The sequence below is a fragment of the Chroicocephalus ridibundus genome, chromosome 9, assembly GCF_963924245.1.
Source record: "Chroicocephalus ridibundus chromosome 9, bChrRid1.1, whole genome shotgun sequence".
Classification (NCBI taxonomy): domain Eukaryota; kingdom Metazoa; phylum Chordata; class Aves; order Charadriiformes; family Laridae; genus Chroicocephalus; species Chroicocephalus ridibundus.
The window spans coordinates 37,919,846-37,972,132 of record NC_086292.1 but is presented as its reverse complement, the minus strand read 5'-3'; the positions used below and the strand labels follow the sequence as shown (position 1 = coordinate 37,972,132).

Here is a 52,287-nt window from a genome sequence, read left to right as displayed (position 1 = left end):
CACCTCTGTTCCACCATGTTTTTTTCCTGTATTCTTAAAAGATTTAAATCTATCTTTGTGCTTGTCCAAAAGCCATGCTTTTACTAGGTACTGACTTCAACAGTGGTTTAAACACGTCATCTACAGTCCTGGTGGTCCCTAGGGTACACCTCTGGTGACTGCCAGGAATGAGGCAGAAAAACAAGTTCTACAAAGCAATCTCCCCACGTTAAATATCTGAATAGCCCCACTCTTCAAATAGGACAAGTTTAGGGATTCAGAACTGAAGAAGGCTGAAAATCACGGCTAGTAAGTCCAGCACACATCAGTGTAGTGTTGGGGAAGGTGGAAGAGTGCATGGACGCAGTGAAAACCAACAGTGCCCCCTGGTGTGAGTGGGACAGGAGAGTTGGTCCATGGGGAGGGCAAATGTCTCCAGATGTGTCCCCAGCTCCTCCATCTTGGGGTTGGGGCAAATCCCTGGCCAACAGGGAGAGGGCAAAGGGCTTCTGGGGCCTTAGGCGGGGGGGGGGGTTCTCTCCAGACGTGCAGGAGGTGGGTGTTTACTGCCTCAGTGTGAAAGAGGAGGTGGTGGGTATGTTAGGGGCATGCAACCTGTCATTAGGGACCAACGTGCATTGTGGAAGGAAAGACCAAAAAGCAAGCAGGTTGCTCACTTTTTTTCTTTTGTAACTTCAGCAGCTAAAGTAATGAGCTGGGGGAAAAGAGGGTAATGTGATTTGTTTCAATATAGGACCAGTAAAAGTGCTACCAAATGTCTGGTGTTATGCAGCCTTGCAGTGGTAAAAAATACATGATTGATTTTTAGTCTCTTAAACTGTGGTCAAGGGTTGTATAACACTGGGGAAAAAAAATGATGAGAATTAGGGAGATTTAAACCTTCAGTGGGGGGGATAAGAGTTTAGATCCCTGCAGATCAAGTAGAGGAGATCTCCTGTGTAACTGATCCCATGTTATGGGCATAGGGTGCTGCACAGATTTTCTGGTTATAAATACACAAGGTGCAGAACAAACCCCCCAACGCACAGTTTCATTGCTGTAGCAGGCATCTGCACGGTCTTTTATCGGGGGGGTGTGTGTCTGAGCCAGCTAGTGCTGTTGACGGATTATTCGGGACGGGGAGAACAAGACAGAGGAGGCAACTGGAAAGAGGTGGGAAGGAAGGGGAGGGATGGCAGCGGTCGGCAGCGCAGCCGCGGGTGCGAAGGGCTGTGCTCTGGGTGGGCTCCGCTGCCGAACGGCCGCAGCTGGGCTGGGAGATGCCCGCCGGCAGACAGGCTGCTGCGTTCGGTAGTTTGCCCTTTTGAAGTGTAAAATGGTTCGTTTTCCAAAGTTAAAAAACACAACACCACTTTTCTCAGACTGGAAAGGTGGCGTTTAATTGCAAAGAGAGCGTTTAGGGAAGATAGTATTTGCTTTACTTTAGGTCCATTATAGCTATGCAAAAGAGGGAGTCGGCTGCAGAGTAGGGCTAATGTTTTTTAGCACAAAGTAAAGCAGTGTAGGCTGGGTGCAGCCTTAGGCAAGGCAGACTGGTTTGGAAATACCTGTGGCTGTGCAAAAGGGAATCTTTAAATGAGCTGCAAAAGTCAAATGATTTACAAAGCAAATCTGCTGTTAAAGCAGCCTTTCTCCAGCTGCACTCGGGGCTTTCTGGAGAAGGGGCAGGGTCTAGAAAATGCCAAGCACGTTTAGGTGCCATAGCAAACAAACAATAAAAAATACGTGCAACACATTCATCATGCAGGCATCGTATAGGTTCGAACAATGTCTGACTGAAAACAGTTATTTACAAAAAAAAAAAAAAGACAATGGATTGAAAACGTATGATGCTCAGAATTCCCATTTTCTCGAATTCTATACAAACTGACTTTCAGGAAGATAAAAGTTTTTCACAAATGCTACCTGATGAAAGTGTTGATGGACTGCTTTTGATCCTGATTTAACTGGAAACAAAATTAAAAACAATACTGAGGTAAACTGAAGACCAATTAAAACGATTGTTTCTAAAAGGATCGTGATACAAATTTGGTCATTAGCAAGTTGAGAGCAATGACTTGTTTGTCGGTGAGGACTTGAGACTTTAATTTACCAGGGAGTAACTGTATTGAAAAGCATGCCGATACGTAGAACACGTGTAATCATTTTAACTCCGTAACTACTATTTGTACAAGAGAATTCCAAGAGTAGTTCCTTTACAGTTGCTTATATTTATATACATATGGAAGAATGCTAATAATATTCCATTATCTTCAACTCCCTGTGTAAATTAGTGCTGTCAACTCTCTGCTTGCCAAGGATATACAGCCATAATGCCATACACCCCTCCCATAACTGAGAAACACTATTTACATTAGGGGATGACAAGAGGAATTTGTTAGGAGAGCAGATCAAGAACACTTTTCACAGTTTTGTACTAAATGAGCGATCCCCTTGTAACAGGAACATTCCTCAGAGACCACGTCTGTCTCCTGTAAGGATGTGAACAGAGGTGGAAGACATGTTAGAAGCCCGTGTATCAAAGGGAAAATTTTAAAATATTCTCAGGAGGTGTGTAACGAAAGAGACTTTCTCAGCACAAATACAGGCATAGAAAGATACTGGTTTTCCTTTTTTAACTTACTGTGCCAAGTACTTTTTTATTATTTTTATTTCAATCAGTTTATACACAGAAATCTTCTTGTGGTTTTTTCAACACAGTTTTGTAGACCAAAGAAATCCCACTTTTTAATCCAAATTCACCCCTGTCAGCTCCCTAAGAGCTCATTGTGACATTGTTCTCCCATTTTTATTATTATTCTTTGAAGACAGAAATACTGAGTGCTTATGTGTAAGACTTCTAGAAAAGGATCCAAGACTCCCATAAAAATCCTGAAAGAGGCAACTGAGGTAAAGAGAATGTTATAAATAGGAGTTGTGGTGCGAGGGGGACTGGGTAAATCTCGTAGCACTCCTCCAGGCTTTAAGCTAAGCTTTGCCCCTGTGCAGCTCTAGTACAAAACACCTCTGTGTTTATAGATGTGCATCACTGTATGGATTGTACAGTTAGCAGTATTTATTGCAAAACACACTGAGTGACAACTAATTTCACTGGTACAAAACCCTGTGTATGCTGGGACAAAAAGACATACAAACATGAGAAGGCATCAGTCAAAATAGCCAGTAGATTACTCAGAACAAGTAGGCAAACTGTGCATAGGAAAGTCAATAATTCTTCCTGTTACTAGCACCCACGGGCCCAGGAATTCAGCATCAGGTGCTTGGTGCCATAGTCCTGGGTTAAGGAGTATAGGATTCCAACACCTGAGATGCTCTGTGCAAAGCGCAATCCAACAGCGGTCTGGTGACAGGATTTAGTAACCTGGACATGCGGATTGCTTCCTTTCATCCTGTAGAAGTGAGAGCCGTAAAATGTAATGACAGCAATTTCAAATAAACATTAACTATTTCAGTGATGGTTATTATCGCAAATACCAAGTTATTTATCAAATTGTGGTTAATATGTGAACAGAATTGCACCTCTTATCAGGCCTCTGGACGTGCCTTTCTACCTTCATCTGGGATGTAGGTTGTTAGGGTGTTTCATAGTGTCTTTGAGCTTTCTCCAAAATCTCAGCAGTTACCAACAGCTGGTGTGACAGTCATGAGGACAGGCAGACAAAATACAGTCCCAGCAGCTCATAAGGAGTTTACTTCTTGCAAACCCCACATTTGTCCAGGTCAGTGATTCTTAACTGTCTCCTGCCAGAAACACGCACCAACAGAGACGTGGAGTCTCAGTAGTGCTCAGCTTTTCTTAACTTTAATTTATGGTTTTCTTAAAAGAAGTGCATGGATTCCTGTCAGTCAGCAACCGGAAGCCACTGATCTCAATTCACTGCAGAGGACTGAATGGTTTTCCTTATATTATAAATGTTGATATAAAATTTGGTGACGCCTTTAGAAATACTTTGGTACTTGTTGTTAGCGAAATAGTTAACTTTGTCCAAATGACAGAATTTCTTTTTTTCTTTTAAAAATATTGCTTAAAACCTATTTTTTCCCCCAAGTGATAGAGAAAATTTGGATTGAAGAAGCCAAGGGAAGCTGAGAGGAGTATGTCGCAGATTGTACCTCATAAGTAAACAAACATCTTCCAAGATGAGGTATAGAGAATGCAAAATGTTTAGTAGTGTGTGCGCGGCATGGCTAATTTTGAAACTTTATAGCAGAATTACAACTATTAATTTTTAATTGTTATTCACATTAAAGAATAAAACAAATGTCCATCTAGAAAATTCTAATGCTCTAACTGTAATTGAGTGTGCAGCTTGAGCTGCCCAGTAGCTTTATATGTTTGTAAATAATCAGACATCTGCAAGCAGGAGGAGAATTTAGGTGCTAGCTGAAAGCTTTTTAGCCAATGCTAGAAGAGCGTCCCAGCGCCCCTAAGCAGGCTAGCTATAAGGGTTGTCCCTGTGTTTGATCTGTGAGCTGTCTCATCACTGGTTAAGGGGTGATTTGGGTCCACAGATCTCAGGAGCCTTCATGTCCTCGTGAATGTGGGGATCTTCTTAATGATGGAGGTACTGAAATGTTTGGAAAAGGACCACACAACATCTTATGGGCAGGAGGAGGACTTTACTCGTGACTATGCTGATTTTTGAAGGAACAAGGGGACTACACATGTAGGAAAAATGCAAGGCTTTTTTTTTTTTTTAAGAAATCATGACTTCAATTCATTGAGTATTCCTAGCGTAAAATTTGAGTAGTAAGCTACAGTCTATTTTCTGAAGTAGAGAGAAAGCTGTGACAGCGGGTGACTTGCTTTGGAATGTCGATGGTCCCCAAACAAGGGGCACGGTGGTCCTCAATTAAATTAGGCGTCAAGCAGCCATTTCCTGGGGTGGACGGTATTATTAGAAAGGTCAAGGTGAAGAGCTGAAAATGTGCAGTAGCTATTTACTGCTAGCACCCTACCGCTTGCAGGTATTCCCAAGCTTGTGGAAATGGTGTTACGCCTTTGGTCAGTGCTAGGCCCGCTGCCTTGCGTGAGGTGCCAGTGCTGCTGCCCACCGCTTCTCTTGGGGCTCAGTTACCCTGCGGCCATTCTGGGCGGGGGTCACTGGCCACCGCAAGAGGTGGTTGGTTTAAAATCAGGGGAATTTGCACTTGGCGGGTGGTGCCATGCGGGGAGATGGCCTGTCCGGGGTGAGAATTACTAAACCCTCGGGAGCAGGCCCGAGCTCCGGGCAGAGGCACTTGAGGCTTTGTCACCGCCCGGGGCCGCTGGCTTACGGTCCCGAGCGGCGGATCCGGCGGGCCGCGCCATGCTGCGGATGCGGGGCGGCCACAGGCCCGATGGCCCACCGCTGTCGCCATGGCAACGCGTAAAGCCTCCCGGCGCGTCCCCTCCCCGCCGCAAACCCCGTTCTCGCGAGACTTGGCGGGCCCGGCGCGGCGAGGCCGAGGCGCTCCGGGCCCTTTTCAAACCCAGCGGCAGCGGGGCCCCGGCCCGGCCACGAAATGGCGGAGAACGACAAGCCGGAGGCTGCGGCGGCCGCGCCCCAGCGCGGAGCCGAGGATGCCGCCGCGGCAAGCCAGCCGCCGCCACAACAACAGCAGCAGCCACAGCCGCCGCCGCAGGATGAGGAGGCGGCTTCGGCGACAGCGGCAGCAACCAAGAGCGGCGGGGGCAGCGCTAATGGCGTTAAAATGTGTGTGTGGGGCCGGGCCGGGGCGGGGCGGGCGGAGGAGGGGGGCAGCGCGGCCGGGGAAGCGCGGGGGTGCGGCTGGCCCGCCTAGGCCGCGGCGCGGGGAAGGCGGCCGGCCCTCTCCGCCCCCCGCCGGGCACCGTGAGGGGTGGCCGGGTAGCGAGGGAGGTGTCTGCCGGCCCGGTGCCCTCCGGCGGGGTGCACAGAGGAGGCCGTGGGCCGGGAGCGGGGGAAGGTGAAGTTTGTTGGCGGAGCGGCGGTCGCTGAGGGGAGCCCGGGCGCGGGCGGTGTGGAGGCTGCGGGCCGCAGGGCTGCTGTAACGGGCTCGGGTCAGGCCGCTCCTCGCAGCATCCCGCTCCAGGAGCGTTCTGTATCCTCTGTAGGGTTGTTTACGTCTTCGCTTCTTATCGTAGTGGTGTGTTTTGCGAAGCCTTTCATCTATGTTTACCTGAGAATGGTAAGACAGCCCTATAGTGATTCACTTTTTAAAAACAAACGCAAACTCCTACATGCATGCACAAGCTTTTCTTGTAAATATAACAGTATCCTATAGGGAACATGTAAACTGTGTCTTACCTAGCAGGTCTAAAAGGAACACAGTGTAAGGGAGCCAGAAGTGCCAGCTCTCTAGAACAATGCCGTGAATAACCTTTTATGGGTTTGGTTGTTCTTGATGTCAGGCTTCGAGGGTCGTCTTTCTTTACACGAACTAGATTTTGGCTTCATATCATTGGAATTTCAATATCCCTTCTAATCTCATTCACATCTTGGAGAGAAAATACGTTTATAGTAGGCCTGCTGTTGCAGTACATCAAAGTTGTTGAGATCTGTGAAGTTTTGACATGTTCTAAGCAACCCAGTGTGGTACTGTTGTGTTTAAAAATGCACATGGGATCAAGTTCGATATAAAGCTGGAGGAATAAAGGCATACTTCATGCCTTTACTTGACTCCCTGTGAAATTCAAATAGTTTACAAGTTATAGATTTAACATTACCATAAACCAACAGGTTTGGTTTGTTTGGTTGTTTTTTTTCTTTTTTTTTTTCCCCTGGGCCTGGCCCTCAGCTTCCAAACTACACAAATTTTGATTGAGTTTTCACAGGAAGATTGTGACCCTTTTGCACCTTTGAGGCATGTAACATTTTATTGCCTTTTGGAGTTGCTGCTGTTCAAATAATGACTTAATTTCTCTGTATCCCTCCTTCTGTCAGCAATTTCCTTATTTTCCCTCTGAGACTAATCAGAAACAAATGAAAAATCACAGTCATTCTGCATGGTAGAAATCACAACTTTACATTTGAAAATAATGCAAAGTTCTTGGTAATAGAATTTCTAATCTTACTCTTTCACACGCAGTTTCCAGTCTTCCCCAAAACACTTCTGTGAAAGATAAAAATGTCAGTGTGCAGGTGAAATGTACTACTTAAAAAAAAAAAAGTATTTCAGTAACCAGGTTTGCTTAGCACTCAGATTAAATTGGAGAGGAATCCTGGTCTCAACTTTCACACTTCCCTAAGTGCATTGTTTTGAGCAGGGGAGCTGTTTATTGCAGCAAAGCTTAACTGATTTATGTGCTTTAGAATCACATATTGTGGATTTCTTGCGTTTCTGTCTCTGCTGGTCTTATTATTTGTATGGACGCTAGTGAGCAGAGAAGTAGAAGTTTGTTAAAAAAACCCCAAGCAGCTTTTAAGGCTTTCATGTTGATTTATCTTGTGCTTATTATTTTTTAGGCTTCTGGTTTAGTATTTATATATGGAAACCTTGTCTTTTGTTTCCAAAACTTTATGGAAGTTCAAAGGCATTATGTTTCAAAAGGTAAAAATTGCTCTTTTTAGTCAACGAGGATATGCTTTTTAAAAAGAAATTGGTGTAGACATCTCTTTTTCAACCCTAGAAATCTGCTAGTGATTTCACAGGCAAATAATAATGAAATGTATAAAATGATTAGTTCATACAAAAGGTAAAGAGTAGAAATTTCTATTGGTTTTTCTCCCAAGAAAATAGTTTATGAGACTCTTTTCTTGTTGTATAGATGACTAACATGTCATTGCTTTGAACGTATTATTTGATAGAAATTATTTTTAATATTCAAGGAGGGGGGTAAGACTTACACCCACAGAAGCATCTCTGGCTCCAGATTGTTCACTGGCCTGTTGGTTTTGGCAGATGAGTTTTGGAAGAAGGATTGCTTTTTAATTAATCCTCTGTTTTCAGGAGACTGTCTGTGATCCCCAGACTAAGTGAAGTGTCATCTTGTTTCCCAGATTTAAGAGTTTATGCCAGACTCATATCCTCTGTGCTCTCCACTGGTTTGTGCAGCCAGGTCTTATAGAGCCCATGGATTCCGTATTTGGAGACCTGGCTCTTCCTGAGCACCCAGGGGCTGTTTCATAATCCTCTAAGCAGGAAAGAGCTTAAAAGGCTAAAGAGGATCCATTGCTCTAATCTTAAAACTTAGGGAAGAACTCGGATTTTACTAGGAGTCTCATTGGGCAGGAGTTTTGCATTCGCAAATGGGACTGGATTGGAAGGAACCGATCTGACTGGAAAACCTGATACTCTGCGCTTCCCCTCCAGTCTCCCTGCAGCTCCATGCAGTTCCCTGCATTGTTTCCCCCCGTTTCACTTCATTACACAGCCACTCAAGAATTATATTGCCACAACAGACAGGATGGTGTGGAGGAGGGATGATGCAGAGGGAGGCTGGAGGATGCTTGAACCAGATGATGTGGTGTTGACATTGAATGTTTTAAATTTGACAAATACTTGGCCCAGAGGAGTCTACACATTTGTCAGTTATTAATCCTCTCTTAATCCAGTTGTGAACACAAGGACTGTGAAGTTCATATAATATGAGGACTTCAAAATTTGGGAAAAAGTCGTGGGAGAAATATGGATGTATTTGAATGTATTCCTCCCTGAAAAGTGCCCAAGCTTGGTTTAGCTTCCTGAAGGGCTGTTTGTGTGTGCTCTTGAGTGCAAGACTGCTACTCACTCACTGTTTTGTTAACTATGCAGAGAGCTGAAAATACTAATTTCAATTAATCAAAATCAGTAATCTTGGTCTTCTGTTAGTATGCTGAATCACCTAGTAACACTATCAAGAGCGCTGAAAAGTTTTGGATATTTTATCTAATTCTGCTCAAAGTATATAGTTTTGTCAAAGTTGAGATTTGGGCTGCTTTAAAAGGGAGGAAGCAAATTTTCCTGCATTTTCATCTAAAAAATGAAAACATTTTAATAAGAGAGCAGCTGCTATTGTTAAATTTTTGAAAGACCGAGGGCCAGAAGTCTGTTTTGTTGTTGTTTCTAGTGGATAATACCTGGTGACTTAATTAATTTCAGATGCAGAGGATGTCTTGATACACCTGTTTTCTGTGCATGTAGCAAATTTTCAAATTCTAGTAGTGTTAGGCAATGAAAGTGAAAGAGCATTTTTTCTTCTTAATTTAATTTTAATTTCTGTCTAAAAGCAGTCTGGCACAAGTTGTGAATAAAAATTATTTATGTGGTAAACAAAATTAATTTGATTTACAACCTATTAGAGTTACTTTTTATATAGTATTACGTTGAATGAAGTATATCAAGCTGTTCCATAAATTAGACCATTTCAGCTGTCACTTCTGTGGTGAATATTGTGTAAGTTAGCCAAGACTGATGGAAAATTATTGAAGCACCGAAGCGTGGATGCTGTAGCTTATTTTTCATCTGAGTCGTCGTATTTTGATATTTGTAGCAGTTCCGTAGTACCATCTTGCTGAATCTTGGTGGACATAATGGAAATTGAACGTAACTGAAGTAGCAAGGTGTGCTTTCTTTGCTACAGTAGTGAATAAATCTATTATAACATTATTTTTTTGTTCCAGATAAAGCAATGTATTTTGTAATTAGACTGGTAACATGAATTTATTTTTCCTAACTCAAAAAGCAGCATTTAACATCCTGGGAGTTAGCATAGTATACCCCTTAATAACATAGGAGGTGTACAGCTGTATACATAGGAGGTATAATAGTCTAATGATCCAAAACAAGACTAATATTTTTTTTGTTTGGGTGTTTGTTTGTTTTTCTTTTTTTAATGTAGGGATAATGATGAGACAGCAAAAGAAGAGAAAGCACCTGTGAAAGAGAAGTACGTTGCAAAACCAAAGGCAATCCCTTCTCTTGGAAACAAGAATAGATTCCACCCCTATTCAAAGGACAAGAATGCAGGCACTGGAGAGAAGAAGACTGTTAATCGTAATAGAGTTTTCATTAGTAACATCCCGTATGACATGAAATGGCAAGCTATTAAAGATCTTATGAGAGAGAAAGGTAACTTATTCCTTATAATACACTTCACATAGAAAGGGGTAGACTTTAAATGCAACGTATATGTCCTTTGAGCCACACAGATTTGATATGACTACTTTTTTTACTTTTTTTTTTTTTAATTTTTGGCCTTTACTTGGTTCATCTATCTCCCTTCCCCCTCTTTCATCTGAGACAATTGCATTGCAGGGTAGGATGGGTAAATGAAGTGCTTACAATCTTCTGCCATTCTAGTGTGACAGTAGAGAGTATATGCATGACCTCATGACTTCTTAAAGAGATTGTGTTTCGTCTAGTTGTAGTCTTTGTAGATTTTATTTTTTTAAGGGTTATTGTATTTAAGCAACACATTTAGTGTGTTAACATGAATAATAAAGGACGTCTTTCAAAAGTTGTTTTGTATTTCTTTGGTGGAATCTGGCTGTGGAATTAACTTTGTCTGCATTGTCACTACTGCCATGACTGTTTGTCTGGAGGTTTGTATTAAAAGCTTGTTACTTTTGTTGCAGTTCTGATAGAGTAATCTTACTACCCCAAATGTTTTATTTTAAGTTTGGGGTAAAATAATGCTAATATTTGAATTCTGTAAAAAGTTAGTTCTGTGTTTTCCTTGAAAAAATTGATTCTTCAAAAGTAATGCAAAGCACACTTGGCTTTTAGGCTGTGAAAAATGCCAGAACTCCCCTTCTGTAACTGCTGGTTTATCTGTTGTAAGGTGACGTGACTATTTGATTGGTTTATTTACTGAAACTTCCTACTTTAGAAAGTGAGTGGCTTGCTGTGAAATATTTGACGTGTAAATTTGGTTATTACTGAAGGCAAACTTATGATTGAAGACATTCAGGTAGAAAGTCACCTTAAAACAGGTGTTGTGAGTAGGATGATAAATGTAACACTTTCCAGTTGAACGTTGACGTTTCATTTGTTAGGTGAAGGGACTGCGTATATCTGAATTTGTTCACCAACTATATCATACTGGCCAAAATATGATCTGTAGTATGAATTAGGTTAAATATAGTTGTTTGTTTTTAGCTTTTGAGAATGTGGCTGCTGCATATTTCTGAAAATTAGCTAAATTATATAGCCATTGACAGGAGGTACGTTGGTCTGGTTTTGATTGTTGGTGAATAATAGGTGCTTCTCTGTAGAGTTGTGCACAGGGGCACAGTAAAGAAAGATACTGGTGTTTAAATGCATTGTCTCTTGGTATTTTCCCTTTGTATGTCTTATGTAGTTGGTGAGGTTACATACGTGGAGCTGTTTAAGGATGCTGAAGGAAAATCAAGGGTAAGTGCCGCGGGCAACAATCTGCTAGAGGTTTAAAAGTTCCTCAGCAGTTTTATTTTTGTATAATACCTGTACCAGTTATTGGAAAGTAAGTTTCATTTTTACACTGATTTTCATTAAGGTAGCCTTGAGGATTTTGTATTAGAAGTAGTCTGACACTTTCATGCAACTCAGACTAGCTGGCTGTAAAGGACAAAATACTTCTGTAAATGTTAACAGATGGCATTTACTTAATTCTTCTTTTTAGTCAACATCTTTGTTTTGGTACAAATCTGTTTCATATAAAGGGCGTTCAATAAACCACTGATTTTATTTAAATTTTGTTAGCGTAGTATTCTCTTCTTGGGGCCAACGAGTACAAAATGTTAGCTAAGAATATACTGTTTGAAGCGCCTGATTTGACAGCTTTGCAGGGTTGGTACTCTAAACACTGGATTAATGTGTATTTGCTTTCTTAAAAATAAATGGATGGAGATGGTTGGTAGCCAACAGAGTGCCAGCAATGAGGCACTAAGAATGAAGATTGTTAAAGCTCCTTTGTCGTCTTAAAAATAGTCAAAAGTTTGGCCAATAGTAGCTCCGAACCTGCAGTGAGAACATGAGAAATGCAGGTTTGAGTCTTAACTGAGGTTGTATCAATTGTAGTAAATGACTTTCTTTAACACTTGTTAAAACTAAAACATGCTGTCAGCTTTGCTTTACTTAAAGCAATCCTCGACTCTCTGCTTCATTAGAAGGATTCTGGTGCAGTCAATAAGGTTATTTTCTTACAAAGTAATTTCTCAATTATGCTAGTAATACTGAAGAGGTATGCAGACGCCTTGTTCATCGTACTGGTATACTTGATGTAGGTAGATTTGAATTTTGTAGTCAGTGGGCAGCTTTTAATGACACAGTGAGTGTCTTGATTGGTTTTTGGTTATGTTTTTGGGTTTTTGTTTCTTTCCACCCTTTTCCCCCCACCTCCTCTCCCCAGTTGTCCTTACATGGATCTGTGTGGCATTTTTCCAATTCTGGTTTGGCTCAAAGAGAATAAAAGATAATGTATTCTCTTGCATTTGAAAGGTATGTATGTTGAGAAAGTAGGAGAAATTCAGCTTGGCTACCAGTAAAGAGCATGTATGATGGATTTTGAAGCTGAAAATAACTTGAGTAGTTATTTAACAGTGAGCTGGGATCTTTAACTGGAATCTTAACTGCTCTATCAAATGCACTGACTGACTGTTTTTTTTTTTTCTTTACATATGATGACAATTCATCATGGATGTAGGGTTGTGGGTAAGTTTCTTTTTCTATGTGTGTAGAAACATGCTACTATCCAAACATTCTGTTAATTTTAAAATTTTAAACTTTATTTGTTTTGTTCCCTCTAAGTGTGGTTGAATTCAAAGATGAAGAATTTGTTAAGAAAGCGTTAGAAACCATGAACAAATATGATCTTAGTGGAAGACCCCTGAATATTAAAGAGGTATGGTTATTGCTGCTGTTTTTAATTTGAAATAGCAAAGATACTCTAATTACTGAGATGACAATAGAGTGTTTTGAGCATCTTAACTGTGTAATGTCCTGTTAATTTATTTTAGGATGCTTTCTTAATGGGCTAAAGTGCCTGTTGGCTTGCAGAAGGTCTTGATGCTATGCCAAGTGAACTGACAAAAAGTGTGTCCTAAAGTCAAAATAATCTAATGCTGTTTTTTTTTTAAAACAGCTTTATCTTTAACTTCATATTCTTACCTTAGTGTCATCAGATCTTTTTCAACCCAAATGATTCTCTGTTTCCATTGCTTCCCTCCTTCAAAATATGATGCAGAACGAGCTGAGTATCAGGCTACTACATATGTCCAAAAATGGAGCTGGAAGTAGAAAACTTGTGCTGACTGGAAAGAGAAATAATGTCAACATTTCTATTGTAGTGTTGTAGTATATGATGGTGTCTGATGCAGTTCTTTTTGTCCTGTTACAACTTTAATAATGGTATTAATAAATAATAATAAAAAAAACTAATTAAATTAATTCAGTTCTTGGAAGAACGTGCTAGACTGACAGTCCTTTAGATTGAAATCTTTTCTACTTGTCCATAGGCTAGGTACAGCATGTGAAGTGGCAGTGCACGCTTCCTCAACAAGTGCTTTGCCAATATGCCTCAACCCTCATCTGAAAGGACCCACCTCTAGAGGTGAGGGAATTAGGTCTCCATGCTAATTCAGTTCTTGATCCCTCTGACATGGACAAGGATATTAGTTGATAAAATTGATGGGTTTATGTAGAATTTCAAATAGTACCTTTTTATTTGTTGCCAGTCCTCTTCTTGATGATTAAGCTTGCTTTATTTTTGCCCATGTTTCAGGATCCTGAAGGTGAACATGCTCGTAGGGCATTACAGCGTGTGGGAGGACAGTTTCCAGGAGGACATGGACCTGATGTGGCACCTGGAATAATGAATTTACCACCTTCTATTCTCAATAATCCAAACATTCCTCCTGAGGTTATCAGTAACTTGCAGGCAGGCAGGCTTGGGTCCACTATTTTTGTTGCTAATGTAAGTTTAAAACTATATTTTACAACTGTAATATTTGATCTTTGTAAAACATCTTATATTCCTGCATAATTCAATTTTAATATAAAGAGGAAATTGGAAACGTTCACAATTAGCGTATTCAACTAAAAATGCTGTGTGTGTATTCAGACTGTGGACATGAAAGAAATGTTAAACTCTTGAGGCTGACATGCAGTTTTAATCATTGCACAGTCATCTGTTGATTTAAAAAAATATTTTACACATTTTTTTGCTAGCTATTTGCAATTGCATTTCTTCTTTTTAATTAAATATACACTTCAGTTTATCTTGCTAGTTACTTTAGACTAACTTAAACAGTTATATTTGTTGGAGGTGCTTACTTCATAAGTTCTTTAGCTGCCCTCCCTTGCCCTATGTCTGCAAGGGGACTTGTGGGAGTACAGTTACTCCTGACAAGAACCCATCCATTTCTCAGTGTTAGTATGTTAATTAAAGTAAAATACGTATATGTAGTATAAATTGTTGCTTTTAGTTATTTTTGGACTTGTTTGCAGTGTGTGTATATTACAAAATCCTGGCTATTTACATATATCAAGCATTTTGGGAAGCTGAAGAGTTACAACAATGCAGAAAATCTCTTCCAAATATAATGGCAGAACAGAAATGTGCACTGAAATCACTAATGTATTTCTATGTGTAAGCTTGACTTTAAAGTTGGCTGGAAGAAACTGAAGGAGGTATTCAGCATTGCTGGAACTGTAAAGCGTGCAGACATCAAAGAAGATAAAGATGGCAAGAGTCGAGGAATGGGAACAGTTACCTTTGAACAAGCAATTGAAGCTGTTCAAGCAATATGTATCCTTGTTTTTGAAAAACAATTGATCAAATATGGATTGGTCTTTAACAGCTTCTGATAGTGTAGTTTTGCAAATGTTGTTTATTTGCCTTGTAGCTTGTATATAGGGACTAGAGTGTAATACTGTGGGGATTACATTTTTAATAGTGACCAAATTTAGTGCTAGAGTCTGAAAAGCTGTTCCTGATAATATTGCACAAGCTTAAAATATGTAGGAATGTGACATGTATGACACTAAATTTTATATACCTGTCCTGGTTTGAAGTAAAACAGAACCAATTTTCTGTTTTGTAATTTTGCTTTTTAGCTGGGCCTCTTCTAACTGACTAAACTCAGAAATTAACAGCACGTTGTTCAGAAACTGTTCACTCTCAGAGTGATAAGACCTGATTATACCAAGGAATGGTATGCACAGAGGCTCTCGCTTAGACTTATTGCCATAACAGCCAAGGTCAGCTCACTTTGCTGTTTGCCCCGTTAGAGGGTCAGAAGCAGAAAAGCATAGAGGGGTCCCACCTGTAGGGAGGATCGGACAGGACAGGTGACCCAAAACTGACCAACAGGGTATTCCATCCCATATGCATCATGCTCAGTATAAAAGCGAAGGGGTCAAAAGGTCAGGTCTCTTTCTTCAATGGCTGATGTCGGAGGAGGACCCTGTCTGTTCGTCTGCTTTGATCCTGATCCAAGCATTCCTGACTCCAGATCCGTAATTCAGCTCCTGTCTGTCGCTGACTCCAGCCTGGGACTTTCCCTGTGCCTGCTGATGACTCGATCGTCATCCTGGGAGCTGGATACGGTTTTGTATATATGGTATACTTTATTTTATTTTATTATTATTTATTATTCCCTTATTTATTATTATTTTCATTAAGATAGTTTAGTTCTCTTTCTAAACTCGTAAATCTCTCTGTCTCTTCCTCTCCTCTCTTTGGAGAGAGGCGGGGGGAGGGCGATCTGTCATTCTGATTGGCCAGTCTGGCCAAAACCATGACAATACCGAACAGCTTGTATAATCCCTTCTGGCCTTTGAATTGGCATTCTAAAGATTAGGTAAGGAAAGACAAGACTCCTAAAAATGGTGCAGAAATAAAATAAGTTTTCACAGTGGTTCTTCTGAAATAGTTAAATTGTCTTCTGTAGTTAGATTCCTTGACTTGCATTTCTCCAGCTATGTTCAATGGACAATTCCTGTTCGATAGACCCATGCATGTAAAAATGGTAAGCTGCTTACATTTCTTTTTACCTTACATGTCTCTGCCAAAACATTGAAAGGATCATAGTGTAACATCCTTTTTTTTTTTTTTTATCAGGATGACAAATCAGTTCCCCATGAAGATTTCCGTGGTGCAGACAGCAAAACCTCACAATTACCTCGTGAGTGCACACTGTTTTCTGCTCCTTGCACTTAATGTATCTTGTTCTAGAGTCTTGGATATGTTGATAAAGAGTCTTGGAATAGTTTAGTAGTGCTTTTTCTTACTGTGGTCTCTTTATGATACAGAAGAAAATCTTTCTTTTGTTGATACTTATCTTTGTTTACAAGGTGGTCTTGGTGGCATTGGTATGGGACTTGGACCAGGTGGACAGCCCATCAGTGCAACACAGTTGAGCATGGGTGGTGGAATGGGGAGCATGGGTCCAGGAGGTAAATCTGTGTTCTTCATTATTAAGTTTTACAGAGCTCTAAGTTTAAAATTATTATTTCTGTGTTTGGAATAATGACATACTCTTGACAAAGCAAGGCTCGTGTAGTGTGCTTTTGAGATGTTAACTGTCTCTGCATTTTTTTAAAATCCATTAGGATCTTACCTGTTTTCTGAATGGTGTTTGTCTTTTTGGTTTAAAGGTATGGGAATAGACGGTCCAGGATTTGGCGGCATGAATAGAATGGGAGGCGGTACGTACAGTGAAGTTCTTTGCATTAAGTATTTTTTAATATTGTGTAGAAAACACTCTTCCTTATTTTACAGGACTTGCCGGATTTCGTGGAATGGAAGGAATGCCCAATATGGGAGGATTTGGAGTTAACCGAATGGGAGGTAGGTGAACACTATTCCTGTACACTTACTACTTTGCTAATATTTATTTATTAAAAGCCCTTTCTTTAGGGATGGGTAACGTAGATGAGTTCAAAGGACATAGTCACTGGCATGAGTGGAAGCACAGGAACTGGCATGGGAGTTAAATATTTAATGGCCGCCTCTGACTTGTGCATTAAACCCACTTCTGTTTAAATAAGCAGCTGTGAAACAAGTGTTGTATGAACATCAGCTTAGATGTATATAATGGAATATTTCTGGGTTTGTTTTTTTTTTTTCCTTTGTTCTCTACAGAAATGTTCCGTGGAGGAATGGGAGGAAACATGGACAGAGATTTTGCTCGTAGTGAAATGGCATTGAACCGTGGTTTTGGAGATTCTTTTGGAAGGATGGGTATGGTAACTGTTAAATTTCCTGTGGTAAATTGCAACATAGTATTGGAAGAGTTTTACTAGAAGAAAAAATCAAGAAGAGACCTGCTTTCATTTGGTTGTCTTCCTCTGTCACCTCTCCCCAAGTCATTACTGTAGGGGTGTAATCTGAGTGTATATTATAGCCATCGCTTAGGATGGAGGTTAAAGTGTGGGTGGCTTTTTTTTTTTTTTCCATCTGTAAAATATGAACAAAATAGTGATCTGAGGAAAGCATTTGGCTTCATACTGTTAACTTTGTGAGGTATTAGTCTTTTGGATATTAAACTATATGCTTCTGGTAATCCTGAATGAGCTGCCTGTGTACCACCTTTGTAAGTTCCAGGAGCCTGCTTTTGCAAATGCATGCTGGAAAATTGTTTTTACTGCAAATCAGGTAGCATTAGATAGGAATGGTGAATTTTGGTGCCCTCTTTTCTTGCCTTCTCAGTTCAAGCAGCTCAGAATGGGATTTATTGGCCTCTTCTGTAACTGAGCCAGCTTTGTTTTGCTTACAGGTGATGTCTTGTTGACAGAATTAATTTTGTTACTTTTGAGTTCCCTCAAATGAGATACTTTTCTATTCTAAGAGGCCTGGAAGTGCTTAACAGTACAGCCTACTTAGCTTTGTTACTATACTGTTACCTGGATGAATGCATTATAGGAGACAGGTTTTCTTTCCCTTTCTTCCCATTTTTCTCCCTTTCCCCCTCCCTTAAATTCCCCGCTGTGAAAGAGAAGAGCTGCTAAGAACATAAGGTTTATCTGGTCTAAAAGTTGATTTTTTTTTTCTTTTTTTAAATTTGGGCAAGTTGTAACAAAGTGTAACCCTTGTGTGCTTCTCTTCAAGCACTGGTAATTGTGTAGAAGTGATAAGAGTGTAATAAGCTTGTCAATTGAGTTAGTATTAATGTCTTGGAATTAATGTCTTAGAAATCAAGTGTATGCTTTCAGACCCTCTCTACTTGCAACATAGGATAAACATCTGTTTCCCAAGTGAAAATCAAAAGCCACTTCAGTTATAAATGTTCATGCAAGCAATAGACTTCCGAGTCTTCTGGTAACCCGCGTTGGTTTTGATATGCATGAACATGGCCACTGTGAGAAACTGATGTAGGAGTCACTCGTTCAGTAGATCCAGCAAACTTCAATTTACCACCTCTCAGCAATCTTACCATTTAAATACTGTTCTGAGAACCAAGATAAGAGTTTCCCAACTTATCCTTAAGTAATGGAAGGAAATTGTAGGAATTTACAAATATAGTAGTCAATAGATCTAGTTTAGTCAGGGAAGACGCTAGTCTACTCCTGTTACAATATTTAGGTTAATGTTATCTTAAAAGGAAATGCTGTGAGTATATTTGGCTTTGGTACCCTGCCAGTTTCAAGGAGGGCAATTTAAGACAGTCTTTGATTGGGCTATGGCATCAATTAGTGGAAATGAAGATGTTTGGTTTGCAGCAGAATCGTTGGAGTTGCCGTTTAAATTGCCAAAATCTTGAAGTACCCAAAAAAATCAAAGGTTGTGTCATAAAGCATCTCTGAGCCTGTAATTTTTGTTGATGAAAGGCAAGTGGCTGAAAAAGTACAGGTAAAGTATCTCTTTTAAGGTGAGAAACAGCTGCAATATTGCTTCTTAGGATTACTTGAGCTTTCCGGTTGTGTTTTCTTGTATTTTTTTTTGCTTGGTTGTTTTTGTTTTGTTTTGATTTAACTTAGGATTATTTGAGCTTTCAGGTTGGTTTTTTTATTTTTTTGTTTGGTTGTTTTTGTGTTTTTGTGTTTTTTTTTTTTTTTTAAGTACATCTTAGACTGCTGGGGAGACTTTTCCCTTTTAAAAAAGAGTGGGTGTAATTGGGATGCACTCACAAACAACTGAAGTTTTCTAGCTCTGGAAAAGTGGGTGGGGTTTTTTTCTTCACAATTCTTTTTAAGGGCAAAATCAGTCATGTTGACAGCAATCTCAAAATTTGACTTGATATTTCATTGCAAGACTCTCTCTGGCCTAATGAATAAATATTAAGATTTTTCTCATATGCAAACTGTTGGCTGAAGTACCGTGAGTAATCCTGCTGGTGTTGAAAATTGATAGTTTTTTTTTAAACAGGCTAGTCCATATTTTTTTGAGGTCTTTGTATGCCTATGACAGCATGTTGTCTCAGAGGAGACAAATATTTCCCACAAGAGACTGTCAGGGAACAATTTTTGCTGTTTTGAACTGTGTGGGGAAAACGAATTTAATGTAAGGCTCAGCAGTGACCTTTTTGTAGATATTAAAACAATGGTGTCCAGCCTAAAGATGACAGTTACTGATCTATTTTACCATAAGTGAAAACTGAACTGTTTCATTTAGGCATGAAAATCAAGCAAGAAAAATGCAGCTGACAGTTCCACTCTGTTCTGCAGTACAGGAATGTAGTTGTGTTTCTACAATTCCGGAAGCTCCCTTGGGATTACTTTCCTGAGTATTAGCACTTTGATTAAATAATTTTTTTTACCCCAGTCTCTGATACCATTCTGGAGATGCCATGGTTCTGCCAAATAGCTCTTATTAAGCGTTGATTTCCTTCCTTTCTCCCTTTTCCCCACCAAATTCCATCAATTCACTCTTCATATGCAGTAGAGAAAGACACTGGGAGAGCTGTTCCCAGCTTTTGCATTGGTTTCTTAAAAATGGGAGAAAGTAAGCCATTTCTATGCTATGAAGTTCAAATAAGACGAAGCCTTCAGTTTTGAGGCTGTTCTTCCCAATGTGGGAAATGGCTCATTTAGTTTTAAGATGTTTGTGCTGCTGGCACACTGTCAGAGGGGAGTAAAGCTAGAAAGAAATCAGAGGAGCTTAAATCCCATAATGGAGGAGGAGGAACTAACATTACTAGATGTTTCCTATTCAGTGTGAATAATAAAGGCACAGGTTAAAGTGTTCTGTAGAAAAGAATTGCCAGGTAACATCGAGATCCGTGCACTTCATTAGCGTGTGCTTTGTTGTTGTCTCTAACTGATGGTTTCAGTGTATTTCACTTTTTTTTTTTTTCTGTTTAGGTGGTGCAATGATTGGTGTTTTTGCAGGAGGAATGGGAGCGCCTAGCATGGGCCCAGTGAGATCTGGAATGAGTAGGTTATCTTGTTTCCATAGAATGTAAATGCATAGGCAATGTAATGACATGGTGTGTACATATAATTGTGTTAGAGGGTTTTATTGTATTGTAGCGTCGTGTCTTGCTGGTGTTGGAAGAAGTAGAATTCTGTTGCATGCGACTGCAAATCTAGTAGTTTTTAAAGCTGTTTTGTTGAGGTAAAAGTTCAGAGGAACACTTGCTAATACAGTCTTTCCTTTAATCTTAGTTTTGAAATGGTTTAAACTTCTGGTTTGGAGGGAGAGGTGATTCAAGTAAACTTGCGTTCCAGGAAAAAGACAAATAAGCAGTTATTTGTGTGAACTTCATGAATCTGAATTTCAGTAATCTCTTGTAATTGAAATAAAAAAATCAGCCTTGAATTTTGTGTAAAGCTCCAATACTGAGCTTATATTGCAGCAACTGTGAGTTCCTCAGGCTAGAGCAGATGAGAAACTAAATTCTTGCTAGTGGCAATCTTGAGAGGCATAAGGCTTAAAGAGAAGGTCCCTCATCTTGATAGCTTTGCTTTACGTTAATTTTTAATTATGAATCCAGAAAGATTATAATAGGATATTTGAATGCCACTGATCTTATTTCTTTGTATAATACACACTAATGTATTTCGTTGCACGTATCATAGGGAAGTCCGTGCTCTTCACAGTACTTGCAGTAACATCTGTTCTCTGCAAAATGTGCTTTCTCTGGAAGACTTTTTTTTTTAAGTGTGGCTGCATTAAGTATAACTGAATGTGAATGCAGGAAGCAAAAATAATAGTATATATATGGTCAAATTATCTTAACACTGTCACAGTTATTGATCTCTTTTTGGTGTAGGGTATCCAATCTTTATTAATTAGACTGGACAGCCTTTTTAAATCTTAATTCTTATGTTCAACGTTTTACTACATTAGATGGTGTGACTAATAGCTTGATGTAGTTTGGTTTTTACTTTTAGAACTGACTTCTTTTTTTTATAAAATAATTGTGCATTTATTACTAAAAAGATATTTTACCTTGTTTTTCTTTCTCTGTGTAGGTGGTGGAATGGGTGGTATGAACAGTATGGCTGGAGGAATGGGAATGGGGATGGAGCGGATGAGTTCTGGTTTTGATCGAATGGGACCAGCTATGGGTGGAGGCCTGGACAGGAACATCGATATTGATCGAGGATTTGTGCCTGGCCCAATGGGAAGTGGCATGAGAGAGAGATTAGGCTCTAAAGGCAACCAGATATTTGTGAGAAATGTAAGCATTTGAATGCATAAAACCCATGAGCTTATTTTGTGTGCATCTTTGATTACATACTGTTTTTCTCTTTGTAATATTTTGTTATTAATAATGCTTTTTTATTCTAGCTTCCTTTTGACTTGACCTGGCAGAAGCTAAAGGAGAAGTTCAGTCAATGTGGTATGTATGCGAATCTTATCCCTGCTCAGCTCCATCGATTTCATGTTTTATATGGTGTTTGTTAGATAAGGACAGGAAGACAAGGTTGTTGCCTTATCCTGAATAATAGTCTGGCTAGCCTAATCTCTTTTACTTCCCCCACCTTTCCTGAGTTATATAAATAATTTTTAGGCATGACATAAGACATGATACCAGGGTACAGTATGGCCTATGTGTACAGATGGCTCAGAGTGGTCATCTGCCACAGACTTTACCCCATTCTGTTAATAAAATTACTCACAGAATCACAGAATGGTAGGGGTTGGAAGGGACCTTTAGAGATCATCTAGTCCAACCCCTCTGCCAAAGCAGGTTCACCTGGAGCGGGTTGGGCAGGAATGCATCCAGGAATGCTTCCAGGAATGCATCCAGGAAGGTTTTGAATATCTTCAGAGAAGGAGACTCCACAGCCTCTCTGGACAGCCTCTTCCAATGGTCTGTCACCCACAAAGTAAAGAAGTTTTTCCTCATGTTGAGATGGAATTCCCTGTGTTCCAGTTTGTGCCCGTTGCCCCTTATCCTGTCACCAGGCACCACTGAGAAGAGTCTGGCCCCATTCTCTTGACACCGCCCTTTAGATATTTATAAGCATTGATGAGATCCCCTCTCAATCTTCTCTTCTCCAGGCTAAGCAGACCCTACTTACTAACAGAGAGCTGCACTGTTTCCTTGATAATCTTTGTAGCCCTCTGGACTCTCGTCAGTAGTTCCCTGTCTTTCTTGAACTGGGAGCCCAGAACTGGACACAGTACTCCAGATGTGGCCTCACCAGGGCAGAGTAGAGGGGGAGGAGGACCTCCCTCGACCTGCTGACCGTACTCTTCTTAATGCACCTTGGTAGACCATTGGCTGCCTTGGCCACAAGGGCACATTGCTGGCTCATGGTCAACTTGTTGTCCACCAGGACTCCCAGGTTTCTCTCTGCAGAGCTACTTTCCAGCAGGTCAATCCATGACCTGTACTGGTGCATGAGATTATTCCTCCCTAGGTGCAGGACCCTACACTTGCCCTTGTTGAACTTCATTACGTTCTTCTCTGCCCAGCTCTCCAACCTGTCCAGGTCTTGCTGTATGGAGGCACAGCCTTCTGGACTCTCCTCGCAGCTCCTCTGGAGCCACTCCTCGCAGTTTTGTGTCATCATCAAGCTTGCTGAGGGTACATTCTAGCCACTCCTCCAGGTCATTATTGAACATGTTGAACAAGACTGGACCCAGTGCTGACCCACTACTAGTTACAGGCCTACAACTAGACTCTGCGCCTGCTAATCACAACCCTCTGAGCTCTGCCATCCAGCCAGTTTGCAGTCCACCTCACTGTCCACTCATCTAACCCACGCTTCCTAAACTTACCTATCAGGAGCTACCATGGGAGACAGTGTCAAAAGCCTTGCTGAAGTAAAGGTAGACAACATCCATTGGTCTCCCCTCATCCACCCAGCTGGTCATTCCATCATAGGAGGCTATCAGATTGGTCAAGCACGATTTCCCCTTGGTGAATCCATGTTGACCACTCCCGATAACCTTCTTTTCCTCTACATGCTTAGAGATGGTATCCAAGATGAGCTGTTCCATCACCTTTCCAGGGATGGAGGTGAGGCTGACTGGCCTGTAGTTTCCCAGGTCCTCCTTGCCCTTTTTGAAGACTGGTGTGACATCAGCTTTCTCCAGTCCTCAGGCACCTCTCCTGTTCTCCATGACCTTTCAAAGATGATGAAGAGCGGCTTTGCAATAACATCTGCCAGCTCCTTCAGCACTTGTGGGTGCATCCTATCGGGGCCCATGAATTTTTGGGTGTCAGGTTTGCCTAAATGATCTCTAACCTGATCCTCCTCGATCAAGGGAGTGTTCCTAACTCCAGGCTCGTCCTGTTACCTCCAGGGTCTGGTGTTCCCAGGGACTGGCCTTAGCAGTAAAGACAAGCAAAGAAGGCATTCAGTGACTCTGCCTTCTCTGCATCCCCTGTCACCGGGGCACCTACCTCATTCAGCAGCGGGCCCACATTTTCCCTAGTCTTCCTTTTGTTACTGATGTACTTGAAGAAGCCCTTCTTATTGTCCTTGACTTCCCTTGCCAGGTTTAATTCCAAGTGGACCCCAGCCTCCCTCGTTGCATCCCTGCATACTCTTTGAGCGTTTTCTTTTTTGAAGCAGGTATTGCATGTCCTCTGGCCAACACAGAGTATATAATGTAGCATTTATTTTGAGACAAATGCATGCAGGGGCCTGGGCCTGTCCCGGTTATGCATTACTTCCAGAAATGGTGCTGCATCAAATCAAAGTTAGTAATTTTGCCAAAGTGGCAGATTGTTTTTTATGCAAATAGATGATCCGGATTAGCATATTTGCAGGCTGTAATGCTTCTCCTTTACGTTAAGAAATAAAGGCCCTTTTTATGTAAGATGAAGGATTGCTACAAATATCCAATAATTCTTTTTATCTAATTCAGAAAAGTTGTCTTTTCACAGAAGTGAATGAAAAATGAAGCTCTGGTGTAGAAATATATGATTGTTTTGTTTTGAAAACGCACATTCAGGATGGGAGGTTTCGAATGAATTACAGGATGGCTTTTCTTGTTTTGGAGAGACAGAAAAGACAAATAATTTAAAACATACTAGTGATACCGAAGACAGTCTTCATACAGCTATTTGCAGATCTGATACAAATTCGAATTCGCAATTCAACTATGAAAAATTTTCAGGTGTTCATATTATATTTTTTGTTTGTTTTTGTAGCTGAGGATATATAGGAGGATATAGGTTCGCTCTTTTTTTAACTGCTTGGGCAACTTTCAGATATTTCAGAATTTTTTTTTTTTTCCATTAACTCCTCGGTAACTAACAGATGTAGCAATTGTGTTGAATTGGTTTTAAGAATTAAGCATTTAAGATTAAGCTAATTTAAGATTAAGCACAAATATAAGCAACATATTGTATTTATGCCAATATCGTAAGGAAGTAGAAAGACCATGTCTCCATATGTTCATTTTCTTTCAATGAAAGGCCAGTCTTCTATTACATGATATTTTAAAATAAAAACCTATGTATTTTAGGGAAAAGTTTCTTGTTCCTAGTGACATTTGTGGGCTCAGGAGTGGTGTGCTACAACACGCCACAAACGAAAACTTGCTAGCTCCAGGCATTGCACATTCTCTGAGGTACCACGACATCGACATAAAAATGTTGCCTCATGAGTTGTGTCCAACCTCAAGAAAATACTGCAGGAATTAAAAAGTGCGTGTTACTTTTCCACCACTCCTAACCTGGTAACTTTACTGTTTTAAAGGCTCTAATTTTGCTCTGCAGCTGCTTTACAAAATCGCTTAATTGTTGCCATTGCTTGATACGTTGCTGTGATGAACATGGTAGACTGGATTGAACTGTAATTCAGTTAATGCCTGTCAGTACTCGTGCTCTTGGCAGTGTTTGTAAATGAAACACAGAACTTTCCCTTAGACTTCTAAGGGCACTTTGTTTCAAACTTGAGGTCAAATACAGGCATACTTCATCTTATGCTAATGTGAAGGAAACATTTGAAACAGTGGATCTTAATTTGGATTCTTCACTGCTGTTTTGACCTATGTCACTTTCCCTGAATGAGTGAACGTACCATCAGTCTGAAAGCGCCAACTTCGTATGTCCCACTAGACTGTATTTAAAAATGCTTTTTTATCACTTCTGATGAGTTCTTTAAGTTCTTAGTGCACTGAAGACTTGAAATAACTGCTGTTTAACTTATTTATTCAGGTCATGTAATGTTTGCAGAAATAAAAATGGAGAATGGAAAATCAAAGGGCTGTGGAACAGTCAGATTTGACTCACCAGAATCTGCTGAAAAGGCCTGTAGGATAATGAACGGCATAAAAATCAGTGGCAGAGAAATTGATGTACGCTTGGATCGCAATGCATAATTTAAAACTGTGTGTTCAGGAACATTCCTATGTCTGTTTAGCTTCTCTATCCTAGTAAGTCATTTTTAGTAACATTGTATGCTTACAAAAGCTGTAAAAAGGAACTTTTAAATCCCACCAGCCTTTAACAGTATAGTGTTTAATATACTGTGATACTTGTTAACTGAATCTTACTATGTTTGGTTTTTAAAGACAATTTGCCTGATTTTTGTTGTTTTTTTAGAGGCACTGAGCACCTGCAGGTCCCTGTAGACCATGGAAGCTTTGGATGCTCAGCGCCTTTGGAAAATTAGGCCAAGTGTCTCTAGTCATTCAGTTTAAATGAATGGTTATACTGTTTTTAATAAATAAGCCATTTTCTCTGTTAATCTCAAGATTGCATAGTGGGATTTGTTTAGTGTTTTTTGATTTTTGTTTTTTTTTTTTCCCCAGTGTGTATCAACATTGTAATGTAAAAACTAGATGTCTTTTTTTCAGAATTTTGTTTTTATATGTGCGTCGTAGTCATACTGTAATTCTTGACTCTTAAAAGAAAGGGCTCCAATTAGGCTGTGATGTTTTCGTTCTACTTAATATTAGTTTAATGACATGACTTAGTTCTGTAAATAAGATTTAGAGCCCAATGGGAGTTTTGAAATTTTTATTTTGACTAAATGAAGAAACTGATCTTTCTCTCCTGCTTTTATTTTTTTTTCATCAGTCTAATCACTGATTAAAACTAGTTACCACAGACCCTTGTAGGATTGTTCCCTATGATGCCAAGTTCATATAAAATTGATAATACAGTAAATACTAAGTACAGTACAAGACAAATTGCTCCCAATTTTTTATCTATTTTCCAGCCATTCAGGTGAACTGCCAGAAAAACAAAAACAACAGAACAGATGAGAGAAATGGCTGTGTATGTCAAACCACTGCTGCTCACTTCTATGGGTCCTGATGTATTTATGAAGGCAGTTTTTATAAACCAGGGTATTCCCAAACAGAGCATATCAAATACGTTGGATCCTACAATGTTAGACATAGCCATATCTCCATTTCCTGTAAAAGAAGAAATACAATAAGTCTGCTTAATGGTATTGTATAAAATTGCCAAACTGTTTTGGAGGAACAGACAGTCAGCCCTCAGTTTCTCAGAGAGCACCCTTTTCAGACTTTTCATTGAAAGAACAATAGTCATGATTCTACAGAACATGGGTTTGGGTACCACAAGCATAAAAAAAAAAAGTCTCCCTAAATCACCAGCACCTGCACAGTTGCACTTAAAACTACACAGGCTATTATAAAATCCAGTCATGTTTCAAATACCAAGACCTACAGTTGTGTTTTGCAGTAAAACTGTAACACTTGATCAACAACAAATCAAACCAATCTAGAATACTTCTCTGAGATACTCCGAGAGGTTTTTAAATGTCTGAGCCACAGCTTCTTCAGGTAAGCTATTTATTTATTATTAGTAAACTTAAGCTCTAGAAGCTGGAGCAAAAATTTTGAACTTACTCCTTGAATTTCTGGAAATGTTGATTAGAATTCTTTTTTCATAGTACCTTTTAAACATATCCATTGGAACAAGCCTGAATACTAAAATTGTTACCTTTTTGAGCCACCAGCACACTTGCAATTGTATCTGGTACACTTGTTCCTGCTGCTAGTAATGTGAGACCCATTACTGACTCTGGAATTCCCAGTGTTTCACCTGCAGTTGATAAATAATGGTAGAAAATGCAAGTATTTTTAGTTTAAGGTTCATCCAAAGAAATTGCTTTAGATTTTGTTTGCTGGAGAAAAGATGAGTAAATCATACAGTAATTTCAAAAGGAATCTGTCAGCTAACTTGACTAAATATGAAGTGACTGAACCATGAATTAGTTAAGAACAACAACAAAGAAATACCATCCTGTCCTTGTTCTTCGATCAAATAAAAACGGAATTGTAGTGTAGTAACCATCTTAACAAGTTTTTCAAAGACCTGAGTGGAATGTCTTCAGTGGTCAAGACAATACCAATTATGAATTTTTTCTTTCAGATACAGTAGAAATTTAAATATCAAACAATTTGCCCTTTTTTTTTCCTCTCCCCTCAATTTCTGTGAAATATAAGTCGTCTGTGTTTGGGGGTATCTCATCGTTAGTGCTCAAAAGTCTCATGAAGCAATAACTCTTATAATCACCCACTCTTTAAAAGGGGAGGAAAAAAGCACATGAATTTTCTTGATGAGGAGGGTCATTAGGATCATTACTACAGTATTGTCTTAACTGCATGGCTTTACCATTTCACTCAATTAGAAAATTCTTTTGAATTTGGAGGAATCAAAATGCAGAATTTTTATGAGACTTGTAAGTGCAAGTAATCCTTTAAAGTGAGAGTTTCTTTACGTAAATACTGGTTTAAATTAAGAAAAGTTTTAAATGGTTATTAAAACAACAGCTTATTTTTCACCACTTTCTTTTTAGCCCCATGTGTCCTGTAAGCTTACTAATTTCTCACTTAAAATACAGGGAATCAGATCTTCAAAACTGTTTTAGCAGTTGTACCATTCACAAGCACCAATATGCTGAAGTATTTGATACCTCTATTCAAACTATCAATTAATTACTTTTTAGCAAAGAAAATAGTTTAAGAAAAACTATCTTAGTATTTTTTTTAGAAGTCTGAATTCCTACTTGTAATATTTGGACACTAATAAGAATAGTTTTCTTAAAATAAGAGGCAGTATGCTGTAAGCTAGGTCAGCAGTGCTGGCCTAGTACATACCAGCTTAGTCTAGATCAGCCCAGTAAATATGTGTTTGAAATGACTTGTTGGTTCAAAGGGACTAACACAATCCTGTTGCAGAATTTGTACTGGTATTTATTCTTCCATCACTCCTAATGTAAGAGATTTGTAGGATGAGGGACCAACAAGATCAGCTCTTATAAATCATCCAGGCTGGAAAATAATGGTTCATGCCACGCAAACCAAGGTGAAATATGAATGAACCAGCCTTATGTACCTAACAGTAGTTTCTAGCCCTCTGAAGGTTATAAGATAGAATCTAAACTCAGGTGAATCTAATTTTTTGTTCTATTAGATAAATTTATCTTCTATTTAATGTGTAGGGTTTTTTTCTGGCAACTGACCATAAAGAGAGAATGGTTTTATTTTTCTAGCCTTTAGTTAACTTTGTGTATCAGTAGCAATATCTTGCTATAAGTAGTCAAACTTTCTTTGCTAGCAACAGAAAAGTGTACTAAGTTAGGTTTGTTCTTGACTATCAAAATTTAGTCCCTAGCTCTGATACCTTTGTGACATTCTAATAGGCTGTTTATGCAACGATAGAATCTTTTGAGTTTCCCTTCATGAAAGAACTTGGACTTGATTATAATGTGTGTGTAATTTTTAGCATTTTAACGTGTAAATAGAACATATTTGACCTAGAAGTAGTGGGCTGAAGACCCCAGTACTGCTTGTGATGGCTTCAAAGTGAACTAACACTAATACACTATTTGAATCTCCAGTGTACCTGCTTTCATATGAATTAGTGCTTTGACTAGTAGAACAGCAATAACTTTCATTTGAATCCTGTTTCAAAGGCTCCTAGCATTCAGACAGTAAACCCTTGCTCTTTACATACAAGTGGAAAATTATTTGACCAAGGAGTGAACCTGGTGGGTGTTAAATCCAGCAATAGTATTTTCTCAAAGGTTTACCAAATGTGTAGGTCTGTTTTTGCACTGAACAAGGAGTTATTCATTGAAATTAAGTTGAAAACAAGTTTAGGATGCTGAACTAGCAGAATACTTGAGTAGGATTAGTGAGCTATAATGTGGAAATGGCAAGCTTTGTGACATTTTTTTCTTGTTTATAGATTTGTTTTCTGCTTGTTCTTAAAATTAAAAACTTTTTTTCTTAACCTGACTGGGGAAACAGTGAAATGAGGAAACTCTTAATACCTTAAGATACTTTTAAGAGAATGTTTTTATGCGCAAGTTCATACCCCTTCTCTCACTTCAATGCAATTCTTTACTGCTTCACTTTATGATGCAGATCTGTAAGAGGTATACATACACACACACACCAAGAATGTTTAATAAACACATGACGCTATCATTGAAATAAAATAGTACAAAAATGTGGGAGGTTTTTTTGGCAGTTAATTTAATGCCAAATCTTTTACTATAGCGTTCAAGAAAAATATAGGTATAGGAATAATGGATCTTTTATCGAACCCTGAACCTTTAATTCCAGTCTTGGTGGATTACGTGTTTGTCAGACTTCAGCTTGACAAGGTTATTGCTGTGTATCTAATTGTTTCACTTCATGAACCAGTTCAGTGAAACTGTCTCTTTTTAAATACAGGCTGGTTTTTGTAGCTATGTAAACAAATTCTCATTCATGTGATGGTAAACAGTCTGAAGCAGCTAAACTCTAAAGTGGTTTTCATTAGAGGGAGGCAAACTAAGCAATCAAACATAAGTTTTTGTTGGTTTTGTTTGTTGTTTTTTTTTTTTTTTTTTTTACAGCTAAGTATGTGTTGCTAAACTGACTGTTAATTGTGGAAAGGAAAACTTCACAGGAAGAAAACTGTTTTTTCAGTGATTGTTGATTGGTTGATTCTGTATAGCAGCAGCACTTTAGGTACCTACCTGCTATTGTTATCATCCATACAAGAACGTAAGTTATTGCAGAAATCCATGCTGCTGAAATGAAAAATGTCACCATGAACCAGTTCCTCCAAAACTGTCTTCTGCAATCTGGTATAGTCAAATAGAGTAGTGTAATAATTGGAAGGGATAACACCCACAAAATTCTCCTCATATCTGCTTCAGGCATGGTGAAGACACTTGGATGATCTGTTGAAGAAAAAGTAACTTTTAAATTGTAGCATTAAGCTTGAATCCATAGCATACAGTCATATTGCTGGCCTCTACTTCTGAGAACACTGAAAAAAGGTAAAAAATACTTCCTCAAATTCTAGCTGTAGTCTTACCCAGTACCTACATGACACTGGACAAAACTCCGAACTCAAATGTTCTTTATTACCATGTCACTAGGAGAGAGCTAAGGTGGATGAAAAATGAACTTTTCTATAAAGGTGTACACAGAGCATTTACCAAGAGTAAGTACCAACTGCTGTTTTTTGCTAAAGTGAAGAGGAAGCTGATAATCTGTGTTCACATCCTAGCTATTCCTTTACTGATTTAATGCATATTTTGGGCTATGAACCTGCCATTGTCATAAGAAAACAGTGTATATTAGTACAGTATGAGTGAGTCTTTCAGCTGAAGCTGCATTTTACAAGCAGTGTTGCTGGGAAGTTTCAAATGTGCACAACAAAGACTGATGGAAGTCTTCTGTTCTAATATGACACAAATGAGCAACTATGCTAACATTCCTCTAGCAATTAACTCTGATTTTGCTTAGTGTTATAATCCAGGGAAGAATAATGATTTGCGGGAGTTTTTTGTGAAGAAAATCTTATTTATATCTCAGAATATACTCTTTATTAGAACTGATGCAGAAAGACATGCAGAGTGCTAGTGACAACTGTAATAATACCTTCAGAGATTTCATCAAGCCCATGTAAGCTTGTTGAAAGTTGAGAGTAGTCCAGCTTGTCTTGAAAAATTCCGCTATCTGTTCTTGACTGTTTACGAATTAGAGGTCCATGCTCTTCCTGCCATCCACCCAGTGGCTGCTGCTCAGCATTTTCTTCCATAGCTCTTGTAAAACACGTACAGCAGGGACTGAACTTTTTCATGAGATATTGGTTGATTTTAATGTCAAAACATAGTACCAGAATGTAACAGCTGTATATCAATAATAAGGATGCACTTTCATACCTAGAATGAAAAATAGATTTTACATAACGTGTAATATAAAAAAAACCCAACTCTTTAACTTGTTAAAATGGCATGGCGTTAAAATGGAGAGAGAAAATTTGCATGAGTAGCAAAAGGAGAACACACGTAAGCGTCTATTTGCAGTTGTATGGCCAGTGTCATGGAAGATCATGAGTGTCTCCGTATCTTTTCAGCAATTTGATCAATTTCCCTTCCCTGCAGAATCTTGTTTCTGTACTGTATAGCTGCACGTTTTCCAGGGGATCTTACTGATAGAACATCTTACTGATGTTTGTGAAATTGAGTTTTCATATGATGGTTGAAGAGAGTGATAGTATGTGCTGTTTTGAGTTAGAAATTTCAGACACTTAGTGCTGGACCTGACTGACTTGTTGAGGCAACAGGAGTTTCAGTGTTGATGGAAGAGAGTTAAAACATCAGAGGCTCATGATCTGCTTCTGGCAGACAAATGTTTTTCTTAACAGTGATGCTATCAAAGAAAAGGCTCAAAAGAAGTAAGCTATGAAGACTAATTGCTATGCCAAAACAGTTATGATAGAATTTGTCAAGTCTGTACAGACAAACCTATGCAGATCAAATTTATAAATATGCAGGGTTTGAATATTTAGGTAATAATCTTTACAAGGATTGCGACTTTCTGCGTTTTTAAAGCAACAGGATGTTTAGTTTTGAAGTTTGGGGGTTTGGGTTGTTTGTTTGTTTTTCAAAACATTGTCTCACTAATCTCCAGTCAACATGAATTCAACACTACTTGCGCTCTTACCAGTAAACTCTGTTGTCAGATATCATCGCAAGGACTGCCGCTGCACTAATTGTATATGCCAGACAGTCTCTAAACAGCGGCCAACAGGATAGCCTTGAAACCTGCAGATCACAGATTCATTTACTTTTCTTAAACTTGTCTAATACTTTCACTAAGTGCTGTAAATGCTGCATCAATATGTCGTTTCTATATTATGTAAAAATTTAAGATTCTTAGGAATGACTTAAGTATGATATTTAACAAGTTAGTGTTTTTAAAAACTTTCATAGCAAGTTATCTTAAAACTGATTACATCTGGTTTTGCTACTAAATAATAAACTTGACGGTTGTCATAGTAAGTCTCTCTTGGCTTTTGTTGGCAAATCAGAAAGGATAACCATTTGGCTCTTAGGAGCAGAACTATCAAAGTTGATACATACCACGCTGGATAACAGCCCACAAGCTGCAGAAATACCGAGAAGATTATAGATTGCTGATCCAAGGATGGTGCTGATGCCGATATCTCCCTTTGTCACGAAGACTCCTATAAGGAAAATGACTCTCCGGTATGTTTCAGTTTGGTATGCAAGGAAAAGAATTCTAGATTCTGAGGAGTCAAAACATATCTCTCTCACCTAGAAAAGCGGTGACAAGCTCTGGAGCAGAGCTTCCAGCAGCCATAAAAGTTGCTCCAGCAACATCCTGAGAGAGGCCAAGGCCTGAGGATAGAGCAAAAGAATTGCTTAAACAAATAAATACTTCATTAGTCTGTACCCATTACTTGCATTAGTATATAATGTTAGAAGCTACTGCAGTTTAATAGAATAAACTTTGCTTACTTTCATAACAGTTAATGCATTTATTTGAAATTGGTAACATAATATATTGAAGACATAGCCTCATTTATTGGGCTGATTTATTTCTAACTTTAATAAATAAATTAGTTTAAATACCAGAAAAGAAGGACTGATAATACAAGAGATTTGGGTATGATTTTAAAACAGGCATACTTATGTGGGCTTTAACTCTGTTTCATATGGGTAATAATTGTGGGGAAATTCCATGGACTCTAGTATGACATTGCTACATGATCCATGTCAAGTCTGTCTGTCTTCCAGGGAAAGCCATGCTACTGTGTCTTCACATACCAGAAATACTAGTTAAATTCAAACCAGTGCTGCGATCTTAAAATCAAATTTGCACTTCATATGGACAGTGTAAGAGCCTGTGTCTTGCTTGAATGAAATGAGATTTTTGTTCTGGTAAGTTGACTGTTTCTGAAATGTAACTCACTCCTCACTCTGCGGATCAAGTTCTGCGCACCAAGAACAGGGACGTATGGCTAACTATGGAAAAAATCTGACAAATGCTTACTTACCATCAATAAAAAAATATCAGCTCTACAGCAAAGTTTAAGCTTACATTTTCTGTAAGTGTTCTGGTCTGGAGAATGTTTTCTGGTGTTCAGGGATGAGTTTCCCTAAGGGAGTTTTTTTAAACGCTTGGCAATGAAAAGCTGAACTCTCAGCCAAGACTGTCTATTTCAGTGGTCTGCGAAAGCCAGGGGAATTATTACAGGTTGATTAGATTTCATAGAACTGTTGTAACTGTAGTATTCCTTTCTCCTCTGTCATACCTTTAGTGTGTAAACAGTAGCTTATCCTGATACTTATTCACTACTTTGAGAGAAGTATAGAAACTTCAGCAAGGTACTTAATTGCCATGTTTTAATACAGGGAGAGTTTTGGTTTCTTTGTTTGGTGTTGTGTCCCTACACCCCCATTTTTATTTGTTTTTGCTTTTGCTAGGAACCTGGACATACTCCTGCTCACACCAAAGTTACATTGTCAGTTTAATTAATTTTGAGGAAGTTTTAAGATTTTCCTCCAGACACAAGGAAAGCAAATTTTAAACGAATGCCTGATTTTTCAATATAATATTGATACATTGTATCAAATTAAATATTGTATGGATAAGTCTAACTATGCACAGAGGAGACTCTAAACTTTCTTTAGTTTTGTCTCCAGAGCACTCTAACTTTGAAGCTTTCTTAAAGAGAATGTTCTATACCGAGCTGCTTAGTTTTCACAGGAAAAAGATGAGGATGTTCACTTACATTCACTGATGATCTCTAGAGAAGGTAGGAAGTAATCATCGCACACAATGGACACGGCCAGAAACATGTAAAGTATAATTATGAAATAGATAACGATTCCTCCATCCTTTCTCTCCTGCGGTGTAAAAAATCCTTCAGGAAACTCCGATGAAGAAGAAGGGACACAACCCGTCCTGTTTTCTGAAAGTCGAGCACAAAACTGTTACACATCCTAATCCCTTTCCGTTTTCCAGGCTGTGGATTAGAACTATAAACGGAGGATGGCTGCAGTGGATTTCTGTCTTTCAAATAGATCTATTTTTCATCTGGGGACAAGAACAGATGCCGCGATGTCCTCAAAGCGCCGCACACCCGGAGAGGGCGGGGGGCAAGACATCACCCCACGGCGGGACGGGCTGTGCAGCCTGTCAGCGACCCCCCGCCACGGCCCCGCCGCCCGGCGGGACGGCTCCGCTCCCTACCTGTGTCCGGGGCCGGGCGCTGGGCCCGCGCTCCCCGCGGCGGCGGCTGCCAGGCCGCCAGCAGCGCCAGCACCAGCAGCCGCCGCGCCGCTGCCGGCCGCCCCGCTCCGGCCCGCATCTCGCCGGCTCTGAGGGCGGGCGGCGGGCGGGCGGCGATAGGGCCGGCAGGGTCACGTGAGGCCGCCCCCGTGCCCCCTCCCGCGGCCGCTCCCCCTCAGGGCATCCGCGGGTTCGGCTCCCCCTCAGGGATCTCCCTCCCTCAGGGGATCTGGGCGGTTCTGTTCAGTCCCCCCCTGTCCCTGGGTCCCGCCAGCCCGGCCGCTGCGCCCGGCGTAAGGGCAGGTTTCACCTCAGGGCTGCTGGCAGCAGGTCCCGGGGCTGGACCGTGGCTGAGGAGGCAGGCAGGGTGCTGCCGTCATCTTCCGCCTTTGGTTTGTGGGGAGAACGCAAGGTTTTGGCCATCACGAGCCTGCTTCTAGTGCAGACTGCTGAGCGCGATACCCAGCTGCTGTGTGAGTGTTTGGAGAGGTAGAAACCAGCAATGTGCACTCGCAGCCCAGAAAGCCAACCCCATCCTGGGCTGCATCCCCGGCAGTGTGGCCAGCAGGGCGAGGGAGGGGATCCTGCCCCTCTGCTCCGCTCTGGGGAGACCCCACCTGCAGTGCTGCCTCCAGCTCTGGGGCCACCAACATGAGAAGGACATGGACCTGTTGGAGCGGGGCCAGAGGGGGCCACAAAAATGATCAGAGGGCTGGAGCCCCTCTGCTGTGAGGACAGGCTGAGAGAGTTGGGGTTGTTCAGCCTGGAGAAGAGAAGGCTCCGGGGAGACCTTAGAGCCCCTTCCAGTACCGAAAAGGGCTACAGGAAAGATGGGGAGGGTCTTTATCAGGGAGTGTAGCAATAAGACGAAGGGTAATGGTTTTAAACTGGAAGAGGGGAGATTTAGGTTAGATATTAGGAAGAAATTCTTTCCTGTGAGGGTGGTGAGACGCTGGCCCAGGTTGCCCAGAGAAGCTGTGGCTGCCCCATCCCTGGAGGAGTTCAAGGCCAGGCTGGATGGGGCTTGGAGCAGCCTGGTCTAGTGGGAGGTGTCCCTGCCCAGGGCAGGGGGTTGGAACTGAGTGATCTTTAAGGTCCCTTCCAACTCTAACCATTCTATGATTCTATAAGGTGAATTTAAGGTTACTCCCCTCTATCTGTTTTCTGCTGTGACAGTTTTATTTATTCTCACTGATCCACCAAAATTCCTGTGCGGGGCTGTGCAAGCATGGGGGTCATCCTTTACCAGGGCAGAAGATGTTCATGGTCTTCAGGTGAATGATTCAGCGAGAGCAAGGCTGAGAGCTACCACACAATCCCTCCCCTCAGACCCAGTTCACTGAACTTCTTTGTCTGGTGACCTTTCCACAATGAAGTCATGTGTATAATTGAGGATTAAATAGTAAAATACAGTCCTTTAACAAGACAGCTTTGTAAAGTTGTTCCCCCTGCTCCTCCCCAGTCACTGGTTTCTCAGAAAGAGAGTGAGTTGTGTTTCCATTGAATCACTTATAGACATGTCTCCATAAACATTTTAAACCCCATTATGCCAAATAATGTTTTGAGGTGCCCATGTTATTACTAATCCTTTGTTAGGTGCAGGGCTGATGCTTACATTTGTAAGAAAAAAGTGCAAACTGGAAAATACTGTTTTGCTTCATTGCATCTAATCCCTCTAAACTCTTTTTTTTCCCTGCATGTGTGGTGTTTGGCTAATATGTGATCAGCCTCTCTCTAGGACGCAGCAGATGAGATAAGGTGGAAAAGTAGGTATTTTTCTTCTGGATTGAATCAAACAGAATCATACAGCTGCCATTAGAATGTGAACGTTTGCTCTCAGAGAAACGACAAATTTTGCAGCAAATGCTGTTGCTGTTGCCTATTTCTGACCCCTCTGTGGCCCAGAATGCTTTTTACCAGAGCAAGAATGATTTTAATGGTCAAGATTTTTAGGGGTGACAACTAACTTCCAGAAATGAGTTCTCCATGCTCTCTCAAAAGCAGACTTCAGCAGAGTTATGGCAGCTGCTGCTTCTCCTGTTTTACAGGAAAAAATAAATCATTCTGGTCTTGAAAGATTTAAAGATTTTCTTCTGAATCTCTCTTTCCACTAGAGTGAAACAGTACAAATTTTCCTGTCTGAATTACTGGTGGCTCTTTCCTTACATAGATCAACAGAAAGGGTTTTGTTACCAAGGTAAGCAGCTTCCTTGCCACTACCTCTCTTCCTTACAGCTTATCATTTACCTACTCTTAAAAGCTCAGCACAGTTTTCTAATATCAGCTTCTTCATTTCAATTTCGGTATTTGTTGATGGTGTGCTCTCTTTTTTGTCGCTTTAAATTACTTATGAGCCTGCTGTTCTGATGGGAATGAGTTCTCTGGCACAGCAACATGCTTGCTGTGTAGTTAGGAAAGCTCAGTCATGTGATTTCAGGATTTGGAGGTTTCACTATGCTCTGGTTTTGCTCTGTGTTCAAGCTTTTAATTCCTTTCCGTAGGCACCCTCTCTCCATGCGTAGCTGAAGCAAAGCCAGTGCTTTGATTTTACTGAAGACTGAAGCCCACTTAGTTTGCTGAGAAGTTGTGAGTGAGGTTGCTGCACTCACGTCCTCCTTGCCAAGCACACCCCTGGAGAGAGCAACAAACAGAAAAAAACCCATAGTCTCCCAGCACAAGGAACCACAAGCTACATATCTTCATGCTTGACCCAGAGCAAAAATATTGACAGCCAAAGCGTGTTTTGGCCTCGGCGTGGCTGCCTGTCTGCTCCGGGCTATTTCAGTCTGAGAGCATTCTGCAAGGCTGAGGTGGGTCAACTAATAGTGCAGATTTAACGTGTGCTGCTGCATTTTTTGGCTGCTGTTACGATAAAACCCTACTCTCCTTAGTAGTAAAAATAATAGACAAATAAATTTACCAGAGCTACTGAAGGAGAGAGAAGGGCAGCTGTTTGCTAGCTGGGTTGCTAACACTAATGCTCTACCACTCACAGGGATGTGCTGGAAGGCTCCTATGGCTGCCCAAGCACAAACCTCTTAAAGGGTGAGGTAGCATCAAACTACAGCAACTATAGCTCCTTTCCCAGTGGCCATATTCTGGTGTGAACTGGCTACTATACATCTGAATGCCCTGTTCAATTGAGGACAGGGGGTGGTTTTGCCTCCTCTTAAAGCAAAAGGAGGTTGGGCTGTCTAGAGGTCTGACTCCAGCTGTGTGCTATTTAGGGGGCAGGTGGGTGAAAGTGCATTGGGAGTAGCTGTTGTGTCTTCACACAGCAGGTACTCATTTTCTTTTGAGTGGGGTAAGACTTCAGTACTCCTGTACAAGTCCAAGAAGGAGTTTTACTATAAACAGTGAATTTGCTTAGTATTTGAGCATTTTCTCAAAATACTCAAATGAGTATTGAGTATTTTCTCTCGCACTTTCTTCATAAAGTCAGCAGACAGGATGTGGATAGTGAGGAAAAAAGTGGGTGAGTTTATCAGAACTTAAGGAGAGCATGAGTCCTTGTTGGTACGATCCAGTCCTCAGATAGAAAAGATATGGGGATGGCATGATGAATCCATGACTAACTTAAAACAACCCCCAAAAAATTTTTTGTGCTGGCTGGGCTCCAGTCCTGCTGGGGGAAGAAAAAGGAGGTAGAGATCCTAGTAAGGGATCTAGCTTAGGCATACGTGATCATATGTAGCTGTATAGGAATGCTGAGTTTCTCTGGCTTTCTCAATTATAAGTGCAATTGCAATTTTTCTTCAAACTCAAGCAGCACTCTACTGTTTCAATTGCAATTCAGTGTCTGTATCATCCTTTCCTTGTGGTTTGGTTTTTGGGGGTTGGTTGGTTGGTTTGGGGGCTTTTTGGTAGTGGTCTGTAGAAAATTAGGCCACTCTGCGTTTGGATGAGTAAGCTCAGACAGCCCCAGGGCTGATACAGGAGTGTATCTTGGTGTTAGCTGTAACCTAGTGTTATGTCCCAGTATGTGGACCCTGTGCACAGCTGGACTTTTCTTGTGTGATGGTCTGTGCATCATTTATGCATCATTTATGCTCCCAGTCACAAGGCCTAATGTGCTGGGAAACAAAATAAATGAAGATGTTTCCATCATCATCAAAAAAAAAACCCCAAAACAACTCCCAACATTCTTGTGACAGTCTGGTGTTATTTCTATTTGGCAGAAAAGAAGCTAAAGATGAAAAGGGAACTGACTACCTGGTGTACTGCTGTGACAGGAGGCTGTGCTATCACTGTTCAGAAGGTCAGTTTCCACACTCCCTCTCTTCTGTTCATGCTGCTTGTGTGACTTCTTTGGAGGCCAGACTAACTATCTGTGTAAAATGGTGGTCTCTAAAAGAGCTGGCAGAATAAATTCTCTTACCCTGAAGTGCTCAGATATCGCCCTAAGGTGATGAGATAGATACTTTACTGTTGCAAAGTTAAAATGAGTCTCTTTAGTGTAACTCCATTACTCTTCATTTAAAAGATAAATATACCGTCATTGTCAGACCAGATATTCCCCTTTGTCAGCATTTCATGGCTCACTTCCTGGATCTAGATAGATTGATGATAGCTGTTTAATATTCTTTCCTCCATAACCACTGATTTGAGAGTTGCCAACTCTCATGATGGCTGCTGTTTTTCTTAAAGCACCAGCTTGATGTACATTAGCCGCACAAGAATCCTAGCTTGCTTTCTGTTTCTTTCAAATAAATGGTTGTAGAGAAAGCTTGAAAATGGGAATCCGAACATCTAATGCTGCAGGCAAAGAAACACAAGACAATATTATTTTCAAGATAATCTCATGACTCGAGGAAGGGGTGGTAGGTTAATTCATGGCTTTAGAACAACGTCAAAGGGAAGGATTTGATTTCAGACCCTTAGCTCCCTGAAGTACACAAGAGCCAAATGCCCATGCTGTGAATACCTCTGAAGATCACTGGAAGATACAACTCAACTGCAATCCCTGGTGACAACCAGGAAAGCTGTTGAGCCATGAAGGAATGGGGTGTGGTAGCCAGCACAAGCCTGTCTGAGTCAAATGTATTCTAGAACTCTTGGCCTTAATGTTCTGACCTTGCTGATGTGTGAATGGTTTTTATTGACTCTAAGCTGAGAAGTTGTGAACAGTGTGTGTTTTTAGGTGGTCTGTAATGCATCTGTGAGTTTAATGCAAGAAGCTTCCAGCTTTCAAGTTTTGCTGTCTGGCTGTCTCCAGCTGTATTTCAGTCACGAAGAGCAAGCGACAAGGTTATTTTTGGCAGGCAGATCACGGAAATATTCAGGTTAGGCAGTCAAGGGGAGGTAGGTGAGGGCAGGGAGCTGTTTGAGGCTGCTCTCTTCTGTGGGGATTGTAGATGTGGAGTATTTCTCAAGTAAGCTGTGGAGTAAAGTCATTCCCTGTGATAGTGTGGATAATAACCTGACAAAGGCATAGCTTTACTATTGGCTACCCACAATGTCAAAAGAGCTAGAAACTCCTTGGCAAGGTTTTTTGCTTTCTTGTTCTCAAGTGAATGCCTGCTGAAAGGAGACTCTACTGTTAGTAGTTGGGGAAGATTGAATCTGTTCATTTGGGTGTCTGGGGATTTCTATTTCATGGCCTTAGCTTGCTCGCTGGGTGGTTTGATCATCTGGTCAGGACACTGAAGGAATCTCTCAAACTGAAAATGAAACATGTCCCAGATCAAATGATTTTAAGATTTAAGTCAGTAAAGAACTTCTCCAGTAGTATTTGAATGCTCCTCCATGCTAACTACTTTTCTTTGGTTAAAAGTCCTCATTATAAGACAATTGGAATGTATTGTAAAAATCAGTGCCTGTGGTATCACAAAACTGAATGTCTGGTGGTGGCTGACTGTCTATACTGATCATATCAGAAAATCTTACCACAAAGGATAGATACACCTGTATATACTGCCTATATATAAATACAGCTCTATGTAACAGGAGAACAGGCCTGTTGCTAGCCAGTAATAATGCTATAGAGAAGCTTCTTTGTATAGTTCTTATTTGGTATCTCAATATACCCAGTGCCTTTAGAACATCTTAAGGCTGTGAAACTCCAAAGGCTGCACATAGTCTAAAAAGGATAGAAAACTGTGGATGTTCTGTAAATGGATGCTTCAAGCATGTCAGTCAGGTGTTTGCACGCAGGATAGCCAAAGAATGGAGCAAGATGTTGAGGTTTGTGAGGGGAGTCGTATGGATAATAGTAACATTGCACCATAATCACTTGAGATTGCTCCATTCCATCCCTCCAGCAGTTTGTGTATGGGCCAAATACACAGCCACCTCTTCTATTTCTAATACACTGTTACATCAGCGGGGCAGGTAAATACACCACAAAACATATGGGAGAGTAGATACTGGCAATGAGTAAGTCATATATTTCTTTCATAAAAGCTTGTTTTGGTTTGGTTTGTTTTTTTGGTTTGGTATCGTGTCCCCCTCCCCTCCCCCCACCTTGCAAATATGCAAGGTCTTGTTTCTGTGGACAAAGCAGAACCAAAGAGCAGCAAACTGCTTCCTCGCCTGCAATTTCTAAGCTTGTCGTTTCCTGCCAGTTTTGTGCACCAAGGAGTTCTGGTCTCTCTCAGTGACTTTTGCTTCCACTTGTTTTCTTTCCTCTTCCTGTTGACACAGACACTTTAACAAACTCTTGTGCTTGTACTTACACTGGAGTATACGCTTGTTTTCCCCACTCTTTCAAGTCTGTGTTTTCTACGCCTTTTTACTTTAGCTCTCACTCTGGCTGTCTTGAGGCTTGGCTTCATCTGCTGCCTGCCATCCTTTCGGTGTACTTTTCTTGAACTGTTTTGGAGGTGAAGATGCGTGTTGAAGGCTATGTGTCACAGCCTCTGAGGTTTCAGTGAGCCTGATGGGTTTGTTAAAGTTTTGTTGCTGTTTTTCCTTGTGTTGCTGATGAAACAGTCTACCTGCTCTTGCAACTTTCAGCTGACCTTGAGTTTGCAAGTACTTAGGAATTTACATTCTACATAAATAAAATGGAAATTATTATTCTTATGATTATAATATTATTCTTACGGTTATTGCCTGCAAGTTCTGTAACCTCAGTGATATCTCAGGAGATAAAACAAACTCTCAGTACATAAATGTCTGTATATAAACAACATCAAATCATGTTTTCTCCAATGTGATTGCTTCTTTTCATGTATTCCTATAACTGAACAAGCATTAGAAAAATAATTATTATTGACATACTAGAGGAGAGACACATTTAATTCTACCTTACAGGCTACCAAGTTGTTTCACCAGATAACATCAGCATGTACTAACATTATTTACAATGTCATAGGTGGTGTTGATTTGAGGATGTTTCTCTGTTTCAGAAATTGATTGCTAAAAGACAGTGTGTTGCAAATTACTACTTGTATAGGTTGGGTTATGTTACTGTCCGTCAGTCTAGAGGAGACTCCTGGCATTTTAAAGTACTTTCAGGTTTTGGTGCAGTATCTGTGATGCAAACCTTTTGTTACTTTATATATGTTGTGATGTGCTCCTGGAAATTCTCTCTTTCTCCCCTCACCCCTGTGCAGCCTTAGGGGTGAGGCCGGCAGGGAAAAACAGATTGGTTGCTTTTTGGCTTTTGCTGAGAAGGCAAAAAGAGGGGAGTGGAGAACAGTTTTCTTGGGAGATGGAGCAGAGATCTTTTTGGCAGCCTGGCTAGACCGTGAAGCATAAGCCTGTTGTGTCTTCTGCAACTGAGGGAGTCGGGGAGGGAAAGGGGGCAACAAATTGAAGAGCAGAAACTTATGATAAAACATAGCTGGATGGCTGCATGCCAAAAAGATTGTCTAGAGAGATAGCTCCATAAACCTGGAGTTTATGAAAACTGGCTGAAATTCAGCTGGAACTTCTTGACAAATTGTTTCTCTCAGTTTATACTTTGGGTAGAGTTCATTTAAATTACATCCAGACTAACATGCAAGTTATACATGTGTGCAGACTCCTGCCTTTCCTCTGGAAACATTGTAAGCTTTACATGAGGATGAAGGAACAAAATCAATTCCCTGGTTCTGTTGCAGAGATGACAGAACTATTACTGCTCAAACTGAGCAGTGCAGACAACTGAAGCATAACATTCCGGCAAACTCTAAGAATGTGTCTCTTTAGAGAGCTTTGGTGCAATCCCCCACTGCTTCCTCATGAGCTATCTCATCACCAGAAATGCAGTTTGTGTTTTGTCAGAGGAGTTAGCTTCTCCCAAGCTCGCATAAACTGCTGGTGAGTTACTACTGATTATTCCTTCACAGTGTTAACTTTGAAAAGCTCCCCAGTGAAATGGAGAATATTTAAAACCTCACACATTTAATAGTAATTCTGTCATTGCTGTATATGCTGGAACATAATGTTTTTAATATTCTAAGGCAACTTTTAAGTTTTTATCAGACCTTAAAAAATGAACATATTGATGTCTTAATTGCTAGCACAGAATATATAGATAACACTGTATCTTTCATAAGAAGCATGTTGTGCTGACAGAGGAACTGACGTGATAGAGCTGAAACTTTTTCCCCTCAGGATAGAACAATTATTATATCCTTATGTCACTAAAACTGGTTTCTCATATTCTCACATATCATGAACCCTCTATAATTTGGGGTTTTCTCACCCATTTTAAAATCTTCTAGCTTATGCATCTGTTCCCTGGCCACTAGAAAAATCATTTCGCTGTGGCCAGTTGTCACTAATAACCATAATCAGCAACCATGGAGATGATGTGCACAGTTTATGCAATTTACGCGACTTCTTCCATGGACCATTCCCCTTGTAAGCAGGGGATAGAAATCGCAGGGCGGTCTTCAGCTGCTGTGCTGTTCCTTCTTTCCAAGAAAGCTGTTTCATTACTGCCTAGTTCACTGATAAACATTTTTTAAAAACAATTCCCATCTCACCTTTTCCTGGATCATTTTTAGACATTCCTGTCCACTGCCAAAGATTTCCTAGCTAGAGCTTGACTGACTGAATAGCTGATTCAGCATGACAGGCTGGAAGCCACCAGCAGGGATTAAAAAAAGGTGGGGAAATAAGGAAGCGGGTCAGCTAGAAATGGAATAGACACTCTGTTGATGACAACTGGTGAATCCAGTGGATCTGCTTTCAGATGCTTTGGCTCTAATCTGTTACGTCCACTCCTGACCCTCTGCGCTCTCAACTGGAATAAGAATAGCTGGTTCAGAGGTGATTATAAATGTAAGGATAGTATTTTCCTTTCCCAATTCTGTTGCTGCTGAATTTTATCTTCCACACTGAGAAATTTGTTAAATGGACAGGTTTTTTTCACCATATTTTCTCCTCTGTTTGAGGAGAAGCAGTGGTGACAGCTTCAGCTTTGTGAACTACCTCCACTTTCCCCAGCTATATAATTTCCATTAGCTGGAAATACATTTTTATTTGTCAGTGTTTGAAGGTTTGAAGAGCTTGGGCTGGGCTGGGCTAAGATTTTGTGGAGCCTCTCATTGTGCTTTTCTGGTGTTTACACCCACTGGAGCCAAGGCAAAATCACTTGGAATCAAGGAGTGGCTTTAGGTGGGTTCTTGTGTTTTCCCGTGAAAACGTTGAGAAATCAAATACAATCCCCTGGTCAACATGAAGGAGGAAGCAGTGTCTCCTAGAGAAGAGTTGAATGTGTACATCTATGCTCCCTTGGAATTTAGGGACACTGACATGAATTCTGCTAACGAGTGAAGTGTAGAAGAGTATTTGGCAATATTTGGCTGTCCCAGAACCAGTAATTTTCTTGGTAGTGGAAATGGCTACCTTTTTTTTTTTTTTTTTTTTTTTTTTTTAAAATTCCCTACTATGTTAGTTTTGATTCTGTGGGTGGTGGTGGTGTATTTAGGTATGTTTTATGTAAATAAAGTGCCTGTTGTTTTTTTTTTTCCTATTTTCCCCTTTGCTCTTTAAGTAACCATTGAGCGTGCCCACTCTGTTTCTTCTACTCAGTTTAACAGTTCCTAGTTTTGAAGACCCCTCAAATTCAAGGTGAGAGACACTGTCCTTATAGCATAAACTGTGTAGTCTTCGGTTCTTTTCTGGAATCTGTTTAAAGCTGTCTCCTCCTGAAGGACTTCCTTGAACTTTTTTTCTGGTTTTATCTCCTTGCCTTTTAATGAGTTGATGCTCTTGGTAAGATACCTTGCACGATCTCTAACCTTCAAGACAGGACAAATAATTGGCAATATAAGATTCAAGGCTTCTAAAAGCTCTACTTGGAAATGCTTTTTTTCGTATGCTTTCTGATTTAAATATTTTTTTTTCAATTTTACATAAGCAATAAAGATAATTATGCAAATTTAAACAGGTTTTAAAAATGTTCAATTTAATTGTCCTTTAGATATTGAATACTGGATCTACTTAATGGGATATCTGCTGTCCAAGAACTTGAATGTGTTATGGACTACAGTCCAGCTACATAGCTGTGGGTGTTTGACCTTTGGATACTTGAGGATTTCCTACCTGCTTTCCATCTGCTGCCCTGAAATAGGTCCTGCTATGTCTGCTGTCCTCACATGAATGTCTTGGGTACTCTAGGGATCCACTGCTAATTGAAATAACTAATGTTTAGGAATCTGAGGTGAGCACTTAAGTTACTGTCATTATTTGAGGTGGTTTGTGTTTGTTTGTTTGTTTGTTTTTTAAAGATAATATGTTTTAAACTCTCCTCCCTGCTCTACGGACCTCTACAGCACTACGGATAGGACCTTGTTTGCAATAAAAAATTATCCGTGTGAACTGCTGTCATCCGTTGGAGCCATGAGCCCATTTCTGTGCAAATCAGCTTATTGCTGTGAAGTTGTGCCAGCTCTGTCCAAACCACAAAGGGATTATTAAATATTGTACAAATCTTCAGTGAATTCCTGCATCCTTCTTTACCGTGCTCCCAGCTTCCCATGTTCTAAAACTTAAAAGCCAGCCACAGGTCAGATCCAGTAGCTCTAAACTACTTTGGCACTTCTCTTGGAGCAGATGTGGATCAGTGAGGCTTAGGGAAGAGAAAGAGTACTGTTACAAACTTGCACAAACAAAAATGTTCTTGCTTTTGAACTTCTAACAGAGTTCAGAACACTTTCCCCCCCTCCCTTTGTTAGAGTTCTGCATTTGGGAATGTTACACATTTTTCTGTGAGCTAGAAAATAGAAATATGCTTGTGCCTGTGCCCAAATCTGGGGCCAAGCAGACTGTGACTCTTGGCTGATTGAAACATAAATCCCAGTGTCTGGAAAATCCAGATCTAAATACAGCCTAAAGACCTATCAGTGCAGGATTCATAGCACCAGAGTGCTGTGGAAGGAGGGAGAAAAAATATCATTGTTGTTTCCGTAGGTGCTAAAATCTAATGGAAAATGCTGTAGAAAGAATTTTAAAAGACCTCAGACTGTGCTCTTACTAAGGTATTTCCTGAATCTATAGTGAAACGAAATAGTTTAAAGCTTAATCTGTCAGCCTTCTTGTGCTGGCAGGACAGTGAAGACAGCAAAGTAAATCCATATGCTTAGTAATTGTAATGAACAAGCAGGGGTACAAAAAAAGATGTAGTGACCACTCACTGAGTTGCTATCTTGCATGCATTGACTTTGATTTTAAAAAGAGCATGGTTGCCTCTTACTGTCTTTGTTGCATATCAGGAAGATACATTAGTGTCTTTCTATTTGCATAACCTATTGTGGCAAGACAGCACCCTCTATTCACATGCTTATCTCTTGTTAGTGCTAGTGTTATATACTATAACATCTCATGCATTTCAGTTATGTGGTTATGTAGTGCCTTGCTTGGGCAGTATATTTAGCAAATTGTGTAGTCGAATGATTATGTTAGACTGAATGGTTGACGTCTAGTACACAAATAATTATGACACTAAACTTACTATGTATGAGCTGGAGCCATAGCTGATTTCAGTGACAGATGGAAAACTCCACTGAACCTTTTATTGGCCATATGCCATTTCTGAGTGTTGGCCAACAACAAGATTTGTTGCTAATATATAATGATTTAAACAGTAAAAAGAGCAGCTGCACTTTGATTTTTGGTGCCTTTACTACAGGTTTTCCTGGAGCTTTTGAATATCTACTGCTGCTTTCTAATGCAAAGCTGTCACTTCCAGTCTGTGGGAAGAGACTTTATCTTCCCTGCACTATCTGCGGTAGAATTTTATATTTTGGTACTTACAACTAAAGCTCTCCTCTGCCTTTTATTGCATTATTAAGTTGACAGCATAAAAATCTTCCTGCAACATGGGGCTGGCAATGGCTTGTAAGAAGCTGGCTCTGTGGTGAAGTACTGCAACAGAGATTTTTTTAGGCTGTCAGTAAGTCTTATGTTTTATGGCCTGCCTGAGGACTGGGAGACCAGCATTCCTCCAGCTGTTCAGAGAAGACAACTTTCAAAGCATAGTTCATCGAGAGGAACTGCATGTGTTGCTCATCATATTACCAGGACAGTGTTGGCAAATATGAGTATATGAATATAAACTGCAATCATTATCTATGCGGAACATGTCACAGAGTTTCTACTACTGCTGGCGGAGCAGAAAACTTGCTGCCATGCAATACTTTGACCTTCATCCCTCCTAAAAGAGGGTTTCACTGTGTTGTCCTTTGTCAATCTGCTCACTCTGATATCCATCCAGAGAAAACCAAGATTGGAATCTGGAAAGCAGAACCATTCTGTCCCTGGGCCCAGCAGCAAAGAGCATGATAAGGGAGGTACATGACAAGGAAGGACATTCCAATAGAACTTCATATGTGTATATATATATATATATATTTTTTTTTTTTTAAAAAAGAACATTTTATAAAATTTCTATTATGCAAGCTTGCATACAGATAAAACTGTCTAAACATTTGACTGCCCTGGGCAGCATCAATCTGCACTGCATTGAGAAGTACTCTAGATGTTTCTAGGATGTGTTTGACTGCTCCTGTTGGTCAGCTAACAGTCATCACATTACTTTTGTGCCAAGGGAGGCATGAAGTGGTCATTGCATAAAGTGTTTATGATTGCAGAAGGTAAGCAGAATCACAGAATCACGGAATGGTAGGGTTGGAAGGGACCTCTGGAGATCATCTAGTCCATACCCCCTGCCACAGCAGGGTCACCTACAGCAGGTTGCACAGGAACATGTCCAGGTGGGTTTTGAATGTCTCCAGAGAAGGAGACTCCACCACCTCTCTGGGCAGCCTGTGCCAGGGCTCTGCCACCCTCAAAGAAAAGAAGTTCCTCCTCATGTTTAGGTGGAACTTCCTATGCTCGAGTTTGTGCCCATTACGTCTTGTCCTGTCCCCAGGCACCACTGAAAAGAGCCTGGCCCCACCCTCCTGACACCCAACCTTTAAGTATTTATAAGCATTGATTAAGATCCCCCCTCAGTTGTCTTTTCTCCAGGCTGAAGAGACCCAAATCCTTCAGCCTTTCTCCATAAGAGAGGTGTTCCAATCCCCTAATCATCTCAGTAGCCCTTTGCTGTACCCTCTCCAGCAGTTCCCTGTCCTTCTTGAACCGGGGAGCCCAGAACTGGACACAGTACTCCAGGTGCGGCCTCACCAAGGCAGAGTAGAGTGGGAGCATGACCTCCCTGGACCTGCTGGCCACACTCTTCTTGATGCACCCCAGGATGCCATTGGCCTTCTTGGACACAAGTACACATTGCTGGCTCATGGCCATCCTGTTGTCCACCAGGACTAGGTAGGTAGGGAAGAGAGCAGTTAGTACTTGTATGCTTCTTGTATCTCCTTGGAAATGGGTAAGAAAAGAGATTAATGTTTCCCTCCCCTTTCTGTGACAGCTCATATGAAGAGAGTTACAAGGACTCATCTGAGCGTCTAAAACCATGGTTTGGTTCCTGACTGGCTCATGGGACATGCTGTGGGTTGACTGGCTTGCACAGGCTAGTCTTGGTGGGCATATTTCACATTAGGGCTGTGAAATGAGGGCAGCATTTCACATTAGCTGGCTGTGGCTGAACTCTGCACGGCTGGACTGCCTCTGGGTCTCAAGCCCGGTTGCTGTCTCTAGTGCTAATATGCTCCTGTGTTGTACCAAAGACTACCTCTCTTATCTGCCTAGGTGTGTTGCAATCTTTTGCTTAGAGCAGTTGTTCCCAGTAGGGTAAGTAAAGTGATTTATCCATACAAAGCCTAAACCATTAATTTAATTCTTCACCCAATAGTAAAAACATAAACAAAGGAAGGGGCCCTCTGCATTTACTGCATCTTTGACCTTTCTTTGCGGAGTTTGCATGCCAGCTGACTCCAGCTCTTGCAGGTTGGATTGGTTGCTGACTGCTGCATGCTCTGAAAGTTCCAGTGTGTCAGCCTTGTTCATCCCTTCCTTTAACAGACCAATGTTTTGTTATGTTTGTTTGTTTATTTATCTTGTGTCTCTTCCTTCAGCTTTGGAAAAGCAGCCATGTAACTGCTGGCTGCTGGCAAGTTGTTTCTTCGCAGCTAATAGCCTGTCTGTTGTAGTTTGAATGTTTGTTGGGATGCTCCTTATCTAGGTCATAGTTTTTCTTTCTTGTCTGGTTCCTCCTACACCCCTCTTTGATCTTACCTACAGCAAGCTATCTGTCTCAAACAGTCAAGCAGAGCTATGCAAAATATTTGTAAAGTGATACAGATATTTCCACTTTGTCATGTCTAGTAGAGTGTTGGACCCACATGAAATCTGTGTCAGTCATAGGCTTAGAAAACACTGAAATTTTTATTTGCATTGTAATTGAGAAGTAAAAGATAATTCTGAGACATATTTATAACTGGCTGTGTTATCAATCTGAAATGGTACCTACCGTGGAATAATTTTCCCAGTGGTGTGGATGACCTTAGTGTATCATCTGTGAGCTGTGTGCTCTTTCAGAGTGTCCTGTGAGTGTTTTCATCTTGTACAACAAGCGCATCTGTGCAATGCAGGTCAACCACCCTCTTCCAGTTCTGATTATGTATTTTTGATGACACCTTCCTCTGATGCCTTTGTACAGGCTGAGCTTTGTACATATATAGAACAGCTGCCCTGTTCTTTGCTGGATTTGTGGGTGTTTTTTTGTTTGTTTGTTTGTTTGCTGGGGTTCTTTTTGTTTGTTTGTTTGTTTTTTCTACCGGGTTTGGTTTTTTTTTTTGGTGATCTTTTTTTCCAGAGTTGAGAGAATCTCTTATCCAGGTGTTTGTGGTTAGGTACAAACTGTTGATCATAGAGCACTTGTGCTTTCCTCATGTTGTACAATTCCCTAATGCCCATTAACGCTACTGACTGCATCTTCTGCCCTCTTTGTAATATCTGCTGGCATCAATGTATGTTAGTTTAAAAACAAGTTAAAGGAGGTAGTATCCTTTGCTATAAGGAAACGCATACCAGTTTATATTTTGAGAGTTTAAAGGCTACAGCTGTTTTCCAATAACTTATGTCCACATAGATTATCCAAAACTGAGGGGAAAAATTTTAAAAGCTGTTGGGAAGATTAGTGAAAGTTACTTCCCCCTCTCCCGAAGTCATTGTCATGTACTACCCGTTGATGTTTATAGGCAGTTGTGTGTGCAGTCAAACAGGAAAGAATCAGATAATGGAAAATTATTATGGAAGCAATAAAACTCTACAGTTTCCTTTTTTCTCAATAAATTTGTTTACTACTGTGAGTAGTGTTTAGCCGTGGTTAGCAATGTCTCCTCGTGTTGTTATTGCATAGCAAGACCAGTGATTTACAAGTTCAAGATAAGGGTCCTTGGCACCATCATTGCAGTGTATGAAACAATTAAAAATGTGATGATTCTTGAGATGACATGTACAAAAATGAAAGCACTTTACTAGAAAGTAGGACTTGCTGGTGTCAGCTGGTGATTAGTATTTGTTGTCTTAAAGGCCCAAGGTTATTTCAGTCTTGTCTTTTTCAATGCAGCAAGCTCTCAGTGTGATGGGCACGACTCATGCTTGGCTGAGTGCTGTAGCTGCAATTTCTGTTCAGCTGGTACTCATGCCGAATGAGTCTGTTGTTAAGATCTTCAGCCAGATCTTGTTGAGCAGTCAGGCCAAGCATGTCTTTAAAATCCAGTGGTGGGAGTCGAGACTTGCAACAGGTAAAGCAACAGCGTATGGTGAATGTTTCTGTAACCATAATTAGTGTACTTTGACGTTCATGAGATGAAAAGAGTTTTCTATATTGAAGATTTGCAATGACTTGGAGGGGGAGAAATAATAACTCATACTACTTCTTGTGACTCTTCTACATCTGCTGTGATTTCTAGGGTTTGTGCTATTAGCAGCCTTCACTTTGCACATGAATGGGGGGAAGTGGGTCTCTGAAGCGGCGCTGTGTAGTGTCCTTTGGTGTTTGCTCCAAGCATTGTTTGGAGCATTATCTTGTTTGTTCCTGAGCAGATCTGTTTTCTCCTTGCCTTTCGGCAGCTCACCCCGCTGTTTCCTTGTGTGTTTTGTCATACAACTGCTACACAGGTATGTGCTATGTGAGTCTCTATGTGTGTGCAGGTGGATACTTCACAGCTATCTGGAGACCGCAACCATGCAAAGCACAGAGAGCAGCGTGATAAACAAATGCACCATTGCTGGATGCGACCCAGGGGCATAGTTAATTGGCTCTGCTAATCCCTGGCTGGATGGGTTTAGCAATTCCCTCCCATATCCATGGCCTTTAAAACAAGTACAGTGTCAATGTTCTGTGTAGGGGTAGAAAATTGTAATGTCTAAAGATAAGTGTTACTTGAGAAGTAATTTTCTTGATTATGCTGTACATGACAAACAAAACAGGAGCAAGTGATCAAGTGTTTTCTAATAGCTTTGACAGGAGATGGCATCTGTTGAAGTCCAGGTGGATTTATTAGTGGAGTAACCCTGTCTCCCTAGAGCTTGCTGCTGTCACATGCTGCCTCATTCTGCGTTCCCTACTGGAGTGCATACAAATGCAGTTTGCAAATGATATTTAATTATTGTTAACAGTTTTACGGAAAAAAATAAGTTCTTAGTTCCATACCAATGTTGATGATAAATACACCTATATAGATACAGACACTTACAGATGTACGTTTTTTATAGAGATAGAATATACATAGTGAATAAAAAAGATTATCAGATTTAGGCATTCAAGTATTTTACTTTGATTTTCTTCTCCTGCACTGAATTTGATATGCTATGTAATTAAAACATTTAATGAGAGAAAATTTTACAAACCAAATCCTGGCGACCTTTACTTCCTAATCTCAAAGCAGCCAATAGAGATCCAGATGCTTGGGAGCAGTTTCCAACTGCAGACAAATCTCAGGTGCAAGCAGAGTGGTTATTAATCAGCAGCTGTGCTTATGAACATTTGAAGTTATTCCATTTTTTTGCCTAAGTAGTAAAAAGCGCAGACTTTTTAACCACATTGGAATAATAGAGATGGCAAAGCCTTTTTTTTGAGTCTGGACAATAATATGATTTACAAGCTGACCAGTGTGGGAATCCTCTGTTGCATGGAATCTTATACTACAGGT

General features: G+C 40.4%; 2 protein-coding genes and 1 long non-coding RNA gene across 3 annotated transcripts; 2 read left to right on the top strand and 1 right to left on the bottom strand.

The window, feature by feature from the left end:
- Window positions 1–5,421: 5,421 nt before the first annotated feature.
- On the top strand, window positions 5,422–25,959 carry MYEF2 (myelin expression factor 2). Its single transcript, XM_063345519.1, has 17 exons — window positions 5,422–5,696; window positions 9,782–10,011; window positions 11,243–11,295; window positions 12,566–12,573; window positions 12,670–12,763; window positions 13,643–13,834; window positions 14,515–14,668; window positions 15,841–15,890; window positions 15,983–16,046; window positions 16,216–16,317; window positions 16,519–16,569; window positions 16,643–16,711; window positions 17,006–17,104; window positions 20,164–20,235; window positions 21,277–21,485; window positions 21,596–21,647; window positions 25,428–25,959. The coding sequence occupies exons 1-17, from the start codon at window positions 5,506–5,508 to the stop codon at window positions 25,589–25,591; spliced, it is 1,854 nt and encodes a 617-aa protein (XP_063201589.1). The 5' UTR covers window positions 5,422–5,505; the 3' UTR covers window positions 25,592–25,959.
- Window positions 25,960–26,060: 101 nt separating this feature from the next.
- On the bottom strand, window positions 26,061–34,872 carry SLC24A5 (solute carrier family 24 member 5). Its single transcript, XM_063345520.1, has 9 exons — window positions 34,754–34,872; window positions 34,293–34,472; window positions 32,812–32,895; window positions 32,617–32,720; window positions 32,198–32,298; window positions 31,130–31,413; window positions 30,217–30,423; window positions 27,186–27,287; window positions 26,061–26,632 (listed from the first exon to the last, which is right to left on the bottom strand). Exons 1-9 carry the CDS (start codon window positions 34,869–34,871, stop codon window positions 26,310–26,312), a joined length of 1,503 nt encoding a protein of 500 aa, XP_063201590.1. The 5' UTR covers window position 34,872; the 3' UTR covers window positions 26,061–26,309.
- Window positions 34,873–37,177: 2,305 nt separating this feature from the next.
- LOC134520333 (uncharacterized) lies at window positions 37,178–45,420 on the top strand. The gene is made up of 3 exons (XR_010072416.1): window positions 37,178–37,602; window positions 38,971–39,050; window positions 45,150–45,420. It is a non-coding gene; the product is annotated as an uncharacterized LOC134520333 (long non-coding RNA).
- Window positions 45,421–52,287: the final 6,867 nt, after the last annotated feature.

What these genes read in the sequence shown, in the direction of transcription:
- MYEF2 (XM_063345519.1), top strand. Translation starts at nt 5,506, where the DNA reads ATGGCGGAGAACGACAAGCCGGAGGCTGCGGCGGCCGCGCCCCAGCGC. An exon ending in GACCCATGCATGTAAAAATG is followed by an intron (nt 15,891 to 15,982) that starts GTAAGCTGCTTA and finishes TTTTTTTATCAG; the next exon opens with GATGACAAATCAGTTCCCCA. An exon ending in GGGGAGCATGGGTCCAGGAG is followed by an intron (nt 16,318 to 16,518) that starts GTAAATCTGTGT and finishes TTTGGTTTAAAG; the next exon opens with GTATGGGAATAGACGGTCCA.
- SLC24A5 (XM_063345520.1), bottom strand. Translation starts at nt 34,871, where the DNA reads ATGCGGGCCGGAGCGGGGCGGCCGGCAGCGGCGCGGCGGCTGCTGGTG. An exon ending in GCGCCCGGCCCCGGACACAG is followed by an intron (nt 34,473 to 34,753) that starts GTAGGGAGCGGA and finishes CTCGACTTTCAG; the next exon opens with AAAACAGGACGGGTTGTGTC. An exon ending in TGTGCTGGTGGCTCAAAAAG is followed by an intron (nt 26,633 to 27,185) that starts GTAACAATTTTA and finishes CTTCTTTTACAG; the next exon opens with GAAATGGAGATATGGCTATG.